Consider the following 63898-nt stretch of genomic DNA (forward strand, 5'->3'; position numbering starts at 1 on the left):
ACAACTGTCCACAGAAGCAATCATTCAATCAGATTCCAAACTCTCCACCATGGCCAAGACCAAAAGAGCTCTCCAAGGATGTCAGGGACAAGATTGTAGACCTACACAAGGCTGGAATGGAGCTACAAGACCATCGCCAAGCAGCTTGGTGAGAAGGTGACAAAAGTTGGTGCGATTATTCGCAAATGGAAGAAGCACAAAATAGCTGTCAATCTCCCTCGGCCTGGGGCTCCATGCAAGATCTCACCTCGTGGAGTTGCAATGATCATGAGAACGGTGAGGAATCAGCCCAGAACTACACGGAAGGATCATGTCAATGATCTCAAGGCAGCTGGGACCATAGTCACCAAGAAAACAATTGGTAACACACTACGCCAGGAAGGACTGAAATCCTGCAGCGCCCGCAAGGTCCCCCTGCTCAAGAAAGGTTGTTGGCCAAGATCTCGCGATACATGGCCCCATCCATCCTCCCCTCAATACGGTGCAGTCGTCCTGTCCCCTTTGCAGAAAAGCATCCCCAAAGAATGATGTTTCCACCTCCATGCTTCACGGTTGGGATGGTGTTCTTGGGGTTGTACTTATCCTTCGTCTTCCTCCAAACACAGCGAGTGGAGTTTAGACCAAAAAGCTCTATTTTTGTCTCATCAGACCACATGACCTTCTCCCATTCCTCCTCTGGATCATCCAGATGGTCATTGGCAAACTTCAGACGGGCCTGGACATGCGCTGGCCTTGAGCAGGGGGGACCTTGCGTGCGCTGCAGGATTTTAATCCATGACGGCGTAGTGTGTTACTAATGGTTTTCTTTGAGACTGTGGTCCCAGCCTCTTCAGGTCATTGACCAGGTCCTGCCGTGTAGTTCTGGGCTGATCCCTCGCCTTCCTCATGATCATTGATGCCCCTACGAGGTGAGATCTTGCATGGAGCCGCAGACCGAGGGTGATTGACGTCATCTTGAACTTCTTCCATTTTCTAATAATTGCAGTTGTTGCCTTCTCACCAAGCTCCTTGCCTATTGTCCTGTAGCCCATCCCAGCCTTGTGCAGGTCTATAATTTTATCCCTGATGTCCTTACACATCTCTCTGGTCTTGGCCTTGTGGAGAGGTTGAGTCTGTTTGATTGAGTGTGTGGACAGGTGTCTTTTATACAGGTAACCGAGTTCAAACAGGTGCAGTTAATACAGGTAATGGGTGGAGAACAGGAGGGCTTCTTAAAGAAAAACTAACAGGTCTGTGAGAGCCGGAATTCTTACTGGTTGGTAGGTGATCAAATACTTATGTCATGCAATAAAATGCAAATTAATTACTTAAAAATCATACAATGTGATTTTCTGGATTTGTTAGATTCCGTCTCTCACAGTTGAAGTGTACCTATGATAAAAATTACAGACCTCTACATGCTTTGTAAGTAGGAAAACCTGCAAAATCGGCAGGGTATCAAATACTTGTTCTCCCCACTGTACCTAGAGTCGTGGCACGGGTCCGGGAACATTCGACGATGCTAGCCAGCTTGGGAGAAGCGATGGATCGGGTTCTCCAGGTCGTCCAACGCCTGGAGAGGAGAGGACCCGATCTTTTGGGACCAGCTGGGTGACCGGATCCAGCCACCCACACCCCAGCACCCAGAGGGATCCATATATCCCGACCACGGGAGTTCGACGGGACAGCTGCTCTCTGCCAGGGATTCCTCCTGGAGCTATCAGCCCGGCCCCATCGGAGCGGGAGAAGGTGTCCGCCCTTGACTCCTGCCTCTCGGGGAAAGCCCTGGAGTGGGCCAATGCGGTCTGGAGTGAAGGATGAGCCGCGTTGGACAACTACGGGGAGTTCGCTCGCCTCTTTCGGGCCGTCTTCGATCACCCGCCTGAAGGTAGAGAGGCGGGCGAGCAGCTGGTCCACCTGAGGCAGGGGATGAGGACTGCGCAGGACTTCGCCCTGGAGTTTTGGACTCTAGTGGCTGGGTCCGGGTGGAACGAGCGGGCCCTCATCGACCACTTCCGGTGCCATCTACGAGAGGACGTCCGAAGGGAGCTAGCCTGCCGTGACACCATGTTGTCCTTCAATCAACTGGTAGACATGGCCATCCGGTTGGACAACCTGCTGGTTGCTAGAGGACGTCCTGGAAGGGGCCTGCCCGTTCCACCCTCCCCTAACCTGGATCACAAGCTGATGGAGCTGGGTGGAGTAGCAATCCGGGAAAGCGGAGGACGACAGCGCCAGTGTCATTCTAGTGGAACGAGAGGACATTCTCCTGCACACTGTCGTTGGCGTTCTTTTGGGTCTGGAGGCGGAAGGCAGGGCACTCTCGCGTCACCCCAGGTATCGAACACCCACACTCGTTCAGAGCCCTCTTCTGCGCACTGTACCCTACCCATTCACTTTCCTGACTACACAGTAGTTCCCCAGTGTAAGGCGCAGGTCGATTCAGGCGCAGCTGGGAACTTTATGGACAGGTCATTTGCACATTGTCTAGGCATTACATTGGTTCCCCTATCCATTCCATTCTCATCAGAGCACTTCACAGTCGACCACTAGGGTCCGGGTTCGTTAGGGAAGCTAGAGTACCAGTCACTATGGTTACGCAAGAGACCCATAGCGAGCAAGTCACCTTTTTAATTATTGAGTCTCCTGATTTCCCTGTTGTGTTAGGTCTTCCCTGGTTAGCACTACACAACCCCACCTTTTTATTGCCGCAAAGGGTTGTCGCGAGAGTGTCAGGGTAGGTGTCTAGGTGTTTCAGTTGGTGCAACCACGGTGGAAAGTCCAGACACTATCTCCACCATGTGCATTCCCCCCCGAATACCTTGATTTGGCGCACACGTTTTCCAAAACGCAGGTGACCAAATTACCACCTCATCGGGCGGGGGATTGCACGATAAACCTCCGGGTAAACGCGGTGAGTCCCAGTACTCATGTGTATCCCCTGTTGCAGGCTGAAACGGAGGCGATGGAGACATACGTCTCCGAGTCCCTGCGTCAGGGGTTCATACGTCCCTCCACTTCGCCCGCCTCCTCAAGTTTCTTTTTTGTGAAGAAGAAAGACGGAGGTCTGCGCCCTTCCATTGATTACCGAGCACTGAACAAGGGGACTATACGTTAATTAGATCTCCGGAGTGGGTGTAACATGGTGCGTGTCTGAGAGTGGGACGAGTGGAAGACAGCATTCAGCACAACTACGGGGCATTATGAATACCTGGTGATGCCGTACGGTTTGATGAATGCTCCATCAGTCTTCCAGTTCTATGTGAACGAGGTGTTTCGGGACATGCTTGGTCGCGGTCTAGTGGTCTACATTCATGACATTCTGGTGTTTTCTGCTACGTTTGCCGAGAATGTGTCCCTGATTCGCAAAGTGCTGGCCCGACTGTTGGAACATGACCTTTATGCCAAGGCAGAAAAGTGTCTGTTTTTCCAACAGTCCGTCTCCTTCCTCAGATACTGTATTATCACCTCAGGTGTGGAGATGGAGGGAGATCGCATTTCAGCTGTGCATAATTGGCCAACTCCAACCACAGTTAAGGAGGTGCAGTGCTTTATTGGCTTTGCCAACTACTATCGGAGGTTTATCCAGGGCTTTGGCAAAGTTGCAGCTCCCATCACATCTCTGTTGAAGGGTGGGAAGTCCCGGCTCCACTGGTCTGCTGAGGTAGGGATAGGCACTGTCCTATCTCAATGCTCGGGCATCCACCCATGCTCCGCCCCTGTGCCTACTTCTCCAAGAAGCTCAGCCCGATGGAGCAGAACTACGACGTTGGTGATTGGGAGCTGTTGGCTGTTTTCCGAGCCCTGACTGTGTGGAGGCACTGGCTCGAGGGGGCGAAACACCCTTTCCTCGTCTGGACGGACCACCGTAACCTGGAGTACATCCGGGCAGCGAGGAGGCTGAACCCTCGACAGGCAAGGTGGGCCCTATTCTTCACCCGGTTTGATTTTACTCTATCATACATTCCGGGTACGAAGAACGTGAAGGCAGACGCACTGTCATGGCTGTACGACACAGGGGAGAGGCCCATAGACAACACCCCCATACTCCCGGCCTCCTGCATTGTGGAGCTGGTAGTGTGGGCGATGGACGCGGACATAGAGCGGGCGTTACGCACAGAGCCATCTCCACCTCAGTGTCCAGCTGGGCTGCAGTACATGCCATCTCTTGTCCGTGACTGTCTGATCTATTGGGCACACATGTCCCCCTCCTCTGGTCACCCAGGTATCGGTCGTACAGTGCGCTGCCTGACCGGAAAGTACTGGTGGCCTACCTTGGCTAAGGACGTGAGGGTGTATGTCTCCTCCTGCTCGGTGTGCGCCCAGAGTAAGGCACCTAGGCACTTCCCAGCGGGTAAGTTACAGCCCTTACCAGTTCCACAACGGCCATGGTCACACTTGTGTATTGACTTCCTTACTGATCTTCCCCTCTCTCAAGGTATCACCATCATCCTGGTCGTTGTGGACCGCTTTTCCAAAGCCTGCCGCCTCCTTCCTCTGCCCGGTCCCCTCCACAGCCCTGCAGACTGTGGAGGCCCTGTTTACACACGTCTTCCGGCACAATGGGGTGCCAGAGGACATAGTGTCTGACCGGGGTCCCCAGTTCACATCCAGGGTCTGGAAGGCATTCATGGAACGTCTGGTGGTCTCGGTCAGCCTGACCTCTGGTTTTCACCCAGAGTCTAATGGGCAGGTGGAATGGGTGAATCAGGTTGTAGGTAGGTTCCTGCGGTCCTACTGCTAGGACCGGCCGGGGGAGTGGTCAGTGTTCTTGCCATGGGCCCAATATGCCCAGAACTCTCTCCGCCACTCCTCCACTAACCTAACGCCATTTCAATGTGCTTTAGGTTATCAGCCGGTTCTGGCACCGTGACATCAGAGCCAGACCAAGGATCCTGCAGTGGATGACTGTTTTCAGCACGCGGAGGAGACGTGGAATGATGTTCACGTCCACCTTCAACGCGCCGTGCGTTGCCAGAAGGCCAACGCTGACCGCCACCGCAGTGAGGCCCCGGTCTTTTACCAGGTGATCGGGTCTGGCTCTCGACCCGGAATCTGCCCCTCCACCTGCCCTGCTGGAAGCTGAGCCCGTGGTTTGTGGGGCCGTTCAAAGTCCTGAGGAGAATGAACAAGGTTACTTATTCAGTGAGGAAAAAAAGTATTTGATCCCCTGCTGATTTTGTACGTTTTCCCACTGACAAAGACATGATCAGTCTATAATTTTAATGGTAGGTTCATTTGAACAGTGAGAGTGTCACAGATTCTGCCGAGACTGCCCTTCCTTCTGGCTCGGGCAGGCTTCGGCGTTCGTCGTCACCGGAGTGCTAGCTGCTGCCGCTCTATGTTATATGTTTCTATGTTCATTTGATTGTTGTCTGTTGTTGCACACCTGTTCCCTATTATGTTAGTTTGTCTTCCTATTTAACCTGTTCACGTCCACTGTTTGGTGTGCGTGTTTATTTGATTGTACGAGTGTCATTTTGTGAGCGGGTTTTGCTCCTCCTTTGTTGTTTTGGAGGGTTTTGCTTGTATTTCTTTACTACTCAGTAAAGTGGTTCTTCATCTCATTCTGTGTCCTGCGCTTGACTCTGGCCTACCGCATTCCACCGACATTCGTGACAGAAACACGCACCACTATGGAGTCAGCAGGAGCAACCGGAGTAACCGAGACGATGGAGGAACGAGTCCAACGTCAGGAATTAATGATTCAGACTCTCGGGGTCACCATGGAACGAGTATTCCAGACAATGGAACGATGGGAGAAAGGTGGTATCCCATCACCATCTCCAACCACTCACCCACTGTTACAAACCCCGTGGCTTTAAACGTCTAGGGTGGATGGAGAAGAGACCCGTAACATAATTCATGCAAATTAGAATGATGACATGGAACAGTGAGAACAAAAACTACACGACAACCATAAACTACCGTCAAACATAAAAGGTTTATTTTTAAACACACGGTAAAGGTTTGGGAAAAAGGGCTGAGCAGGACCCAAGAAATGAAACAATAGTGTAAAACACCCCTAAACTGATCTTGCCTGCCTCAAGAACCGCTAAGCTACTGCTAATCATACAAAAGTACAGTGGGTGGTCCGCTCAGGTCTAACTAGTGTTTTTAGACAGTTTTCTTCCTACGGGTAATGTACGCCCAAGGGCAACTTGCTTAAATTCCCCTTTTCCCAGAAACACACAAAGTTACCAAACAGAGTAACCAGCAAATGAGTGAGTACACAAAAACACAGGACACCACAGTATCCATACTCACATACGGAAATAGTCTCTAACAAAGTTACCAAACAGAGTAACCAGCAACTTAGTGAGTAAACAAAACACAGGACACCACAATTATCCATACTCACATACGGAAATAGTCTCTAACAAAATTACCAAACAGAGTAACCAGCAACTTAGTGAGTAAACAAAACACAGGACACCACAGTATCCATACTCACATACGGAAATAGTCTCTCTAAGTTACCAAACAGAGTAACCAGCAACTTAGTGAGTACACAAAACACAGGACACCACAGTATCCATACTCACATACGGAAATAGTCTTCTCAAACAAACACAACTGACCGGCTTTTAAACAATGGGATGTGTGATTGAAAAACCAGCAACAGGTGGTGCAATGCAGTGTAGCTGGGTAACCAGCAGTACATCCAGTACGCCCAAAAGATGTGCGTCACTGTTTCTATTGTCATAAGGTGGGACATTTGGTTAATGATTGCTTTCTGCTTAAACGCAAACAGGGGATGCCTCAGCACGCCAGGCCGCCAACGGGTGTTGGGCTGATTAAATGCGGTTGTAAGGCCGGAATCAAGACGGAGGCCTCATAGTGAATGTGGTTTGAAAGTCCCTGTCCCAGATCACAGTTATGAACCGTTCATTTTTGAGGGGTTTGTTTCTATATCAGATGACGAAGCGTCTCAGCGTCCAGTTAGAATCCTCAGAGATACTGGTGCGGCGCAGTCGTTCATACTATCTGATGTGTTGCCCTTGTCCAATAATACATATTGTGGTTCCAGTGTGTTAGTACAAGGAATTGAAATGGGATTCGTCCCCGTGCCATTGCATTTTGTGAACGTACACTCTGAGTTAGTCAGTGGAGTGTTCAGAGTTGGCGTACGTCATATGTTGCCAGTAAAAGGTGTGACATTTATAATGGGCAACGATATTGCCGGAGGAAAGGTGATACCCGTATTGGAGGTATTGGATAAAAGTGACCAGTCTCTCTCCGAGGAGCTGGCACAGGGTTATCCAGATGTGTTCCCCGCTTGTGCTGTCACGTGCTCAAGCACGACAAGTGGGTGAAGTGATAGATTTGTCGAACACGATTCTATTCAGAGAGTGTGACCCAGAGGATAGTTCGGGTGCTACCTCTGGTAAGCTGGTGCAGTCTGACCAACAGTCCAGAGAAAGGAAGAAGGATGTGGAACTTGTTGCTGAGGCAATACAGTTACCAGTTACTCGTGAGCAGCTGATCGCTAACCAAAAGGTTGACATTAGCCTGGCTAAATGTTTTTCTAGTGTTGTCTCAGAGGAGGAGCTAAAGAAGAAAAACATGGCATACTTCATTGATGGTAATCTCTTCATGTGTAAATGGACATCCCATGTTGACGCTGGCGGAGATTGGAATGCTGTTTACCAAATAGTGATTCCTACAGCCTTTCGACAAAATGTTTTATCCCTCGCTCATGATCACCAGTGGTCCGGACATCTGGGAGTCACCAAGACTTACGTAACACCCACCTACAACACTGGTCACCGCTTCGCCATCTGGGTCCAGCGGGATTTGGCTCTCGCTCCCGAGGGCATATGACGGAACAACTGCCGGGTGCCAGGGATTTCTCCTCCAGGTCGAGCTTTACCTGGCCACCATTCACCCGGCGCCCTCGGGATACGAGAGCGTGTCCGCCCTCATCTCCTGTCTATCGGGGAAGGCGCTGGAATGGGCCAACGCCGAGTGGGGAGGAATAGACGCAAGTACTGTCCGCTACGAGGATTTCACCCGCCGCTTCCGGGCGGTATTCGATCATCCACCAGAGGGGAGAGCGGCGGGTGAACGTCTGTTCCACCTACGACAGGAGATGAGGAGCGCGCAGGAGTTTGCGCTGGAATTCAGAACTTTAGCAGCCGGCGCAGGATGGAATGAGAGGGCCCTGATCGACCATTATCGCTGCAGCTTAAGGGAGGACGTCCGTCGGGAGCTGGCCTGCAGGGACACCGATCTCACCCTGGACCAACTGGTGGACATGTCCATCAGGTTGGATAACCTGTTGGCAGCCCACGGACGTTCTGATCGGGGGCCGTCCATTCCATCCCCCAGCACCTCCGAGTTTACCCCCATGGAGCTCGGAGGTGCTGCGGTTAGGGAGACGGGGAGAGGGACCGTCCCCTGCACCAACTGTGGCCGCAGAGGACACACTGCTGGGGAGGGTCCTCAGGAGGTCGAGGCAGCAGGCAGGGCACTGGTCGACCGTCTCAGGTGAGTAGGCACCCGACTCACCCAGAGCCTCCTGTTGCTAATTTGTGTATAGATATTGTTTTTCCAGAAGTTTCCCCCCATTCCCAGCATAAGGCGCTAGTAGATTCAGGCGCGGCTGGGAATTTTATTGATCACCAGTATGCTCGTAGTTTAGGGATTCCTACTGTGTCTGTTGATAAACCTTTCCCTGTGCACGCATTAGATAGTCGCCCGTTAGGGTCAGGCATAATCAGGGAGGTCACCACCCCACTTCTGATGAGGACGCAGGGGGGTCATGAGGAGAGGATTAGCCTCTATCTGATTGATTCTCCTACGTATCCTGTGGTGTTGGGACTTCCCTGGTTAACCATTCATGACCCCACAATTTCATTGCAACAGAGGGCTCTTAAGGGATGGTCCGGTCAGTGTTCAGGGAGGTGTGTAGGAGTTTCCTTGGGGGCAACTACGGTGGAAAGTCCAAACCAGGTTTCCACCATGCACATTCCTGCCTAGTATGCCGATTTGGCTATCGCCTTCAGTAAAAAGAGGGCGACTAAATTACCACCTCATCGTCCGGGGGATTGCGCGATAAATCTCCAGGTAGGAGCTGCACTTCCCCGGAGTCACGTGTATCCTTTGTCTCAGGAGGAGAGGGCGGCTATGGAGAAATATGTCACCGAGTCTCTGAGACAGGGTTACATTCGGCCATCCACTTCACCTGTCTCCTCGAGTTTCTTTTTTGTGAAGAAGAAGGATGGTGGTTTACGCCCGTGCATTGATTACCGTGGCTTAAATCAGATTACCATCAAGTACAGCTATCCATTACCCCTGATAGCTAGTATGATGGAATCATTGCACGGGGCACACTTCTTCACAAAATTGGATCTCAGGAGCGCGTACAACCTAGTGCGTATCCGGGAGGGAGATGAGTGGAAGACGGCATTTAGTACCACCTCTGGACATTATGAGTATCTTGTCATGCCATACGGGTTAATGAATGCTCCATCAGTCTTCCAATCATTTGTGGATGAGATTTTCAGGGACCTGCACGGACAAGGGGTAGTGGTGTATATTGATGACATACATATACTCCACTACAAGGGCCGAGCATGTGTGTCTGGTGCGTAAAGTGCTTGGAAGACTGTTGGAGCATGACCTGTATGCTAAGGCAGAGAAATGCCTGTTCTTTCAGGAATCCATCTCCTTCCTAGGGTACCACATGTCCGCGTCTGGGGTGAGGATGGAGAGTGACCGCATTTCGGCCGTGCGTAATTGGGCGACTCCAACCACGGTGAAGGAGGGGCAGTGTTTCTTGGGGTTTGCCAACTACTACCGGAGGTTTATCCGGGCCTTTGGTCAGGTAGCGGCTCCCATTACCTCGTTGCTGAAGGGGGGACCGGTGCGTCTGCGGTGGTCAGCTGAGGCGGACAGGGCTTTTAGTCGCCTGAAGGACCTGTTTACCTCGGCTCCAGTGCTGGCTCATCCGGATCCCTCCTTGGCCTTCACGGTTGAGGTGGACGCATCCGAGGCTGGGATAGGCGCTGTACATTCTCAGCGCTCGGGCACGCCACCCAAGCTCCGCCCCTGTGCTTTCTTTTCGAAGAAGCTCAGCGCAACTATGATGTGGGGGACCGGGAGTTGTTGGCGGTGGTCAAAGCCCTGAAAGCGTGGAGACATTGGCTTGAGGGGGCTAAACACCCTTTTCTCATTTTGACTGACCACCGCAATCTGGAGTACATCCGAGCGGCAAAGAGGTTAAACCCTCGCCAGGCAAGGTGGTCCATGTTTCTAACCCGTTTTGTTTTCACCCTTTCTTACAGGCCGGGCTCCCAGAATGCTAAGGCAGATGCTCTGTCCCGACTGTATGACACTGAGGAGAGTTCCGTGGAGCCCACTCCCATACTTCCGGCGTCGTGTCTGGTGGCACCGGTGGTGTGGGAGGTTGACGCGGACATCGAGCGGGCGTTACGTAGTGAACCCTCTCCTCCCCAGTGTCCAGAGGGTCGTAAGTACGTACCGCTGGAGGTCCACAATCGTTTGATCTATTGGGCTCACACGTCACCCTCCTCTGGTCACCCTGGCATCGGTCGGACAGTGACCTGTCTTAGTGGGAAGTACTGGTGGCCCACCTTAGCCAAGGACGTGAGGGTTTATGTTTCCTCCTGCTCGGTGTGCGCCCAGTGTAAGGCTCCTAGACACCTGCCCAGAGGGAAATTACCATTCCTACCCGTTCCACAACGACCCTGGTCCCACCTATCGGTGGATTTTATGACTGATCTTCCTCCCTCAAGAGGGAACACAACCATCCTGGTCGTTGTGGATCGGTTTTCTAAGTCCTGTCGCCTCCTTCCTCTGCCCGGACTCCCTACGGCCCTACAAACTGCCGAGGCCCTTTTTACACACGTCTTCCGGCACTACGGGGTGCCTGAGGATATAGTGTCTGATCGGGGTTCCCAGTTCACCTCAAGGGTTTGGAGGGCGTTCATGGAACGGTTGGGGATCTCGGTTAGCCTTACCTCAGGTTTTCACCCCGAGAGTAACGGGCAGGTGGAGAGAATTAACCAGGAGGTGGGTAGGTTTCTGAGGTCGTATTGCCAGGACCGGTGAGGGAGTGGTCGGTTTTCCTACCCTGAGCAGAGATGGCTATAAACTCCAACCGCCACTCCTCAACTGACCTCACTCCTTTCCAGTGTTTGTTAGGTTATCAGCCGGCCCTGGCACCGTGGCATCAGAGCCAGATCGAGGTACCTGCGGTGGACGAGTGGGTTCGGCGCTCGCAGGAGACCTGGGACGCTACACATGAACGCTACCGCAGTGAAGCCCCAGGGTATGCACTGGGGGACCGGGTCTGGCTCTCGACCCGAAACCTGCCCCGTCGCCTGCCCTGCCGGAAGTTGGGTAGGCGGTTTGTGGGCCCATTTAAAGTCCTGAGGAGATTGAACAAGGTATGTTATAGGTTACAGCTTCCTATTAATTATCGTATTAACCCCTCGTTCCATGTGTCTCTCCTCAGGCCGGTGGTGGCTGGTCCGCTCCAGGAGTCTGAGGTGCGGGAGGTCCCTCCGCCCCCTCTGGACATCGAGGGGGCCCCGGCGTACTCCGTCCGTTCCATCCTGGATTCGAGGCGTCGGGTGGGGGGCCTTCAGTACCTCGTGGATTGGGAAGGGTACGGTCCGGAAGAGCGGTGCTGGGTCCCGGTGAGGGATATCCTCGATCCCTCCCTGTTGCGGGATTTCCACCGTCGCCATCCGACTCGCCCTGTTCTGTGTCCTCCTGGTCGTCCCTGAGGCCGGTGTCAGCGCGCTGCTGGAGCTGCGCGTCAAGGGGGTGTACTGTCACGACTTCCTCTCCTTGTTCGGGCAGGCTTCGGCGTTCGTCGTCACCGGCCTGCTAGCAACTGCCGCTCCTCATCTCATCATTCCATTTGTTTTGTCTTGTTTATTACACACACCTGGTTCATATCCCCTCATCAGTACCTGTATAAGTGTACCCTCTGCCCCCTTGTCTTTGTGTGTGATTGTTTATTGTGAGGAGAGTGAAGCTCGGTGGAGCTCCTTGTATTTTGTATTGCCGGGTTATTTTCCCCGTGTTGCCTTGTTGGTTCCAGTGCGCCTATTTTGCGCACTGGACTGTTTTTGACGCTTTTTACTGCATACTCTGTATCCCGGAATAAATCCTGTTATTCTGTGATTTACCCTCCTGCGCCTGACTCCTTCAAATCACCAATCACAGCTGGTCAAGTGTCTTTCCAGGATGCTGCTATCAAACGTGCCACCCTATCTATAGTAAATGTTAAAATGTTGGAGTGTGGTTTGGAAAACATGAGCTCACATGTTCTCTTCCTCTGGTTGATGACTGTCAATATGTCATATGTTACACACTTGTTTTTGCTGTTTGAATTTTGCTGTTTTTCTTATTCACACTTTACAAATCACAATAAAGACTAACATAATGACAGTCACTTAATCCTTGTGTTATTTTAGTCTGTCATATATTTCTTGGAGGCTAGACCCTCAAGATATTAACCTAACCTTGTGTTGTGTAGTGGCCTTTCAATGAATGGCTGTCCAGCTGTAGATAATAAGGCTAGACCCTCGAGACATTTACCTAATCAACATAACACAAGGTTGTACAGAGGCCTTTCAATGGAGACCTTCCTGCTATGGTACATGGGTGAGAATGGCTGTCCAGCTGTAGACAATAAGGACAGACCCCCCAAGACATTATCCTCATCTACATAGCTCATGTACAAAGCAGTACAAGTTTACTGAGTGACTGATTCAGAACAGTAATATTTTCTGCCACAAGTACAAATAACCAGACAAAGACATTTGCAGACCTGTTAGATATTTACGAGGAAAATTGTGCAATATAAAACACAGTGTAATACACAAGTGAAAAGTATGATGAAAGGGGAAATAAGAGAAAAAACACAAAATAAACACCAGTAAATTACCCACCACCTTAAAGGGATACTTCATGATTTTGGCAATGAGGACCTTTATCTGCTTCCCCAGAGTCAGATGAACTAGTCGTTACCTTTCTTAAACTCATCTACCCGCTGTATAATGTCAGTGTCCAAAGGATCTTCAGCCGTCTTCCTCTTCCGGCCACTGGAGCTGGGTCAGGGTGATTGGGCGGAGGTTGATGGATTGCAGGGCAGATAACAAGGGTGTGCCTGGACGGTGCGTTGGGTGTTGGTGAGAATGGCCTGGGCGTTGGAGAGAGGAGTTGGGGAGGTGATGAATCAGGCTGGGGAGATGATTAACCAAGGGGCGCTGAACCACCTGTAGATGGGCCCTCTGGGTTCAGCTCTGTCTCTTGGCTGTCCAAAACACCACCCACCTCCAACACCTACAAACAGATGGCAAAAACATTAGAATAAATTGCAAGCAAATCTTAAAACATCGCCATGGGCTCCTTTGAGTTAAAATGCTTACAGACAGACATTCCTCTTCTGTCGGCAGCACCCGCATAGGCAGCACCAGTCAGAGTCTGACCGTAACTCTCCATCGCTGCTTGCTGGTCTCGAAATTCTTGTTCTCGCTATCTCAATTCCTCTTCAGTGTATTACGGCTCAAATGAATAGGGCAGTATGTCCCTATGTTAGTATGTAAAAGAACATAAAAAACTGTTTCGTCGTCCAGCTCTTTTTGGAAAGAGGAATCATCAGAAGCAGCCATTGTAATTATTTAGCCATCTCAGATAGACAATGCACGGTAACATAGCTCCTGTGAACCTGTAGAAACTAGTACCGCCCCCATTTTGAAAAGCCTGCCTTCAAGCGTGGGAACACAGTTGGACAAGGAAGTAGAGCTCCCGTCATGCTGTAGTCTTTACAAAGCCAGGGGAAATGTTGTGGAAGATAGGAACATTGTTGAGACAAGTCCATTGGCTCTATTGAACAAGGACAACCATATCTACTCGCTGCTAGCGTGATCGTGCAATCGGCGAAACACAAAGGCCACAATAATTGCAACAAAACATGACTCCATAAATTGTTTTATCAGGCAGCAGGCTCAATCAACCAATGACGTCATTGGTTGAACACTCCTGGCTGTGAAAATACAAAAAATACCACTGTGGTGCATAATAATGTAAAACACTCTAAATAGTTTCCCTTTAAGACCTATTCAGCCATCCATCACAACACATACACAATAATGCAGGGCTGTATGGCCATACTGTAACATATCTGCATAATAAGACCCTCATAAGAGACAGTCGGTCAGACGGTCGACTGCAAAACATACAGAATGCTGCAACACGGGTACTGACCAAGACCAGACGGAGAGCACACGTTACACCGGTTTTAAATCAATCCACGATTGTGCACCCCAATACATGTATTGTCTCCCGAGTGACGCAGTGGTCTAAGGCAGTGCTAGCTGTGCCACTAGAGATCCTGGTTTGAATCCAGGCTCTGTCGTAGCCGGGCGTGACCGGGAGACCCATGCGGCGGTGCACAATTGGCCCAGGATAGGGGAGGGAATGGCCGGCAGGAATGTAGCTCAGTTGGTTGAGCATGGCGTTTGCAACACCAGGGTTGTGGGTTTGATTCCCACGGGGTGCCAGTATGAAAAATAAATAATAATAATGTATGCACTCACTAACGGTAAGTCGCTCTGGATAAGAGCGTCTGCTAAATGACGTAAATGTCAGACATGCTTTTCAGTTATGGTCCCTCTGGCACTGGTCTTTTAACTATTCCAAAGCCTATGTCCAAGAGGCATGGAGAGGCAGCATTTAGTTATTATGCCCCCAGCTTCTGGAATAGCCTGCCAGAGAACCTGAGGGGGCTGAAACTGTGAACATATTTAAAAGAGATCTTAAAACACATATTTTTAGCTTTGCTTTTCCTTGAGGTGCTTTTTAGTTGTTCAGTTTGTGTCATTATTTTGTTTTATTTATCTTATGTTTGTTGTGTAGTAAATATTTCAGCTTTTCATTTTTTATTTATTTGTTTAGTTTTTTCCTGTAAAGTACATTGCGTTGCATTCCATGTCTGAAATGGGCTGTATAAATAAAGCTTGATTTGATTTGATTTGACAGTATCCTTCCTGGCTTCTTTCTGGACCCTCTTCATTCATTTAAACAGTCATCTAATTATCACTTTTTCATATTTTGTTCATCCTTCACTGAAAACAGGCACCACTGACTCTGCTAATTACATGCTGTCTCTTCCTTCAACAGAATGAATTGAGATGGAGCGAGGGAAGGAGGGATGGAGAGATGGTTAAAGAGGGAGAAGAGGAGAATGAGGGGCACATGTTTATCTGTACATGGTGTTCCCAGAGGGACATGTGGAGCCTGCAGCTCTGTGATCTGAGATCTAATAACCACAGGAAACGCCACAACGCTTTCCCTGGGAGAGCGCTGTTGCCTTGGCTACCATAACACACACACACACACAACGCAGGTTAATGGGTGGAGAGGTCAGCAATCACAGAATGACTGCTGAATCCACTCAGAACACTCTCAATGTTTACCAAACTAAGAGAAATAGATTTGATCTGCCAAAAGGAGAGACTGGGAGTGAATGGTATGTTTAGATTTCAGTCAATATGTCCTTCATCGGGCGTGCATTAGTCAACTAGGGCCAGCTCGATATGTGGTCAATTCTACTGACTCCATCATACCAACAACATTGCTATAATAAATGCAAGGAAATACATCAGAGTTATTTGAAATGGTTGGTAAAAAATTATTTAACACTTTGCATCTTAGAAATTGTACCCACAAAATGTATTGTAAATAATTTACACATTGGACTGCAGTGGGTATCAGGTGACAGCCTTAAATTGGGATGTGAAAACCATCGCTGTTGCTCTTCCTTTCTGAGGTTATCTCGTATGGATCCGTTTGTCACTCATAAATTCAAGGGCAAACGATAAAGGAAGCGAAATATTGATCCAAAGATGACGTTCAATGTGAATAAAAGATAGTAAAAGGGCTCAAGGAATTTGGATTCATGACAGGAAAAAGTGTGAAAATCACTGAAATGGTCCATTATAATTTATTTGAGCTCTCACACAGTACATGATGTCAGGAAGCCTTACAATTTTGGACAGGTAACTAGTAACTGTAACGGATTACATTTAGAAAGTAAAATGTCCAACCCTGACCCCCTCTACCCAGCACCTTAGAGACTGCTGCCCTATGTACATAGTCATTGAACACTGGTCACTTTAATAATGTTTACATACTGTTTTACCCACTTCATACAGTGGCTTAAGAAAGTATTCACCCCCCTGGCATTTTTCCTATTTTGTTGCCTTACAACCTGGAATGAAAATGGATTTTGGGGGGGTTTGTATCATTTGATTTACACAACATGCCTACCACTTTGAAAATGCTAAATATTTTTTATTGTGAAACAAACAAGAAATAATTTTTTTAAAACAGAAAACTTGAGCGTGCATAACTATTCACTGGAAGACTGAAACAGGTTTCCCTCAAGAATTTCCCTGTATTTAGCGCCATCCATCATTACTTCAATTCTGACCAGTTTCCCAGTCCCTGCCGATGAAAAACATCCCCACAGCATGATGCTGCCACCACCATGCTTCACTGTGGGGATGGTGTTCTCGGGGTGATGAGAGGTGTTGGGTTTGCGCCAGACATAGCGTTTTCCTTGATGGCCAAAAAGCTCAATTTTAGTCTCATCTGACCAGAGTACCTTCTTCCATATGTTTGGGGAGTCCCCCACATGCCTTTTGGCGAACACCAAACGTGTTTGCTTATTTTTTCTTTAAGCAATGGCTTTTTTCTGGCCACTCTTCCTTAAAGCCCAGCTCTGTGGAGTGTATGGCTTAAAGTGCTCCTATGGACAGATACTCCAATCTCCGCTGTGGAGCTTTGCAGCTCCTTCAGGGTTATCTTTGGTCTCTTTGTTGCCTCTCTGATGAATGCCCTCCTTGCCTGGTCCATGTGTTTTGGTGGGCGGCCCCCTCTTGGCAGGTTTGTCGTGGTGCCATATTCTTTCAATTTTTGAATAATGGATTTAATGGTGCTCCGTGGGATGTTCAAAGTTTCTGATATTTTTTTATAACCCAACCCTGATCTGTACTTCTCCACAACTTTGTCCCTGACCTGTTTGGAGAGCTCCTTGGTCTTCATGGTGCCGCTTGCTTGGTGGTGCCCCTTGCTTAGTGGTGTTGCAGACTCTGGGGCCTTTCAGAACAGGTGTTTATATACTGTGATCATGTGACACTTAGATTGCACACAGGTGGACTTTACAGAAGATAGCCCTATTTGGTAAAAGACCAAGTCCTCATTAATACTTTAAGACATGAATGTCAGTCAATATGGAACATTTCAAGAATTTTGAAAGTTTCTTCAAGTGCAGTCGCAAAAACCATCAAGCGCTATGATGAAACTGGCTCTCATGAGGACCGGCACAGGAATGGAAGACCCAGATTTACCTCTGCTGCAGAGGATAAGTTCATTATAGTTACCAGCCTTAGAAATTGCAGCCCAAATAAATGCTTCACAGAGTTCAGGTAACAGACACATCTCAACATCAACTGTTTATGTGTATTTCCCACCGTAAAGGATGGAGGAGGAGGTGTTATGGTGTGGGGTGCTTTGCTGGTGACACTGTCTGTGATTTATTTAGAATTGAAGGCACACTTAACCAGCATGGCTACCACAGCATTCTGCAGCGATACACCATAATAATAATAATATGCCATTTAGCAGATGCTTTTATCCAAAGCGACTTACAGTCATGTGTGCATACATTTTTACGTATGGGTGGTCCCAGGGATCGAACCCACTACACTGGCGTTACAAGCGCCATGCTCTACCAATTGAGCTACAGAGGACCATCCCATCTGGTTTGGGCTTAGTGGGACTATCATTTGTTTTTCAACAGGACAATGACCCAACACACCTCCAGGCTGTGTAAGGGTTATTTTACCAAGAAGGAGAGTGATGGAGTGCTGCATCAGATGACCTGGCCTCCACAATCCCCCGACCTCAACCAAATTGAAATGGTTTGGGATGAGTTGGACGGCATAGTTAAGGAAAAACAGCCAACAAGTGCTCAGCATACGTGGGAACTCCTTCAAGATTGTTGGAAAAGCATTCCAGGTGAAGCTGGTTGAGAGAATGCCAAGAGTGTGCAAAGCTGTCATCAAGGCAAAGGGTGGCTATTTGAAGATATAAAATATATTTAGATTTGTTTAACACTTTTTTTGGTTAATACACGATTCCATGTGTTATTTCATAGTTTGATGTCTTCACTATTATTCTACAATGTAGAAAATAGTCAAAATAAAGAAAAACTCTTGAATGAGTAGATGTGTCCAAACTTTTGACTGGTACTATATATACTATATCCTAGCCAAGGCTCATCCTATATAACTGTGGTTGTACACACATGTTTTAGTCATTTTAGCAGACGCTCTTATCCAGAGTGACTGCATACATTTTCATACTGGCCCCCCGTGGGAAACGAACCCACAACCCTGGCGTTGCAAGCGCCATGCTCTACCAACTGAGCTAAAGTGGACTACACATGTTCTATTAATGCAGCCTACTGTCCATACTGTCTAAACATACCATCATATACATATATATTTATATTCCGGACTCTGACATTGCTCGTTCGGATATTTCTTAATTTATATTTTGGGGATTTGTGTGTATTGTTTTGCATTGTTAGGTATTACTGCATTGTTGGAGTTAGAAACATAAGCATTTCACTGCACCTATGATAACATCTGCAAAATGTGTGTGAAGGGCCACTCAAATTTGATTCAATTTGATTTGTTATTTGACTGTGTGTGTGTGACATAAAAATACTGCTACATCCTAGACTTTCACCTCAACATGACTCTCAAATGCCACCAAACCTTTCACAAGGTCATTATGTAAATGCAGAGTGTGTAGGGTGTTTTTGGATTCCATTAGTTGACTTGAGAGGTCATGGACATGGACCCACATCACCTTACATTGGAAACTTTCAGACAAAGAAAACTCTGGAACGTCCAAACAATGACACGGGGAGGAGCTTCGAACATTACCATTGGACACTCAGGAAACCCTTTTATCCCTTGGCCTGCCAACCTCATCCACGCTTCGTTTTTCCCATGGCGAGCTTCTGTCCGACGCAGCTTTTGTTCCCCTCACAGCAGAACTCGAGCAGATGGTGAGGTGGCCTAGTTGGGCACCAGTGACAAGCACTGCCGCGCGACCAATCGCGCGTTTGAAATCAGTTGACTAGACTTGCTGCACTGGTCAGCGCCAGGTGCTCCCCGCATGTTGAGGTAGAGGAGGCAAGAGAATTGCGAGCTCAAGGCAGGCTCTGCGCGGGTTACCAGTGGCGAGGATAGAGCTCTTCAGTCAGCCGCGGCAGAAGCACAGAGGACAGAAAAAAACAGCTCCTGAAGAGAATAAAACTTGTCCTCTCTGAATAGAGACGTCGCTTTGTAAGTTAAATATTATATTATTTATTTTCCATAGATATAGTAAGCTTAATATTATCTTTCAAGACAGAGCGCTCAAATCGCCTGTTTTTCCTGGAGCACCGGAGTGTGTGTAGGGAGTCCGCTGGATGCTAAAACGCTAAGGTGAGACCAATAACTCATTTTAATTTATAATATGCTACAATTTAAATATTCAGTATGGATAACCATTGTGAAATAAGTCAATGATTAAGAATTGCGTGCTTAGCTTTTGAATAAAAACAGATATGAACTTAATTGGCAGAGATAGCCAATTTGGTTTAGTAACGGAATAGGCTAGTTAGACATGGTCCGAATATTATTTTCGTTCCTCTCTGAAATGTTCTGCTCTTTGCCAAAGGATGCAAACCACAAACAACAATGCCTCCCTATATGCACTGCAATTTTCACGCATTGAAGTGAATGTGACTGTCATTGAGAAAGAGAAAATACAGTAGGTTGCATTTTTCTTTCTTAACGTGGTGGTGACAGCACAATTGGTATATATTTTAAATAAAATATTTAGTCTAAGCTGTTTGTTTATTTAACTCATTGGAACTGTGGCCGTACATATTTCTATTTTTGAAGCAGGCTGAATTTCATTTCGCTGCTCAAAGGGTAGGGTAGCTACAGCATCAGTGCAACCATTGGATTTGCAAGGGCACTGTGATCCGCATTCAGTAGCCCACATGTGGCCAATAATACGGAGGCTGTAGTCTGATATATGTGTGCATATAATTCATTTCTATCGATTGAGAATGCGAATTCATATGGATTTTTTTCTGAGAGGGATGACACACTGACAAACGTGCACCCACACAGTAAGCTACAATAACCCAATAAAACCGCTTTATAAACAACAGCCGAAAAACATGCATTCCTGTCATTCTAGAATTAGTGTGTTTTGTTTCTGAATGATTCAAAGTGAGCTGCACTGTCCTGAAACGATTTATCTCACCATTCTGAAGTTAAAGGACCACTGAATTCCATTGTGTATGCCAGACGTGTTACCCCCCCACACATTCTCTCATCCTGGTGCTTGAGGATGAGAGTCTACAATGTAACAATCCCAAACTGCAACATCACACATAAAAAAATAATATATAAACATCACACATGACATGTCCACAGGGAGAGCAGCTAAAACTGGCAGCTAAGGTCTCTAGTGCCCCATCATACTAATTTTCCTAGGAAAGGGAAGGATGCTGGCAGATGTCTCGACTGCTCTGTGGAGGAATTCGACAAGAAGTGTTGGGAGGAAAATAAAAAGACAATGGGTTGTTCAAGATACGTTTGGGTGAGAGCTAGTAGGGGCGGTGACTCTACATTGTTTTGGGTCACCTTTGTAAAAGTTGGTTCCTCATCGGCTTTGTTGTTGCAGCTGTTGCGCGACAGTGGCACCTGTTACTACGCTTTCGGAAGCTGAAGCCACAGATCCAAGATGCTTTGAGTGTCTCATTCAATCAAACCTACACAAGTAAATTCTTGGTAATGTGGAGGATTGGTTTGAAAACTGGATCATACTTGGTTTGAACTTGAGAGTCATAATGTTTGTGTAGTGTTCTCATGATGAATAGTCCTACAGAGGCAATCAACATAAAAGTTAAGCAGGGTTTTGTGTTTCAGTTGTTAAGGCTTTTGTTTTCAAGGAATTGCAGTTTCTGTAACTTGATTAAATTGAGCCTGATATGGAAATGTGCAAAGTTAATTGGCCGAGGCTCAGTTGATTTAAATAATCCTGTTATTCACTACTGTGCTCTTTGGGCTTGCCAACTAAACCAGGGCCTTGTCTTGGGAAAACTCTGCGAACGCGGACATATATGGATGTACTCTAGCCAGAGTGGTGAGACAGAGGGGGGAAGAGGTTAGGTATAACCTGCTTTAGGAAGGCCTGGCGCAGGCAGTGAGTCTGCACTGCACTGCCTTCCCACACCCCTACCCCCACACACAAAGCAGTGTCCTCCGCCAGCAGTTCAGGAGTCGTGAGAACCAGCCAACACAAAGACGTGTTTAACGCGGTGTGTGTGTGTGCACGCGCATGTGTGTGTGTGTATGTTCACAACACAAGTCGTCGAGACCCATTGAGAGAGCCTGGGACTGACTCTGCACTGTGTGCTCTAGTTTTGGAGGTCAGTGGGGTGTTTGAGGGGGGACGGCTGTGGGCGACATGGGTGCTCCAGCTCAACCCTCTCCCATTGTGACTGCGAGCTAAGGGGTGAGGGAAACACATCACCCCATTGTGAGGTTTTTGTAAAGATGTTTCTGACTGAGGCAGCTGTTTGTCTAACTCTACCTATCTAATGTCTGGGTAGGGAATGAATGAATGGGCATTATTCTGAGATATTTTTATGCTTTGTCCCACATGGGGCATCCCTTGAGTTATTGGACTTGAGTCTATATTGCTGCAGTGTTAAAGGACTTTGCCAAAGTGTGTGTGTGTGTGTGCATGTGTGTGTGAGAGAGAGAAGGAGAGCGAGATAAATAGTTCATGTCAGCACCTCTGTTCCGTAAGGAATTAGCTTCAGCTACTGAAACATACAAGATTGCATCACATTAGCCTACTCTAACAAAATAATTCAGAAAACCATGCCACATTAAATAATGTTAGCATATTATATGGTTTTTATATGTATCTTGTTTTAAGTGATATCATCTTTACATTGCTGTATGGAAGAGCAGAGCAGAAAATGATTCCTATTGGCTCAGAAGCCGTTGTGCTCCTCAGTCCTCTCCCGCTTCTTCTTCTCTCTGGCTGAACAGAAACATTTCCTCCTCCTATGCTCAGCTCCACACCTCTGCTCTGCCACCAGCACCAAAGCCCTGTGTGATGTGGAGCGAGACACCTGCATACTAATGGAGCCCGAAAAGGGTGCCTCTCAAGCAGGCCAAAGCAGCCAAAACAGGGTGCATCTCAGGCAGGCCAAAGCAGCCAAAACAGAGTGCCTTTCAGGCAGACCAAAGCAGCCCAAACCGGGTGCCTCTCAGGCAGGCAAATGCAGCCAAACAGGGTGCCTCTCAGGCAGACCAATGCAGCAGGAACAGGGTGCATCTCAGGCAGGCCAAAGCAGCCCAAACCGGGTGCCTCTCAGGCAGGCCAATGCAGCCAAACAGGGTGCCTCTCAGGCAGACCAATGCAGCAGGAACAGGGTGCCTCTCAGGCAGACCAATGCAACAGGGACAGGGGGCCTCTCAAGCAGGCCAAAGCAGACAAAACAGGGTGCCTCTCAGGCAGGCCAATGCAGCCAAACAGGGCGCCTCTCAGGCAGACCAATGCAGCAGGAACAGGGTGCCTCTCAGGCAGACCAAAGGAGCCAAAACAGGGTGCCTCTCAGGCAGGCCAATGCAGCAAGGACATGGCGTGCCCATCAGGTACGCACAGGCCTGGCAGGCCGGCTGTCAGCAGCACATGGCGGGGCTGGGGGCTCCAGTATGGAGCTGTAATTTGGAAGCATTGTAATAGCGATGGAATGTTAGGTTTGGCTGGGGTTGCTGTATTGTGATATGCTGTGATGCAGCGGTAATAGTTGTTGTTTGGGAAGGATACATGCTGTTGTGCATTGGTAGATCTAGTCAGTAGATTCTACTAGGCAACAGCAGTCTCTTGTTGCTTGTTTTGGTAGCGGTCGACTGAACACAGCTGCACTATAGTGGGAGCCATTGTCTGCTGGTATAGCAATTATCAGCCTTTTCTTTTGACGGTGTCGGTTGTTTAATCTGGTCATTGCATATGGATGTTTATGGTTGTGATCTCGTGCTAGCGGCAGTTCTTGTCGCTCTTCGCTCTATGGCCGCCTAATGGCACACACAGCTGTCTCCTCATTTGGGTATGAAACAGACATGCCGGTGGCATAGCCGGTCACCATGGTGACGGCAAGATTGTGAGGGAGCCTGTAGTGCGGCTGCTGTTTAAGAAACACTGCTCACATTTTACGCCCAACGAAAAAGGACAAATGAATGAGGAGAATCACATTATTCTTCCCTGTAAAAGGTGCTATCATGTTCTCATTAGACCCAGTTTCCTCTTTGCAGAAGCAGCCAGTGGCACTTGGTTAGAGCATCTGAAAAGTGAGGGTTAAGTCACTGAGCAAAATGGATACTGAAGACAGACTCTCATTCAGACTCCAATGGAAAAAAGCTATTTGGCAGTTTGTTTTTTATTCATATGGTTGCCTTTGTGTACTTTGGTGTCCCTATTTGAAGATTGAGAAGGTTTTAGCTATTGAAGTCTTTGTGGAACAGTGAGTGCTTATGCTGGCAGAGTGGACTCAGCCCAAGGAAACCTAATGCTGTTACGAAAAGCTCAGCAGGACAGGAAACAGAGCATTCATGAAGGGTCTAAGACTTCCAGACCTCCGTTCAGACCTCCAGACAGGGTGTCTCTCAGTCTCCTCTACAAAATCAGTGCGCTCTATGTGGCCACAGGCAGAGACCCCTACTGCCTAACCCTGGGTAAGGGACCAGGGCTTCCAAGATCTGTCTTGAAGTGTCTTCCCCTGGTTGTGTGCTGCTGCTGGGGCTGTGATGAGCTTCATTAGTCCCTGTGCTGTCTGGGAACATAGAGTAATACATGTATTTATGAGGCCATGGCATTAAACAGACAGGGCTGATGATATCTCTAAATGACATCTTGCTCTACTTACAGTTGAAGTTGGAAGTTTACATACACCTTAGCCAAATACATTTAAACTCAGTTTTTCACAATTCCTGACATTTAGTCCTAGTAAAAATTCCCTGTCTTAGGTCAGTTAGGATCACCACTTTATTTTAAGAATGTGAAATGTCAGAATAATAGTAGAGAGAATTATTTATTTCAGCTTTTATTTCTTTCATCACATTCCCAGTGGGTCAGAAGTTTACATACACTCAATTAGTATTTGGTAGCGTTGCCTTTAAATTGTTTAACTTGGGTCAAACGTTTTGGGTAGCCTTCCACAAGCTTCCCACAATAAGTTGGGTGAATTTTGGCCCATTCCTCCTGACAGAGCTGGTGTAACTGAGTCAGGTTTGTAGGCCTCCTTGCTTGCACACGCTTTTTCAGTTCTGCCCACAAATATTCTATAGGATTGAGGTCAGGGATTTGTGATGGCCACTCCAATACCTTGACTTTGTTGTCCTTAAGCCATTTTGCCACAACTTTGGAAGTATGCTTGGGGTTATTGTCCATTTGGAAGACCCATTTTCGACCAAGCTTTAACTTCCTGACTGATGTCTTGAGATGTTGCTTCAATATATCCACAAAAGTTTCCTTCCTCATGATGCCATCTATTTTGTGAAGTGCACCAGTCCCTCCTGCAGCAAAGCACCCCCACAGCATGATGCTGCCACCCCCGTGCTTCACGGTTGGGATGGTGTTCTTCGGCTTGCAAGACTTCCCCTTTTTCCTCCAAACATAAAGATGGTCATTATGGCCAAACAGTTCTATTTTTGTTTTATCAGACCAGAGGACATTTCTCCAAAAAGTACGATCTTTGTCCCCATGTGCAGTTGCAAACCGTAGTCTGGCTTTTTTATAGCGGTTTTGGAGCAGTGGCTTCTTCCTTGCTGAGCAGCCTTTCAGGTAATGTCGATATAGGACTCGTTTTACTGTGGATATAGATACTTTTGTACCTGTTTTCTCCAACATCTTCACAAGGTCCTTTGCTGTTGTTTTGGGATTGATTTTCACTTTTCGCACCAAAGTACGTTCATCTCTAGGAGACAGAACGCGTCTCCTTCCTGAGCGGTATGACGGCTGCGTGGTCCCATGGTGTTTATACTTACGTACTATTGTTTGTACAGATGAACGTGGTACCTTCAGGCGTTTGGAAATTGCTCCCAAGGATGAACCAGACGTGTGCATGAGTGCATGTGTGTTTAAAGGAAACTCAAGCACATAAAGGATGTGACAGAATGAAGAGGCAGGTAGCCTAGCGGTTAAGAGTGTTGGGCCAGGAACAGAACGTTTGCTGGTTTGAATCCCTGAGCCGACTAGGTGAAGAAATCTGTTGATGTGCCCTTGAGCAAGGCACTTAACCCTAATTGCTCCTGTAAGTCGCTTTGGATAATGACAAAAATGTAAATCCCCTTTGTCAGGGAGGGAATTAAACTCATACTCAATTTCCCTGTGTCAGATCCCCCACAACCTCTCATGGTATCACACAAAGGGCCACGGCCCACCAAACACACTCACTATAGAACTAAGCTTAATGCAGGGCTTGGGTCTCCTTCTGTGACACAGGCATTAGTCTGTGTGGTGAGATATGAGAGGTGAGTGTAAAAGCAGACATATCTCTGCACTCTCTCCTTTAGCCCTCTTCTCTACCTGCTTTTCTCTTTTGTGTTGTTCTGGGTTAAGTGCAAACAATGTGTGAACACTGAATCTCTGTGTATCTGGGTTAAGCAGTTTGGCCTCTTCAGACAAGTGTTGCACCTGACTAGGGGTCACTGGCCAGGAAGCCCAAAACAATGCTTGTTATGTCTGCTCCTGAGGCATTGTTATGTACGTCCTGTAGATTATGAGTATTAACAGGATATACTGTATATAGTATAGGATGTTATTGTAGACTATAGCCTTAATCCCCCCATAACTGTTCTACTCTTTAAGCAGTTTCACAGGAACAGTTTCACTTTCACAGGAACAGTTCACTTTCACAGGAACAAGAACATCAGTCTATTGGTTACTTGAGTTTCAATCAAACCATGGGGAATTACAAATTTTTATATTTTCCCATTCAATTTATAGTGGGTAAGGCTGCGACAGACAAGACTTTTGGAATGACTGAAGGATTGCCATCAGAATATGGATAGTTTGTAGGATTTGCGGCTATAATGTTTTTTCCATCCAGGATTAAACAGCTTTTAGCCACCGTATCTATCAGCAGCAGTGCTAAGAGGAAGGGGTCCTGTGTAAGTCAACAGTGCCTGGTGCTGCTGTGTCAGTGAGAGGATGAAATAACAACATCTGTTTCCCTTCATTCAGACCACTCTGTGGGCAGAGGGAAATGTCATTTTGCTTAGCGTGACAACTTTCATTACAGTCACAGTGTTCTGTTTTCAGGCCATGATGGACAGCCTGGTAGTCTCTCTGGGCTTTGATGATGAGGGAGGGCACCTCTGGCCTTGTTTGCTCACAGTTTCCATTGGAGGTGTCCCCTGTCATTATTGTTTTGCCCCCCATCACACACACACACACACACACACACACTGAGGTAGCGGTCGGTCAGACCGGATACAACCCCCCACAGAGCCGTCAGCCCTCCAGGAGCCTGGTGCCAGGTGTCTGATTTTTATAGCCTCAGTGTGAAAACAGCGATTACCTCGCCTGTCTCCTCCGATTTAAGAGAAGAGAAGGAGAGCGGAAGAGAAAGAGTGATGTGGGAGAGAGAGAGATGTGGGGAGAGAGAGAGAGAAAAAGAGAGAGAGGAATAATAGATGGCCTGATAGATGGCTGGATATAACGATACAGTGTATAGCCAGACAGACCAACAGATTGATAGATAGACAGGTTGATGGACAGATGGATAGAGGGGGAGAGATGACAGTCAGATCTCTTATTGTCCATTCCCAGGCCCTGAGCCCTGAGAAGAGGAATAGGAGGAAATATAAAGCCCTGATGGTACAGTTCAGTCACAGTGTACGAATCACTGAGATGGCTCTCTGATTGGCCGGGACATTGCAGAGAGGATGCCATTAGACTTGGATACTGATATATATCATCATGGCTATTAGAACAGTATCTTAGAGGTAGGGGATTTTCTTACAGTAACAGCCATACCAACCAGATACTCACCGGATACTCAAATGTACTTCACATTATATTGTATCCAGGATCCAGTACCTAGTTTCTCCCACACTGACTAAGTTAACTAATTGAGAAGTTGTATTGGCAGATAGGCTTTTGATCATGCATAGGTTCATGATTAAAATATGCAGACATGAAACACAGGGACTGACATGTTGTTTATTTTCTGCATAAATAAGTATTTTTAGAGACACTATAAATACCACACCTGCAGTATGTTGAATCAAAGTCAAGTTTGTGTCAAACACACATCCCTGTGCTCTGTGTTTCTGCCAGGTTTGCACTGAATTTTGATGAGAAATCACACATGAGAGAAATCAAGCTAAACCTGTTCTATGTTAATATTGGCTCTAAAGTAGAAATTCAGAGACATGGTTGTCAGGTTTTGATGTGAAACCAAACACAGCCCACACACGCACACGTCTCTGTCTTCAGGTTGCACTGAGTGTGTTTATGGGGATAAATGTGGTATTTTATTAGTATCTGACTGGAGGCTGAGGAACAGTTTGAGAGCGGCAGGACCTGGCGTACACACCTCACCGGGAGAGTTATGGAAGGCTGATTCCATTCCTCCAGGTTGAAGAGATAAATTGCCGTCCTCAGCTGTAATATATATATACACACACACCCACTGGAATCCTGCCTGAACAGCTACAAAGGGTTTCACCTCGACTAAAATGCTGGGATTTAATCATTATTTTCCCTAGTATTGAAAACAAATTGGCCTGGATGGAGATTACGTTTTTTTTTTTTTGAGAACATTTTTGATTTGCTGAAACGGGTTGGAGTCACTGGGGCCTGTGCTCATCACTGTCATATCTGTTTATGATAATGCAATGTTATTTTCCCCTGTCACTGATTTGAATATCCCCAGGAAGGGCAGGCATGAGAGAGGAGAGACGTAGTCATAGATTATGTGCAGATCATACATGGTAGTTCATCACCATCATACATACAGTGGGGAAAAAAGTATTTAGTCAGCCACCAATTGTACAAGTTCTCCCACTTAAAAAGATGAGAGAGGCCTGTAATTTTCATCATAGGTACACGTCAACTATGACAGACAAAATGAGAAAACAAAATCCAGAAAATCACATTGTAGGATTTTTAATGAATTTATTTGCAAATTATGGTGGAAAATAAGTATTTGGGCAATAACAAAAGTTTCTCAATACTTTGTTATATACCCTTTGTTGGCAATGACACAGGTCAAACGTTTTCTGTAAGTCTTCACAAGGTTTTCACACACTGTTGCTGGTATTTTGGCCCATTCCTCCATGCAGATCTCCTCTAGAGCAGTGATGTTTTGGGGCTGTCGATGGGCAACATGGACTTTCAACTCCCTCCAAAGATTTTCTATGGGGTTGAGATCTGGAGACTGGCTAGGCCACTCCAGGACCTTGAAATGCTTCTTGCGAAGCCACTCCTTCGTTGCCCGGGCGGTGTGTTTGGGATCATTGTCATGCTGAAAGACCCAGCCACGTTTCATCTTCAATGCCCTTGCTGATGGAAGGAGGTTTTCACTCAAAATCTCATGATACATGGCCCCATTCATTCTTTCCTTTACACGGATCAGTCGTCCTGGTCCCTTTGCAGAAAAACAGCCCCAAAGCATGATGTTTCCACCCCCATGCTTCACAGTAGGTATGGTGTTCTTTGGATGCAACTCAGCATTCTTTGTCCTCCAAACACGACGAGTTGAGTTTTTACCAAAAAGTTCTATTTTGGTTTCATCTGACCATATGACATTCTCCCAATCCTCTTCTGGATCATCCAAATGCACTCTAGCAAACTTCAGACGGGCCTGGACATGTACTGGCTTAAGCAGGGGGACACGTCTGGCACTGCAGGATTTGAGTCCCTGGCGGCGTAGTGTGTTACTGATGGTAGGCTTTGTTACTTTGGTCCCAGCTCTCTGCAGGTCATTCACTAGGTCCCCCCGTGTGGTTCTGAGATTTTTGCTCACAGTTCTTGTGATCATTTTGACCCCACGGGGTGAGATCTTGCGTGGAGCCCCAGATCGAGGGAGATTATCAGTGGTCTTGTATGTCTTCCATTTCCTAATAATTGCTCCCACAGTTGATTTCTTCAAACTAAGCTGCTTACCTATTGCAGATTCAGTCTTCCCAGCCTGGTGCAGGTCTACAATTTTGTTTCTGGTGTCCTTTGACAGCTATTTGGTCTTGGCCATAGTGGAGTTTGGAGTGTGACTGTTTGAGGTTGTGGACAGGTGTCTTTTATACTGATAACAAGTTCAAACAGGTGCCATTAATACAGGTAATGAGTGGAGGACAGAGGAGCCTCTTAAAGAAGAAGTTACAGGTCTGTGAGAGCCAGAAATCTTGCTTGTTTGTAGGTGACCAAATACTTATTGTCCACCATAATTTGCAAATAAATTCATTAAAAATCCTACAATGTGATTTTCTGGATTTTTTTTCTTCTCAATTTGTCTGTCATAGTTGACGTGTACCTATGATGAAAATTACAGGCCTCTCTCATCTTTTTAAGTGGGAGAACTTGCACAATTGGTGGCTGACTAAATACTTTTTTTCCCCACTGTACATTAACCTGTCACCTGTTTAGAGAACACTACTCTCCCGGCACAAAGGATATCACTGCTACAGTGAAAATACCCGTATCACTGGCAGCACCAAACTGATATAGGAAAAACATATTTCCCTGTGACAGGCCTTATAGAGCCAGTATTGGCTGTTTAAACGGAGAGGAAGAATAAACTGCGGTGTTGGATTTCCATAATTGGGCCTCATAAATGTGTTGGGGAAAGGGGAGGATGCGGCGGTGCCAGGGGCCCATCTGAAATCATTGTGAGGAGCTATCCCAGCGGCAGTGCAGGCTCCTGAATGCTACCTGTCCTCTGGAGCTAGACCCACTAGCTCAGCTCTGTCCTTCCATCCACCCCTCACCCTGGGCCCGGCCCTGCCCTGCCCATTCCACCACATCCACCCCTCACCCTGGGCCCGGCCCTGCCCATTCCACCACATCCACCCCTCACCCTGGGCCCGGCCGGAGCTGACACTGTCACAGCCCAGAGGCTCCAGGCCTTTAATTTATTTATTCAGGCTCATTAAAAGGCAAATTTCTACCCTCATGTGTTGCCACTGCTTTCCAGAGACGTGTCTCATAATTGAGAGCTACCATTAACGATAATGCGCAGAGTCGAGCTGAGCGCTTTTCTTTCTCTGCCCGCTCTGGTAGATTAGGTGTTTTGTGTAATGTTCTCACAGTCAGAGCAGCGAGCTCTGGCTGGCTGCTACCACACCAAAAGTATCTCTCTGTCACTGTGCCGGTAGCATATGCAGATAATCCCCTGGGGGAGAGAAACATGGGTAATCTCTGAAGAGATAGACACAGAATACATCAGAGTGGCCGAGTTCATATCCACAATACACTTCAGATAGGGACAAATATACATATCAAATATGCATCATACATTTACCCTACCAATCTCTACTAATATACATATACATTGTCATATATGGGCATTCCACGGTAACACAGTGACACTGAGAAACAGATTTCTTAACAAACCATACAACTACAGTTGAAGTCAGAAGTTTACATACACCTTAGCCAAATACATTTAAACTCAGTTTTTCACAATTCCTGACATTTAATCCTGGTAAAAATGTTCTGTTTTAGGTCAGTTAGGATCACCACTTTATTATAAGAATGTGAAATGTCAGAATAATAGTAGAGAGAATGATTTATTTCAGCTTTTATTTCTTTCATCACATTCCCAGTGGGTCAGAAGTTTACATACACTCAATTAGTATTTGGTAGCATTGCCTTTAAGTTGTTTAACTTGGGTCAAACGTTTAGTGTAGCCTTCCACAAGCTTCCCACAATAAGTTGGGTGAATTTTGGCCCATTCCTCCTGACAGAGCTGGTGTAACTGAGTCAGGTTTGTAGGCCTCCTTGCTCGCACACGCTTTTTCAGTTCTGCCCACAAATTTTCTATAGGATTGAGGTCAGGGCTTTGTGATGGCCACTCCAATACCTTGATTTTGTTGTCCTTAAGCCATTTTGCTACAACTTTGGAAGTATGCTTGGGGTCATTGTCCATTTGGAAGACCCATTTGCGACCAAGCTTTAACTTCCTGACTGATGTCTTGAGATGTTGCTTCAATACATCCACATCATTTTCCTCCCTCATGATGCCATCTATTTTGTGAAGTGCACCAGTCCCTCCTGCAGCAAAGCACCCCCACAGCATGATGCTGCCACCCCCGTGCTTCACGGTTGGGATGGTGTTCTTCGCCTTGCAAGAAACCCTCTATTTCCTCCAAACATAACAAAGGTCATTATGGCCAAACAGTTCTATTTTTGTTTCATCAGACCAGAGGACATTTCTCCAAAAAGTACGATCTTTGTCCCCATGTGCAGTTACAAACTGTAGTCTGGCTTTTTTTTGGCGGTTTTGGAGCAGTGGCTTCTTCCTTGCTGAGCAGCCTTTCAGGTTATGTCGATATAGCCCACTCCCTTGGCTGAGAAGCAACCCCACACATGAATGGTCTCAGGATGCTTTACTGTTGGCATGACACAGGACTGATGGTAGCGTTCAACTTGTCTTCTCCGGACAAGGTGTTTTCCGGATGCCTCAAACAATCGGAAAGGGGATTCATCAGAGAAAATGGCTTTACCCCAGTCATCAGCAGTCCAATCCCTGTACCTTTTGCAGAATATCAGTCTGTCCCTGATGTTTTTCCTGGAGAGAAGTGGCTTCTTTGCTGCCCTTCTTGACACCAGGCCATTCTCCAAAAGTCTTCGCCTCACTGTGCCTCAGATGCACTCACACCTGCCTACTGCCATTCCTGAGCAAGCTCTGCACTGGTGGTGCCCCGATCCCGCAGCTGAATCAACTTTAGGAGACGGTCCTGGCACTTGCTGGACTTTCTTGGGCGCCCTGACGCCTTCTTCACAACAATTGAACCTCTCTCCTTGAAGTTCTTGATGATCCGATAAATGGTTGATTTAGGTGCAATCTTACTTGCAGCAATATCCTTGCCTGTGAAGCCCTTTTTGTGCAAAGCAATGATGACGGCACGTGTTTCCTTGCAGGTAACCATGGTTAACAGAGGAAGAACAATGATTTCAAGGACCACCCTCCTTTTAAAGCTTCCAGTCTGTTATTCTAAGTGAATCAGCATGACAGAGTTATCTCCAGCCTTGTCCTTGTCAACACTCTCACCCGTGTTAACGAGAGAACCACTGACATGATGGCAGCTGGTCCTTTTGTGGCAGTGCTGAAATGCAGTGGAAATGTTTTTGGGGATTAAGTTAATTTTCGTGGCAAAGAGGGACTTTGCAATTAATTGCAATTAATCTGATCACTCTTCATGACATTCTGGAGTATATGCAAATTGCCATCATCAAAACTGAGGCAGCAGACTTTGTGAAAATTAGTATTTGTGTCATTCTCAAAACATTTGACCACGACTGTAGATACTTTTGTACCTGTTTCCTCCAGCATCTTCACAAGGTCCTTTGCTGTTGTTCTGGGATTGATTTGTACTTTTCGCACCAAGTATGTTAATCTCTAGGAGACAGAACGCGTCTCCTTCCTGAGCGGTATGACGGCTACGTGGTCCCATGGTGTTTATACTTGCGTACTATTGTTTGTACAGATGAACGGGGTACCTTCAGGCGTTTGGAAATTGCTCCCAAGGATGAACCAGACTTGTGGAGGTCTACAATTTATTTTCTGAGGTCTTGGCTGATTTCTTTTGATTTTCCCATGATGTCAAGCAAAGAGGCACTTAGTTTGAAGGTAGGCCTTGAAATACATCCACAGGTACACCTCCAATTGACTCAAATGATATAAATTATCCTATCAGAAGCTTCTAAAGCCATGACATCATTTTCTGGAATTTTCCAAGCTGTTTAAAGGCAGTCAACTTAGTGTATGTAAACGTCTGACCCACTGGAATTGTGAAACAGTGAATTATAAGTGAAATAATATGTCTGTAAACAATTGTTGGAAAAATTACTTGTGTCATGCACAAAGTAGATGTCCTAACCGACTTGCCAAAACTATAGTTAAACAAGAAATTAGTGGAGTGGTTGAAAAACGAGTTTTAATGACTCCAACCTAAAGTGTATGTAAACTTCCGACTTCAACTCTATATGCACAAGGACTACTTTTAACAATTTCTACTGAAACTTTTACAAAAACACATTTACTTGAAGAACAGTGCAGATGCAAAGTTTGGTAACAGAATGACGGTTTGTGCTGTTGGTGCCATCATTCTGTTACCAAACTTTGCAGATTTTTCACTTTAAAATGTATGTCAAACAAAAACCAATGATTGTAAAGTTAAACCATACAACTATATACACAAGGTCTACTTTTAACTATTTCCACTGAAAATGTACTTGAAGAACAGTGCAGATGCAAAGTTTGGTAACAGAATGACGGTTTGTGCTGTTGGTGCCATTATTCTGTTACACACATTTTAAAGTGAAAAATCTGATTCTCAGTGTCACTCTGTTACCATGGAATTGTCCATACCTTAAAATTCTGGACCATAATCTTATATATTTTCTGAACAACAGGACAGCCCTTCTGCATACACAAATATAGTGAGCCATATGCAAACAATGTGTACTCAGATGTTATAGGCTTGTTGTTGGATGCAATACATTGGGAGTATGTATACATTATGGTTTATAACCTACTCATGTGTTTACCCTTCACTCACCCAGCTGTTAGAACAGCAGGACTATCTGTCACATTTAATGTATGTAAACATTTAGTATGATCCATATTTTATTTAAAAAGGAGGAGAATTAGGACACCGATATGATGAATTACTTTACTGAAACCTCTGACTCACTTTCATTTTTTTCTTGCTTTTGTTAATCAGAGGCAACCTGCTACTAATAGGCCAGAGCAGTCAGACTGCTGGCATTGGGGTTGAGTGGTTTTGCCTGTACTACCAAGACATTCTGACTGATTCAATCTAATTTGAATGCTCAGCGTTTGCTTTTTTCACCTGTTTTTGAATAGTCTCTGGCTGAGTAACAGCTCATTAAAAGACAGAAATTAACCTCTGCACAATAGCACAGCAACAAAAGGAATTTCACAGATTTATTCTGCCCTGTTAGGCATGTCAAATTAGTCCCCAAGAAGTCTGCAGGCTGGTGCTGTGTAGGCTGGGTGCTGTCTCCACTCTGACCCTCTGCTGATAAACTATAAAGGATGTCAGATCTCTCGGTCCAACCACAGAACCAGACCTGGGATCAAATGCTATTTGAAAACTATTTTAGCCTGACTGGAGTGCCAGGGGGGCGGGGTATGAGCTTTTGGGACTTTTTTATTGGTTCCATTGTAACAGGCAAGGTCAGTCAAACAGCTAAAGTATTCTAAATGATTTCAAATAGTATTTGAAGCCAGGTCAGCAGCTAACTAAATGTATTACTCTCTGTTTCACACAAATGTTGCCTTGTCAGTATGTAGCAGATATGGACTTGTAATTCATGCCGATATTTAGGTTAAAAGTCTTGTCAACATCAGCTATGTTTAACGAAATGCAACTCCCTGTCTGACAGGTTTTATGGCTTTTATCTCTCACCGGGAACTCTCAATCCCTCCCTCCCTCCCTCCCTCCCTCCCTCCCTCCCTCCCTCCCTCCCTCCCTCTCTCTCTCTCTCTCTCCTCCCTCCCTCCTCCCTCCCTCCCTCCCTCCCTCCCTCCCTCCCTCCCTCCCTCCCTCCCTCCCTCCCTCTCTCACACCTCTTTCTCTCACCCCTTTCTCTCTCTCCCTCTCTCTCTGTATCTCTTTCCCACTCCCTCTATATCTCTTTCTTCTTTATCTAAATCACCATCTGTTTGTGGGATGATAATGGAACGATGTAATGCGGAGCTCTAATACCTGACCTGGTTTCTGTGTATTTCAGTGGAGGAAGAGGACAACCCTGACCATCCTCTGGCCCCCTTCTGAAACACACACACACACTCACACTAACCGTGGACCGCAGCTCTACCAGCCACTACCAGCCTGTACAGGGAGGACACTGATGCCCATGACCATTGGTTGTTGATGTCACACCCCACACCTACCCTCCAGGCCCTCCTCAAGAACCCTGCCTCTCCTCTAAGAGCAGTGTGACCAGACAGAGAGAGCGGACAGCATGGCTCTAAGCCCCCTCCCCTGGCCCCCGCTGGCATGGCTGTGTGTAGGGCTGCTGTTGCCCCTGCTGCCCCTGGTGCGGGGCGGGGAGTGCCCACGGCTGTGCGTGTGTGAGGTGCGACCCTGGTTCACCCCTCAGTCCACCTACAGGGAGGCAGCCACAGTGGACTGCAATGACCTGCGGCTGACACGCATCCCCTCCAACCTGTCCTTTGACACCCAGGTGTTGCTGCTCCAGAGCAACTCCATCGCCCACACCAGTGGGGAGCTAGAAGCCCTGTTCAACCTGACGGAGCTGGACCTGTCCCAGAACAACTTCAGCAGTGTGGAGGCCGTGGGCCTTGCCAACATTAACCTGCTCACCACCCTGCACCTGGAGGAGAACCTGATCAGCCAGCTGCCCGACCACTGCCTACAGGACCTCAGCAACCTGCAGGAGCTCTACATCAACCACAACCAGATCAGCTCCATCGCCCCAGGAGCCTTCTCTGGCCTGCGCAGCCTGCTGCGCCTCCACCTCAACTCCAACAGGCTCCGGGTCATCGACAGCCGCTGGTTCGAGGCCACACCCAACCTGGAGATCCTGATGATCGGCGATAACCCCGTCATTGGTATCTTGGACATGAACTTCAAGCCCCTGGGGAGCCTGAGGAGCCTGGTTCTGGCTGGCATGGACCTCACCGACATTCCCGGGAATGCTCTGATGGGTCTGGATAATCTGGAGAGCCTGTCCTTCTACGACAACAAGCTGGTCCGAGTGCCCCAGCTGGCCCTGCAGAAAGTGGCCAACCTGAAGTTCCTGGACCTGAACAAGAACCCGGTGCACAAGATCCAGGAGGGGGACTTCAGGAACATGCTGCATCTGAAGGAGCTTGGCATCAACAACATGGCTGAGCTGGTGTCCATCGACCGCTACGCCCTGGACAACCTGCCTGAGCTGACCAAGCTGGAGGGCACCAACAACCCCAAGCTGTCCTATATCCACCGGACGGCCTTCAGGGACGTGTCCTCCTTGGAGAGCCTGATGCTCAACAACAACGCCCTCAACGCCATCTACCAGTGCACCGTGGAGGCGCTGCCCAACCTGCGCGAGATCAGCCTGCACAGTAACCCGCTGCGCTGCGACTGCGTCATCCAGTGGATGAGCTCTAACAGGACCAGTGTGCGCTTCATGGAGCCCCTGGCCATGCTGTGTAGCTCACCACCCGAGCTCCGGGGCCAGCGGGTCAGAGAGGTGAGGCTGCTGGACTCACCAGAGCAGTGCCTGCCCCTCATCTCCCACAACACCTTCCCCAGCCACCTGAGCCTAGAGCTGGGCATGAGTGTCAGCCTGGACTGCCGGGCCATGGCTGAGCCCGAGCCAGAAATCTACTGGGTGTCTCCTATGGGGAGCAAGATCACAGTGGACACGGTGTCGGAGCTGTACCACCTGAGCAGTGAGGGCACCCTGCGGCTGTCCCACGTCCAGGTGGAGGACTCGGGCCGCTACACCTGCGTGGCCCAGAACACAGAGGGGGCTGACACACGCGTCACCACCATCCGCGTCAATGGCACCCTGCTGGACAGCGTCGAGGTGATGAAGATCTACGTCAAGCAGACCGAGTCCCACTCCATCCTGGTCTCCTGGAAGATCAACTCCAACGTCATGACCTCCAACCTTAAGTGGGCCTCGGCCACCATGAAGATCGACAATCCCCACATCACCTACACTGCACGCGTGCCTGTCGACGTACAAGAATACAACCTGACCCACCTGCAGCCGGGCACTGAGTATGAGGTGTGCCTCACCGTCTCCAACATCCACCTACAGACCCACAAGTCGTGTGTTAACGTGACCACGCGCAGCATCACCTTCACCCTGGACGTGTCGGACCAGAGGCCCAGCGCCGCCCTGCTAGTCGTCATGGCCACCATGCTGGCCTTTCTCAGCCTGGCCACCATGGGGGTGTACGTGGCCCGCCGCTGGAAGAGGAAGAACTATCACCACTCCCTGAAGAAGTACATGCAGAAGACCTCATCCATCCCCCTCAATGAGCTCTACCCGCCCCTCATTAACCTGTGGGAGGCGGACAGTGAGAAGGACAAGGAGGGCGGGGCAGAGAGCAAGCCCTCCCCCGTGGACACCACACGCAGCTACTACATGTGGTGAGGGGGCCCGGCCCAGTCCGCCCCTCCCCCAGCACACACAGACACACTTTTGCAATTTTGGGGGCAAAAATCTGATAGTTGCAAATGTTTTTATTTTTAGCTTTGCTAATACGTAACAGAGTGATAAGGACAGGATTTGTATTAGTATAGCTTATCGCCTTTGTTTGACTATTTTTCTCTTTTATCGTTTGGACTATTCCAAGATGGCAGCTGTGTCTAGCTTCTAGGTTGTCTTAGTTGCTGTGCTTTATTACTGTGGTGCATTTTTAATAGCACAGCCTTTTGGCTTGTTGCCATGGACTCACTTTTTCAGGGTCGGTGATGCAGCAACAGGGACTACTAGTCTAGGTAAAGGTTACCCTGGCAGTGTTGGTAGAGATCACACTGTTTTTTCTCTCTATTGTAAAACAGTTAATCTGTTGTGCACTGAAATGTAAAGGAGTTTGTATGGACTTCAATTAAAAGCTGACTAAGGGGATTAGACTTGTTAAACTGTCTACTGAATAACGTTAGCGATTGTACGGTAATGTTGTATCAACTATCATTTGAAACTATTTTTCAATTTTAATTGGGGAAAAAAAAGGAATTAGTTTGCTTATAAACGTTCTGTAAAGCACTAGAAATGTGAATGTTTGATAACATACAGTTACTAGGTACAGTAGTAGCTTTTTTATTTCCTCTGAATTATTTCTTTCTTATCTGCTAGAATCTGTCGCTGACCACTTACTTTTGTTGTGATTTCAACACACAAAATGTTGTATATGAGGAAGAAGTTGAAATAAATACAATTTTGATCTTTTTATATAAATAATGTGTCTCAGTCAGTTGTTGTACATTTATTTCAGCAGTTTGATTAATTATAGTCCTTCAATCGCTATAAATCATAATGGGGCACCATGACCTTTGATCTCTGTTTGACCTCTGATCTCTTGGCTCTGGTTATTTTTCCATGTGGACGTGGTTCCACTTCACATCCAATGTGCTACAGCAGAACATAAGCAGTATCTCAACATGGAGCTTCACGGCTCAGACTCACACTGTGCAGCAGAGCCCACTCCCCTGAGTCTAATCAGCCGTACAGAGAGCACAGATCCTGTCGGCTTAACCCCCCTCTCAGTCTGCTCTGTTCTACATGTGTCTCTGTGTTTGTGTGTGTGTGTGCGTGAGTGCATGTGTGCACGCTATATCAGAGTGGGAGAGAATAACTTTATTCCACCATATTACCACATTACCACATCATCAATCAGTGCTTCAGGAATCAGTGAAGGAACTGGGGTAATATCGTACAACATTCCACCTTCACGCCACATGACACAGGAAAATATGGTTAACATGAGACAACAGATGGTGTATATACTGTTCCCTCCTGATCCGACCAAATCATTCCTCTCACAAAGCTCACATTACAAACATGCTGAGAGAAACTGCTATGAATCTGCAAGGGGAGAGGGGTGCAGAGGAACAGGATCTCTCAAAGAGGATAGTAATATACCTGTGGAGAGGGCATGAGAGGAGGGGACTGGTCTGAAGATGGATATGACCAGATGGAGGGTAGTAGGAGGTTGTGGATGTTCTGGGTGGCTGATGTGTGCCTGCGTCTTATACATTAGCGGAGTGCCATCAATCCCCTTCTGTCTGTTTAGAATGGTGTCTTATTGCTCTGTGAGCTGCATACAGGCAGTTGATTAGGAGACCGTGTTAACCAAGGGGTTATGACTTGATTGTGTGAGAATAATAGTCAATACTATGCTGTAAAGGATCTAAATGAAAAAGACCAGTGCAGCTCATCTTGGTAATATTTTTAATCCATGTATCAAATGTATTTGTGAGTCTGTGCTGCCTTCTAGTGGGTGCTATAATAAAGCTCTTGTGACCACTAACATTTACCATGAGAAGTAATGTGCTGCTATTTATGAAAAATACTGTACCTAAATATATATTTTTTTTATGGAATGGAGATGTAAAGCCTCAGAAATGAATGTTCAGGGAAACAATGGATACTGATTGTACAAAACATTAAGAACACCTTCCTAATATTGAGTTGCGCCCCCTTTTGCCCTCAGAACAGCCTCAATTCGTCGGAGCATGGTTGTCATGTGAATTTCTATCTCTAATTCAACCTAAGCTTGAATCATTAGGTTGTAAGGCTCTGGTTTTAATCATCAATGATTCAAGGTCCATAACCACGAAGAAGGATTTTTTGTATGTTTATTCATGGAGAGCTCTGGCGCTAAAAACACATACATACTGTTTTTATACCTCTTGACAAACAAAGGCACTATGCTCCTCCCACCTTTAGGTGGCTTTCTTAAACAGTTTCCGCCTCCTCCTTTACCCTTGAATGTTTAGTACCGCCCCCTCTGTTAGTGGGTTGACACTACATGATAATTCTAACATTTATACTGTATTTGGGGTGAAATCCTTTAGTCATTATTCTTAAAATCCAAATTAATCTAACAATGGTCTCTAAAGCGTTCAACAGGGATGCTGGCCCATGTTAACTCTAATGCTTCCCACAGTTGTGTCAAGTTGGCTGGATGCCCTTTGTTTGGGTGGTGGACCATTCTTGATACACACGGGAAACTGTTGAGCGTGGAAAACATGGTTCCATGGAGGAGGGAAGGAGTAGGAGTCTGTTGATGACTCTGTTCTGCTGTTACATTAAGTTTTCAGCCATGTTCCGTCACATTGTCCATGAATATTTCAAGTTTATTTTTGTCACACACTGTGTTCACACACAAGAGGGCAGTGCACACTCTCTTGTTTACTATACTTTGTCCTAGGAGTCAGGGACACACCTAAATAACACATTTAAAAAATTACAGCTGTGAATGTTACAGTCATCTGTTTTTGTGGGTTCAAGGGATTGCTGTTTGTTTGAGGACTCCCATTCCTTAGTGTACTGTATATGATCAATTATAATATTCTGATCAGAGGTGAGCTCATACAATTTAGGGTAACATTTTCTGAAAGCAAAACTGAAATAAGCAACAACAAAAAAAACATATAGTAGTGGTGGTTGTTCAAAAATAGTTGTCATATTAAACCACACTATCTTCAAATACTAAACACGTTAGGGAAATGTTTGCAGGCATTATCATGATCATTTGTTGGGAAGATGGAAATTGAAGCAGGCCGTTAAATGAAATCTCTTGTAGCATGTCACAATAAAACCAGGCAATGATTGTGTTGACATTCTTGGAATTTATTTCCAAAGCAGACCAACTTTATTTAAAAATATATATATATTCCCTTGAGATGCATCATCTCTTTATCCAGGGATAGGTTGGAAAGGAAATTACAACAACAATAAGAAAAAAAGATTAAACATTTTTGAAAAATAACACTAGAGCTAACATTAACATAATCACAGGAGACACTCGGGTGCTATGGAAAAAGGCTACAGAACTATGACACAACACCATTTCATGAGGATGCATAATTTGTTGAAACAGTTGTTTAACTACATTATTTGTATAAATCTTAAATGACAAAAGATGACTGAACAAAATGTGTGACAGCATCAAGTTTAAACACCACACATGTTGATTGGATTTATTTCCCTAATCATACTCAAGTTACTTTTTTGAATTAGCTACTGGGGGGAAAAGACAAAGGAAACTTCAACAGTTGGTTTTGTAATCACATCGTATGCCCTCAACTATTTCCTCAGCTGTGGCGAGGGGTACGAGACATTTTCCACATGGACATGTACGCACACACTCATGCCCTTTGTAGCGACATTTCACTCCAATAAACATTTCATCAGCATCACAAGTAGTGAGGTTTTCGATCACAATCTTCCTGTCAAATTGTAGGGTCTGACCTTGTGGCAGGTGGAACGCCAGGGTCACATGGTCCCACATGTACCATTCATCACAACCGCTATCTGTTCCTACTATTTGGTTAACTTCATCTATGGCTAACCCAACCGCATGGGTTTTAGACATGGCTTGTGCATGCCAGACAACATTGCCCTTCCTGTAACCACAGACAGCATCATCACTACCATCACCAAGAACTGGGTACTTCTCAAACTCATTATCATGTGGACAGTGAACAAGCACTATGTACATGATCTCTTGTTTGTAGACTACAGTCTCATACACTCTCAGGACAGGCTCTTCTCCACCACATATCTGCTGACTGTACATCTTTAGGAGATCAGACAGAATGAAAGTAAACCTGAAGTTCCCAAAGCGTGATGCCTTCCTGAAGGCAGGTGAGGTGGTGAACTTGCTGAGGAAGGGTTGCTGCATCTGTCTCTGCTCAGGTGTTCTGTCAGGGAAGATTTTCTCCAGGTAACGGTGTTCTGCTGCATTGATATCGTCATCATCCACAGGAAGATTGCACCACAGGAAACTCTTCTCACCGCCATTAAATCCACCTGATTCCAAGATTCCGTCAAGGCCTCTTTTTGTAGTGACATGGGCCACTTTGGACAGATGGTACTCTGGTGCTTCTGGGTATGGTGGAATGTCTTGTCTTGATAGGTATCTAGCTATTTCTGCCTTTCCTAAAAGGGTATTGTCTTGTTTAATTGTGGTGATATTCTTATGCTCTCCACTGGAAAATGTCTCCTTTACAAATCTGGCATTTTTACGGCACTTCATTTCCCTAAGATAAAAAAATTATAATTCAAATGTTTGTTGAACACAGACATCAATTCTGCTCTCCGCACCTATTTAGTAGGCTAGAAATTATGTATATATTTTTACACACACATTTTAATTGTTACCGTGATACAATCTACCTTTTTGTTCCAAGTTTGGACACAGCTGCTTGATGGAAGTGATGGAAGATCTGCGGTCTGGTAGATGTATATACTTTTTGTCAATTCACAATGAGTGAATAACCTGTACAGTAGTTCAATCAATCATTCAAGAAAAGTATCTGAACAACAGTTTGTATCCAAACATCACTGTAAAAAAGTGGCTCTCCTAATTAACTGGAAGTTGGCAGGAAAGTTTTACTAACATCCATCTCTGAATTGGACAAAAGTCACAATTTCAAGTCCTCCTTACTTACAGATTGATTTCATCATCTGAACTACACTTTCTAGGTTGGATGAACTATAATACGAATATTGGTGCAACTATAAAGGTAATTTTGACTATTTCAATAATATGTTATTCTTGAACTTTCATGACATAGGCTAATTATAATTTACATATGTACAAATAGCCACCAAATATATGTGGTTACTTCATGAAATTATGTAAGTATGTGTAATTAAATCACATTTTTGTCTAATGAAATGTTGTTGTTTCTTTAACATAACCTACAATAACTTAATTTGTTTGGAGACTTGCCTGATTGTAAAGTTTCAGATTGGTGGCCTTCTGTTGATGTCTCCCCACTGTATGGCAGCTCCTAGATGAAATGTCCCAATTGTATGTGTGTATCTATATGTATTGAGTCTGATTCTCAAGGCTGTGTTTCTCAAGAAATGAAACTAGATTTCCTATGTGGGATGTGGCTAAACTCTTCGCTTACACAGACAGCCCAATTCTGATATTTTTTTCTCACTTATTGGTCTTTTGACCAATCAGATCAGCTCTGAAAAAGATCTGATGTGAAAAGATCTGACGTGATTGGTCAAAATACCAGCTAGTGGGAAAGATATCAGAAATGGGCTGTCTGTGTAAGCAAAGTGTTTAGCCACATCCTACTTAGGAAATCTAGTTTCATTTCTTGAAAAATTAATGACGATCAGGTTAATAAGTTGCCTGAACAGCCGCTAGTGTTCGCTGTTTACCTGTCTTTTGAAGGTCCTTGTTTATCATGGTGAGCTGTCTCTTTGTAGATAGCACTTTACAATATGTAATGATCAGGTTCTTGCTGAGACATTTCATAGTAAAATGGTAAATGGACCTTGTTTCCATTGGATCTATTGAAATAAGCAGCAGATGTTTACCAATTGTGATTCATTCTTTGAAGTAAGTACCAGAAAGTATCCACAGGTAACAACAGTGGAAACAGTACTGTAAGTTAAGGTGCTACCTTTATGTTTTTATTATGGTGGCAACATGCTCATGTGGACCTGCACAAGAGGTTCAGTGAAACCAGATAATGAGGATGTGTTAAGATGCTGCCTGGCGATGGATCAAAAACAGAGGGGCACTCTTTTAGCTGACTGAATGACTTTTTCAAACTTAGCCTGTCTTAGTAAAAGCAAGGATACAAAACACTGTATGTGTTAACCAATAAACATTTATGTGGGGTATAAATAATGAGAGTGGGGAAAAAGAGCTCCACCACATGAACAGGCAATGTTTACTTTGACATATAGGCATAAATATTTTAATTTAATTGAAAAATATAATATATTGATGGGTTATAACCTCATCATGTCTATACATAACTACATCAAATATGAAACAAGACAAAAGATCATTGAAAAACACAGTCTAGTGGTAATACATGTGGTCCTCTGTAGCTCAGCTGGTAGAGCACGGCGCTTGTAACGCCAAGGTAGTGGGTTCGATCCCCGGGACCACCCATACACAAAAAAAAAATGTATGCACGCATGACTGTAAGTCGCTTTGGATAAAAGCGTCTGCTAAATGGCATATTATATTATTATATACATACCTAATAGCATCAATTATAAACACCTCACATGACAGGATTTAATCCTCATCAAATGATGATATTCTGAATGAGTTCATGAAATGAGAACGGAAACCTCACAAAAATGTCTTATAGTTTGTTTGGTTATTCTGGTTTCATAATTAAGTTACATATATGCATAAATATTCCTGTAGCTTTCAAAAGCCTATGAGGTACTGTTGTTGCTGTCCGATTGCTTGTCTCTTCTTTTCTGCTCCACGATGTATTCCGCTTCTGAGAGGTGCAGATGGCAACAATTACATGTACAGTTGTAGCTGTTGGAGACACACCTCACCCCAAGAAATGGATCAACAGCCTCACAAGCAGTGAGGTTTTCCATCAGTTTTTCTCTATCAACTCGTAGGGTCTGACCTTCTGGCAGGTGGAACGCCAGGGTCACATGGTCCCACACATACCACTTGTCATATTCATACAAACAATCAAAAGGCTCCACTTCGACCACCTGTGGCCTATGTATTACTGGCTGAAACTCATGGGTTTCAGACACTGCTTGTGCACGCCAGACCATTGTCCCCTCTTGGTATATAAAAACATCTCCACCATTATTAAGAACTGGGTACTTCTCCAATTCCCGTACACCTGGACTGTGAACAAGCACTGTGTACATGATCTCTTGTTTGTAGACAGTAGTTCCATACACTCTCAGGACAGGCTCTTCTCCACCACATATCTGCTGACTGTACATCTTAAGGAGATCAGACAGACTGAAAGTAAACCTGAAGTTCCCATAACGTGATGCCTTCCTGAAGGCAGGTGAGGTGCAGAACTTGCTTAGGAAAGGTTTCTGCATCTGTCTCTGTTCAGGTGTTCTGTCTGGGAAGATCTTCTCCAGGTAACGGTCTTCTGCAACTCTGATATCATCATGGTCGATGGCTAGACCCCACCACAGGAGGCTCTTCTCCCCACCCTTAAATCCACCTGAATCCAAGATTCCATCAAGACCAGACTTTGTGGTGACATGGGTCACACTGGATATGTGAAACTCAATATCAGTGGGCTGTGGGATGTCTTTCTGAACATTCTTGTAACAAGGGAGGTCTTCCATGTCTCTCAGTGTGTCTAGAGTCTTTTGTGCTCCCCAAAAATAGGTCTCCTCTATCCCTGGCATTAATACGCTTCATTCTCCTACCCGGAGAGGATAAATTGTACTGAATATTAGGGGTAAATAGGCCTAATGAATATCATCAGGGGATGAAATTTGACTTCAATTAAAATATCTGTATGGTGTAATTAATCTCAAGATATGCTAAATGCACATAGTAGCCGTTTGTAAATAAGATATCTAAATTAATTGGGAAACGCAAGCACGTTCTTGGTCGGTGTTGTTACCTAATAATGATCTTTCACAATTTGTTTCTATAGTCCACCATGTTGCAACAGGACACCCTACGCCTGCTTTAAGTTACCCAAAGTGACACGACTCTGCCATCACTCCAGTAATGTAGTTTACACAAACACATGTATTGATGATTCCGAGTAGACGTTCTGTTGATTACGCTGTTGTACTTGTAGCCTTCCACAGAATGAGAATACTCACTTTATATAGGCCTAACCTGAAGATCAAATGGGCGCACGGACACCCTTAGGATTGACAACGGCTCCTCTTATTTTAAGTCCGAGAAACTGGTACTGTATTAGCCAGTGTTATATGTCATTTGCGTTCCTCGAACCCGACGATGGGTTCACATTCGTCTCTCTAGATAGACGGGTTGCCAACCACAATGTTACCAATCTGGGATTTCCGACACTAGAGTTCACATAAGTGTAAAAAAAATAACAACAGTCCATCCACTATTTCCGTACCAGGCACTGACTGTCGTCATATGGGAGGGGAAATGAAAAGGCTAGATCATATTTGGTGAAACTCAACGTTAATGCTTATCTTCGTCAGTTCTGCACAGTTCTGCGTATTCACATCAAATGTGTACATGTAATTAAATATCAGTTATAACCCCATTTCATTGTGAAATAAAATTAAACAATTAAAGTGGGGGTTATTTTTCATTGATCAGGCAGCCGATAGTGGCCGCTAGATCTGCACTATCGTCTAGGATTGATGTGCATTCCCGGTAACACACTCGTGTCGCCCGTGGACCGGCTCATACATAAAGCATCCTCTATTCATGCTGCAAAGGCATCATTTTACTAGATTTGTAGAATAGATTTGTAGTTGTAAACACAATTTGCAAATGTGTAATTGTGAACATGAAAAAATATTCTGTAGTTGTAAATATTCTCAAACATGTAACTGATGAGTTGTGATCAGTTGTGAGCATGAAAAAACCAAACAGATTTGTAGTAGGAGCTTTGGTAGGTCTGACCTGTTTCTTCTAACCAATCAGATGAGGTTTTCAAAGACCAGCATACAGTTATTGGTTGGTTGGTGACAGCTCAGATGGTCCGTGTTGTCTGGCAGCAGCCACCTGCCAATCACAACGTTACCAGGTTACCACTGACTGATTGCGGCAATGTCCACCAAAGAAGCCCAGCCACAGACATAGGGGAAAATATATCTGGCCCAGCTAACAACTGGGATTTGGTGGACATTGTGCAATCAGTCTCAGTAGTAACCTGGTAACGCATGTCGTGATTGACAGGTGGTTGCGCCAGACAACACGGCCCGTGAGCTGTCACCAACCAACCAGTCTGTGTACAGATGCAATTATTGCTTGCAAATATTAAGTTACAAATTTGAGAACGTGTTTTTCTCATGTTCACAACAAAGTTATATGAGAAACGGTGACATACACTCTGAATGACCTAAAATTATAAATCCCATATTTGTCTAACAGTCAGGCCAACCCAAATTGTACTGTGCAAGTACACTGCTCAAAAAAATTAAGGGAACACTTAAACAACATATCCTAGATCTGAATGAATGAAATAATCTTATTAAATACTTTTTTCTTTACATTGTTGAATGTGCTGACAACAAAATCACACAAAAATTATCAATGGAAATCAAATTTATCAACCCATGGAGGTCTGGATTTGGAGTCACCCTCAAAATTAAAGTGGAAAACCACACTACAGGCTGATCCAACTTTGATGTAATGTCCTTAAAACAAGTCAAAATGAGAATCAGTAGTGTGTGTGGCCTCCACGTGCCTGTATGACCTCCCTACAACGCCTGGGCATGCTCCTGATGAGGTGGCGGATGGTCTCCTGAGGGATCTCCTCCCAGACCTGGACTAAAGCATCCGCCAACTCCTGGACAGTCTTTGGTGCAACGTGGCGTTGGTGGATGGAGCGAGACATGATGTCCCAGATGTGCTCAATTGGATTCAGGTCTGGGGAACGGGCGGGCCAGTCCATAGCATCAATGCCTTCCTCTTGCAGGAACTGCTGACACACTCCAGCCACATGAGGTCTAGCATTGTCTTGCATTAGGAGGAACCCAGGGCAAACCGCACCAGCATATGGTCTCACAAGGGGTCTGAGGATCTCATCTCGGTACCTAATGGCAGTCAGGCTACCTCTGGCGAGCACATGGAGGGCTGTGCGGCCCCCCAAAGAAATGCCACCCCACACCATGACTGACCCACCGCCTAACCGTTCATGCTGGAGGATGTTTCAGGCAGCAGAACGTTCTCCACGGTGTCTCCAGACTCTGTCACGTCTGTCACATGTGCTCAGTGTGAACCTGCTTTCATCTGTGAAGAGCACAGGGCGCCAGTGGCAAATTTGCCAATCTTGGTGTTCTCTGGCAAATGCCAAATGTCCTGCACGGTGTTGGGCTGTAAGCACAACCCCCACCTGTGGACGTCGGGCCCTCATACCACCCTCATGGAGTCTGTTTCTGACCGTTTGAGCAGACACATGCACATTTGTGGCCTGCTGGAGGTCATTTTGCAGGGCTCTGGCAGTGCTCCTCCTGCTCCTCCTTGCACAAAGGCGGAGGTAGCGGTCCTGCTGCTGGGTTGTTGCCCTCCTTTGGCCTCCTCCACGTCTCCTGATGTACTGGCATGTCTCCTGGTTGCTCTGGACACTACGCTGACAGACACAGCAAACCTTCTTGCCACAGCTCGCATTGATGTGCCATCCTGGATGAGCTGCACTATCTGAGCCACATGTGTGGGTTGTAGACTCCGTCTCATGCTACCACTAGAGTGAAAGCACCGCCAGCATTCAAAAGTGACCAAAACATCAGCCAGGAAGCATAGGAACTGAGAAGTGGTCTGTGGTCACCACCTGCAGAACCACTTCTTTATTGGGGGTGTCTTGCTAATTGCCTATAATTTCCACCTGTTGTCTATTCCATTTGCACAACAGCATGTGAAATGTATTGTCAATCAGTGTTGCTACCTAAGTGGACAGTTTGATTTCACAGAAGTGTGATTGACTTGGAGTTACATTGTGTTGTTTAAGTGTTCCCTTTATTTTTTTGAGCAGTGTATGTTAATAGTAGGCCTAATATTGAAAAAAAACATCCTTCAGGTTTTCGCTCTCAAAGTCACACTTTTTAATAGAAAAACAACCAATTGCATGCTCTAAGTCCATAACAATGCTTAAACCACATCAGAAGACCACTTTTGAGGTCTGGAAAAAATCTAAGAAATTACATTTTTTAAATGTAGTTACCCTTTAATTCAAGTGTGCAGGCACCTAGCACTGTAGTTTGGTTAGTGGTGTTTCTGTAGCACATGAGGTGGAGTTTGCAAAACAAATGGACACTGGATTGATGCAAATAATCATTCTGCCTAGTAGGCATAGGCTACTTTGTAGCTAGTTTACATTTAATAGAGAAGGTTTTTGGGAAAGCCTTTCCATCTACCAGAAGATGGTTAGGCCTATCATTAGCATCACTATATTTTACCTGTTCCTTAATTGTTTGAAACCTGGACATTTTACTTAATATTATGAGGCATGTCTTACCTAGCTTCAATGTAGCCTATAGCTAAAATGCCACCATAGTAACGTGTAGGTAATTATTATATAAAGACTTCCTCATATGCTTTCTACTGTTCAATTGGTTTTCTTTCAACTTTGGTTAATTGTCTAGCAGCCAAAATATTATCCTAGTCATATTAGCAAGCCATTATAGTTGTTGCATCTTTAGATCTTTCCTCTTTCTACATTTCGAACAGATATCTCTGTCCATAAAACCGCTTGCATGTGCAGTGCGAATTTTAGAATGGTGTTTTCCCGCAAATTGCATTTTGGAACATTCGCACATAGGCAATAATAGTTTATCAACATTTTAAGCTAAACATTCTGATCTGTTCCATCAGCCTTATTAATTGATATGTCGTAAAAGGCTTAGGTTTTTCCATTTATGTTTTGAGGTTGGACTTTAGCACGTAAAGCTTGTTAGCACCTACTGTAGGGCACACCAATTTGTGTCACCTCATTAGTCAGTATGTGTTACACCTTTGCTGGTTGCTATCTCGTTAGTGGGAAGGTGTTTCACCTGTGCTGGTCCAGGTGCTATTTAAGAGTGGCTGGCCCAGTGCTCCAGTTGTCTTGAGCGATGTGGAGGGTTAACACCTTTAGTTGACTCTCCCTATTTGATTTCTAGACAAACAATCCTTTATCTGATCTTCCCTGTTTTCGTTTTGCGCAACTTTTTGGTTTGCTTCCTGTCTTTAAGTTTGATGTGGGTTTTTATTTTGTTTGCCTCTTGGGCAAATTTAGTGGGTGGTCATTGGTGGGTGTCTTTTGGGTTCCATTTGTTTTTGAAGTAGCCTATTGAAACCAAACCATATGATTTGAATGAAAAGTATTTTAATAAACAACATGAAAATGTGGCTACATTTCAAATAGGCTACATGTCGTATTAAACAGTATATAAACGCTAAATAGGTCAGGTAGCCTAATATTATTAGCCTATTTCAAGGCTAGCCTAAAAATAAATAAATTGTGAAGTGCGACAAACTAGGCTGGCAGGAACATTAAGCACTCAGCATTTAAACATTTTGATCTATTCAATTATTATAGTCTATAAATTGCGCATATAGGCTGTGACATAGAATTAAATTAAATGAAAAATGCCATATTAGGCTGTCTACAGTGCCTTTGAATTCACTTTTAGAAAAACGAGTTTGGCTAGAGTCTGTGGCTTCAGGCTCATGCAATGGTTCCTGGAGACCAGGCCAGCAGCGGAGAATACCCTCTCAGTGCTTGCAGAGAGCCACTTGGGATGCTAAGTACCCTTCGGGCCACTCTTGCTTGGCAGGGATGCAACGTTTTTTAAAAATATTTGTTTTATATAGGTAGGCCTAAAGGTTTTTAACCCTATCAAAACGGAAAGCTCCTTGAAAGAGGGAATGTGTCAGGCCTATTGGGCCAAAATCAATGATAGCCTATTGCATAGATAATAGAACGAAAATGAACTAAACTTAAGACATTGCTACAATGGCACACTTAGCTAGCTAACCACCTCATTCCTTTCTGTTAGCATGTGCATGTAGTACAGCATTATGCCTTTGGGATATGTGTCTTTTCAGTTTCCACAATGATTCTTTAGTTGTGGACACTACATCACCCAACCTGGTCTCAGAGCATTTTGTATTATTCCGTATGTACAGTTGATAGAAGATTTAAATGTTGTGACTAAAGTATTCCACCCTGAAACGATATAACGGTGTGAAATGTATTAGAATAATAAGACTATAATCTAGTAATGTGTGTGCGTAGGTGTCACGGTTTCGGCCGAGGCGGCTCCTCCTCCTTGTTCGGGCAGGTTTCGCCGGTCGTCGTCTCCAGAGTACTAGCTGCCACCGCTCTATGTTTCTTGTTTGATTGGTTTTGTCTGTTAGTCACACCTGTTTTGTGTTATGTCTCATTTAGCACCCTATTTAGTTTCCTTGTTGTTAGTTTAGTGTTGTGTGTAATTGTTCGTGTCGTGTTGTTGCGCTACCCGTGTCGGTACGCTATTTTCATAGCTTCCTCCTTGTGTTAGGAGAGTATTTTCGCACCTGTGTGTGCGCTCGCTATTTTACGCCTGTGTGCGTCTTTTTGCCTCCGGGCTGTTTGGATTATTTTTTGTGTGCTCTAGTAAAGTCTTGTTGGACTTATCCTCTGCTTCCTGCGCCTGATTCTACACCACACCAATCCACAGCAACGTGACAGAATTACACACCATACATGGAATCAGCAGGAGCACCCGTCGACATCATGGAGGAGCGTCTCCTTGGTCAAGAGCACCGGATCAACCAGATCGGGCACGCCTTGGAGGGCGTCATGGACACCCTTCGTCGATGGGAAACCAGCGGGGTTCCCACAGCCCCACCTATCGCACCATCATCACCGGACAGCCAGCCCGTCCATCGACCGGAACCCAGTGGGATTCGGCTCTCGCTCCCGAGGGCGTACGACGGCACCGCTGCCGGGTGTCAGGGGTTCCTCTTACAAGTGGAGCTCTACCTTGCCACCATACACCCGGCGCCCTCGGGATACGAAGCGTTTCCGCCCTCATCTCCTGTCTCACCGGCAAGGCGTTGGAGTGGGCCAACGCCGAATGGAGGGGAATAGACGCCGCCACAGTCACCTATGCGGAGTTCTCCCGCCGCTTCCGTGCAGTCTTCGACCATCCACCAGAGGGGAAGGCGGCGGGGGAGCGTCTATTCCACCTCCGACAGGGGATGAGGAGCGCTCAAGAGTTTGCGCTGGAGTTCCGGACTCTAGCGGCTGATGCTGGGTGGAATGAGAGGGCCCTCATAGACCACTTTAGATGTAGCCTTCGGGAGGACGTCCGCAGGGAGTTAGCATGCAGGGACACTACACTAACATTTGACCAGCTGGTGGACATGGCCATTCGACTGGACACCCTGCTTGCGACCCGCGGACGTCCCAGGTGGGGGCCTCCCATTCCACCCTCCAGCGCCTCCGAGCAGAGTCCGATGGAGCTTGGAGGTGCTGGCGCTAGAGGGAGAGGAGGTAGGAGCCCGAGGGGGGCAGTCTCCTGCACCAAGTGTGGCCGCGGAGGGCACACCGCGGCTAGGTGCTGGGGAGGGTCCCCTGGTGAGGGAGTGGTGCGGGGGCTGTGCTTTGGCAGAGTGGGTGGGGTTATATCCTTCCTGTTTGGCCCTGTCCGGGGGTTTCTTCGGATGGGGCCACAGTGTCTCCGGACCGCTCCTGTCTCAGCCTCCAGTATTTATGCTGCAGTAGTTTATGTGTCGGGGGCTGGGGTTAGTTGGTTATACCTGGAGTACTTCTCCTGTCTTATCCAGTGTCCTGTGTGAATTTAAGTATGCTCTCTCTAATTCTCTCGTTCTCTCTTTCTCTCTGAGAACCTGAGCCCTAGGACCATACGTCAGGACTACCGGGCATGATGACACCTTGCTGTCCCCAGTCCGCCTGGCCTTGCTGCTATTCCAGTTTCAACTGTTCTGCCTGCGGTTACGAAACCCCTACCTGTCCCAGACCTGCTGTTTTCAACTCTTAATGATCGGCTATGAAAAGCCAACTGAGAGACCTGAGCCCTAGGACCATACGTCGGGACTACCGGCCGTGGTGACTCCTTGCTGTCCCCAGTCCGCCTGGCCTTGCTGCTATTCCAGTTTCAACTGTTCTGCCTGCGGTTATGGAACCCCTACCTGTCCCAGACCTGCTGTTTTCAACTCTTAATGATCGGCTATGAAAAGCCAACTGAGATTTATTCCTGATTATTATTTGACCATGCTTGTCACTTATGAACATTTTTGAACATCTTGGCATGGTTCTGTTATAATCTTCACCCGGCACAGCCAGAAGAGGACTGGCCACCCCTCATAGCCTGGTTCCTCTCTAGGTTTCTTCCTAGGTTTTCGCCTTTCTAGGGAGTTTTTCCTAGCCACCGTGCTTCTACACCTGCATTACTAGCTGTTTGGGGTTTTAGGCTGGGTTTCTGTACAGCACTTTGAGATATTAGCTGATGTAAGAAGGGCTATATAAAATAAAATTGATTGAAATTGATTGATGGCAGGTCATACAGTGGGGAGTCCTCCCAGGTGAGTAGGCGCCCTACTTACCCAGAGCTTTCTGTCGTACACATTACATTACCTGTTTGTTTCCCACAGGTTGCACCTCGTTCCCAGCATAAGGCGCTAGTCGATTCAGGCGCAGCTGGGAATTTTGTAGATCGGAGATTCTGTGTTAAGTTAGGGATTCCCCTCCTTCCAGTCGAAAAGCCCTTTCCTGTACATGCCTTAGATAGTCGTCCGTTAGGATCTGGGTTGATTGGGGAGGTCACAGCGCCACTTAGGATGATGACGCAGGGGGTCATGAGGAGACGATTCAACTCTATCTGATCGACTCTCCTGCGTATCCGGTGGTACTGGGGCTTCCCTGGTTGATTACCCATGATCCTACTATTTCGTGGCGAGAGAAGGCTCTTAAAGGGTGGTCTGCTCAGTGTGAGGGGTTATGTCTGGGTGTTTCCGTAGGGGGCGACCTCGGTGGAGAGTCCGAACCAGATGCCAGCACTGCACATTCCTCCTGAGTATGAGGATTTGGCGCTCGTGTTTAGTAAGACCAGAGCGGCACGGTTGCCACCTCATAGACAGGGGGATTGTGCGATAGACCTCCAGACAGGAGCCGCGCTCGCGGGGAGCCATGTGTATCCTTTGTCACAGGAGGAGAAAAGGGCAATGGAAACTTACATTGCCGAGTCTCTGAGACAGGGATACATACGGTCCTCCACTTCTCCCGCGTCCTCGAGCTTCTTTTTTGTGAAGAAAAAGGATGGAGGTTTGCGTCCGTGTATTGATTACCGCGGTCTCAATCAGGTAACTGTGAAATATAGTTATCCACTCCCGCTGATTGGGACCATGACGGAGTCATTACACGGGGCACGGTTCTTCACAAAATTGGACCTCAGGAGCGCATATAACTTGGTGCGCATTAGGGAGGGCGATGAGTGGAAGACAGCATTTAGTACTACCTCCGGCCATTACGAGTATCTCGTCATGCCATATGGGTTAATGAATGCTCCATCAGTCTTCCAATCGTTTGTAGATGAAATTTTCCGGGACATGCAGGCGCAGGGAGTAGTGGTGTACATAGATGATATTCTTGTGTACAGTTCTACTCGGGCCGAGCATGTAGCCCTGGTGCGCAGGGTATTGAGGAGACTGTTGGAGCATGACCTGTATGTCAAAGCTGAGAAATGTCTGTTCTTTCAGGAGTCAGTTTCCTTTTTGGGTTACCAGTTGTCTGCGTCAGGGGTGAGAATGGAGGTGGACCGAGTGGCAGCCGTGCGTAATTGGCAAACCCCAACTACGGTTAAAGAGGTGCAGCGGTTCTTGGGTTTTGCGAATTACTACCGGAGGTTTATCCGGGGTTTTGGACAGGTGGCAGCTCCCATAACGTCTCTTCTGAAGGGGGGTCCGGTGCGCTTGCAGTGGTCGGCTGAGGCGGACAGGGCCTTTGGGAGACTGAAGGACCTGTTTACCTCGGCTCCGGTGTTGGCGCACCCGGATCCCACTTTACCCTTCCAAGTTGAGGTGGACGCGTCTGAGGCCGGTATCGGGGCAGTCCTTTCTCAACGATCCGGTACACCACCTAAGCTCCGCCCCTGTGCTTTTTATTCTAAGAAGCTCAGTCCGGCGGAGCGGAATTATGACGTAGGGGACAGGGAGCTGTTAGCCGTAGTACAGGCCCTAAAGGTGTGGAGGCATTGGCTTGAGGGGGCTCAGCACCCTTTCCTCATTCTGACCGACCATCGTAACCTGGAATACATTCGGGCAGCTAGGAGACTGAATCCTCGCCAGGCTCGATGGACTATGTTTCTCGCCCGGTTTGTGTTCAAGATCACTTACATCCCTGGGTCCCAGAACGGGAAGGCAGATGCTCTGTCCCGTCGGTATGACACGGAGGAGAGGTGCGTGGAGTCCATCCCCATACTACCGGAGTTTTGTCTGGTGGCACCGGTGGTGTGGGAGGTCGATGCGGAGATCGAGCGGGCGGGCACGCACCGACCCTAGTCCTCCACAGTGTCCGGTGGGTCGGGCGTACGTCCCGCTCGAGGTCCGGGATCGGCTGATTTATTGGGCTCACACGTCCCCCTCCTCTGGACATCCAGGTATTGGCCGGACAGTGCACTGCCTTAGTACGAAGTACTGGTGGCCAACGTTAGCCAGGGATGTGAGGGTTTATGTCTCCTCCTGCTCAGTGTGTGCCCAGTGTAAGGCGCCCAGACACTTGCCCAGGGGTAAATTACAGCCCCTGCCCGTTCCACAACGACCCTGGTCTCACCTCTCGGTGGATTTTGTTACCGATCTTCCCTCCTCACAGGGGAATACCACCATCCTGGTCGTTGTGGATCGGTTCTCGAAGGCCTGTCGTCTCCTTCCCATGCCGGGTCTTCCTACTGCCCTACAGACCGCTGAGGCTCTATTTACTCAAGTCTTCCGGCATTACGGGGTGCCCGAGGATATAGTGTCCGATCGAGGCCCCCAGTTTACCTCCAGAGTCTGGAGAGCATTTATGGAACGTTTGGGGGTCTCGGTGAGCCTTTACCTCGGGTTACCACCCGGAGAGTAATGGGCAGGTTGAACGAGTCAACCAGGATGTGGGTAGGTTTCTGAGGTCATATTGTCAGGGCCGGCCGGAGGAGTGGGCGAGATATGTGCCCTGGGCCGAGATGGCACAGAACTCTCTCCGCCACTCCTCCACGAGACTAACCCCTTTCCAGTGTGTGTTAGGGTACCAGCCGGTTCTGGCACCGTGGCATGAGAGCCAGATCGAGGCCCCCGCTGTGGATGAGTGGGTGCGGCGCTCGGAGGAGACGTGGAACGCTGCACACGTCCATCTGCAGCGTGCCATAGGTCGACAGAAGACGAGCACCGACCTACACCGCAGTGAGGGGCCAGTGTACGCACCTGGAGATCGAGTCTGGCTCTCAACCAGAAACCTGCCCCTCCGCCTGCCCTGCCGGAAGCTGGGTCGGCGGTTTCTGGGGCCTTTTAAAGTCCTGAGGAGATTGAACGAGGTGTGTTACAGGTTAGAACTACCTATTGATTACAAGAATATTAACCCCTCGTTCCATGTGTCTCTCCTCAGGCCGGTGGTAGCTGGTCCACTCCAGGACTTTGAGATTGAGGAGACTCCTCCGCCCCGTTGGACATCGAGGGGCTCCGGCGTACACTTTTTGGACCATCCTGGATTCGAGACGCCGGATGGGGGGTCTCCAATATCTCGTGGAGTGGGAGGGGTACGGTCCGGAGGAGCGGTGCTGGGTGCCGAGGAGGGACATTCTGGATCCGTCCCTGATGACCGAATTCCATCGTGGTCATCCTACGCGCCCTGCTCCGCATCCTCCTGGTCGTCCCCGAGGCCGGAGTCGGCGCGCGGCTGGAGCCGCGCGTCAAGAGGGGGGTACTGTCACGGTTTCGGCCGAGGCGGCTCCTCCTCCTTGTTCGGGCAGGTTTCGCCGGTCGTCGTCTCCGGAGTACTAGCTGCCACCGCTCTATGTTTCTTGTTTGATTGGTTTTGTCTGTTAGTCACACCTGTTTTGTGTTATGTCTCATTTAGCACCCTATTTAGTTTCCTTGTTGTTAGTTTAGTGTTGTGTGTAATTGTTCGTGTCGTGTTGTTGCGCTACCCGTGTCGGTACGCTATTTTCATAGCTTCCTCCTTGTGTTAGGAGAGTATTTTCGCACCTGTGTGTGCGCTCGCTATTTTACGCCTGTGTGCGTCTTTTTGCCTCCGGGCTGTTTGGATTATTTTTTGTGTGCTCTAGTAAAGTCTTGTTGGACTTATCCTCTGCTTCCTGCGCCTGATTCTACACCACACCAATCCACAGCAACGTGACAGTAGGACAAGTTAAGATTATGACATTGTGTTACTATTTAGCAATATAAGTAGGAGTTAGGTCAGACAACAAAGGAGAAGGAGAACTGTCGACAGACAACTTGTGACAACTGTGAAACCAATAATAGGAAATAGGCCTCCCAACTCAGGGAGGGGAGAAACCGTTAGGCTTGGAGAAGGTTATGAAACATGTTGCAGAATATGATAAAGACTGATATGTGTACAGTGGAAAAATACAGCCCGCCTAAAGCGGGGTGGGATTTTCGTCTGACGTGTGTGTGTATAAAGGATGGGCTCTGAACTTGAGAGGCCAGAGCTCTCATGAATAAAATACTGATCTAATGCAGAAATGGGACTTTGTTTAATTCATTATTAACTAGAGACCTACAACCTCTGGGAATTATTCAAAGCTTGAGAAGTAGTTTACTTCAACCATTGAGATAACAAAATTCTCGTGACAACAGTCGTGGTCAAAAGTTTTGAGAATGACACAAGTATTGGCCTTCACAAAGTTCGCTGCTTCAGTATTATGAGATATTTTTGTCAGATGTTACTATGGTATACTGAAGTATAATTACAAGCATTCCATAAGTGTCAAAGGCTTTTATTGACAATTACATTACGTTTATGCAAAGAGTCAATATTTGCAGTGTTGACCCTTCTTTTTCAAGACCTCTGCAATCCGCCCTGGCATGCTGTCAATTAACTTCTGGGCCACATCCTGACTGATGGCAGCCTATTCTTGCATAATCAATGCTTGGAGTTTGTCAGAATTTGTGGGTTTTTGTTTGTCCACCCGCCTCTTGAGGATTAACCACAAGTTATCAATGGGATTAAGGTCTGGGGAGTTTCCTGGCCATGGACCCAAAATGTCGATGTTTTGTTCCCCTAGCCACTTAGTTATCACTTTTGCCATATGGCAAGGTGCTCCATCATGCTGGAAAAGGCATTGGTCGTCACCAAACTGTTCTTGGATGGTTGGGAGAAGTTGCTCTCGGAGGATGTATTGGTACCATTCTTTATTCATAGCTGTGTTCTTAGGCAAAATTGTGAGTGAGCCCACGCCCTTGGCTGAGAAGCAACCCCACACATGAATGGTCTCAGGATGCTTTACTGTTGGCATGACACAGGACTGATGGTAGCGCTCACCTTGTCTTCTCCGGACAAGGTGTTTTCCGGATGCCCCAAACAATCGGAAAGGGAATTCATCAGAGAAAATGACTTTACCCCAGTCCTCAGCAGTCCAATCCCTTTTGCAGAATATCAGTCTGTCCCTGATGTTTTTCCTGGAGAGAAGTGGCTTATTTGCTGCCCTTCTTGACACCAGGCCATCCTCCAAAAGTCTTCGCCTCACTGTGCGTGCAGATGCACTCACACCTGCCTGCTGCCATTCCTGAGCAAGCTCTGCACTGGTGGTGCCCCGATCACGCAGCTGAATCAACTTTAGGAGATGGTCCTGGCACTTGCTGGACTTTCTTGTGCGCCCTGACGCCTTCTTCACAACAATTGAACCTCTCTCCTTGAAGTTCATGATGATCTGATAAATGGTTGATTTAGGTGCGATCTTACTAGTAGCAATATCCTTGCCTGTGAAGCCCTTTTTTGTTGTTGTTTCGCAAAGCATTGATGACGGCACGCGTTTCCTTGCAGGTAACCATGGTTAACAGAGGAAGAACAATGATTTCTGTTCAAATATTTTTTATTGAACACACACAAGAATGGTGTATAGGTATGAAAGACATGTGTACAGTTCTTATCTAAACATAAGAGAACAGACATGAACAACAAGACCCAGAGTTCTGGACACAAAACACATATTACAAAACACGACATACAGAACAGGGACAGGTAGAAAGAAAAAGGGTAGATGTAACCGCCCCACTTATACCCCCCTTTATCCCCCCTATTCCACCCTATTCCCCTCCCGACTGCTCGAGTGTCGGGGCCAGCACACGCTGCCCAAAGGTATATATAAATATGACAATTGAGAGTGCGTTAAAAAGTACAAATTCACAGCACCGACTGGTCCAGGTAAGAGAGGAAAGGCTGCCAGATTTGATCAAATGTTGATAATTTATTGTTCAGAATATATCTAATTCTTTCTAAGTGTACAGTTTTTGCCACTTCGCTGAGCCATAATTTGGTAGAGGGCGCTTCCCTCCTTTTCCAAAACAACAATATAATTTTTTTTGCCGAGATGAGACTGTAAGAGATGAGTTGTTTTTGGGAGTTGGTTAATCCGTTTAGGGAGTCGGACACTCCCAGGATTATCAGAAGCGGGTCTGGGTCTATTGAAGTCTCCAGAACTTCAGAGAGGACCCCAAATATTCCACACCAATAACCATACAGACTAGAGCATAGGGCAAAGCAGTGGAGTAGTGTACCCTGCTCAGCCTGACATTTATCACACATAGGGGATGTATCAGGAAATATCCTATGCAGTTTAGTTTTGGAATAGTGTAATCTGTGTAATACCTTAAATTGTATGAGACGATGTCTGGAGTTAATGGAGCAGGTGTGGATATACTCCAAGCTATCCTCCCAGTCTGCCACCGAAATATCAGTCCCTAGTTCTTCCTCCCATTTTGCCTTAATGGCATCTGTAGAGGGTGCGCTAACAGATTGAAAAGCGTCATATAGACGAGATATCAGTTTGTCTGAGGTGGGGCATATTTTTATGCATCCGTCAAACATGGAAGGTTTAGCATTCTCAAATGTTGGAAGGTGTTTTCTAACATAGTCTCTAATTTGTAGGTATCTGAAAAAGTTACTTCTGGGAAGGTTATAAGTTTCCCTCAGCGCTTCAAAGGAAGCAAAGGTCCCTCCTATATATAAATCCCCTATGGTACTTATCCCCAACTCTCCCCATCGCTCAAAGGTGTTATCAAGGTTAGAGGGGGCAAAGGAGGGATTCCTGGCAACAGGGAGCATGAATGATATTGGTCTAAGCTCAAAGTGGACTTTAATTTGCTTCCAGATTCGGACTGTGCTATGTATAATAGGATTGTTACGGTAAAGTGACATCTCCAGATTAACAGGTGACAAAATCACGGCACCAATAGAGAAGGGGTGACACTCCTCCCGCTCCATGCTAAGCCAGCTGGGTGGCGGGGTTGCGTCATCCAGCAAAAACGTAACAGCGCGGAGGTTAGCGGCCCAATAGTAAAATATACAATTTGGGAGAGACAATCCTCCTTCCATCTTGGATTTACATAGGTGTTTTTTACCTATCCTGTGTGTTTTATAATCCCAGATGAAAGGATTGATAATAGAGTCCAGTTGTTTATGAAATGGGCTCCTGAGTGGCGCAGTGGTCTAAGGCACTGCATCGCAGTGCTAACTGTGCCACTAGAGATCCTGGTTCGAATCCAGGCTCTGTCGCAGCCGGCCGCGACCGGGAGACTCATGGGCGACGCACAATTGGCCCAGCGTTGTCCAGGGTAGGGGAGGGAATGGCCAGCAGGGATGTAGCTCAGTTGATAGAGCATGGCGTTTGCAATGCCAGGGTTGTGGGTTCGATTCCCACGGGGGGCCAGTATAAAAAAATATGTATTCACTAACTGTAAGTCGCTCTGGATAAGAGCGTCTGCTAAATGACTAAAATGTAAATGTAAATGATTTAGGTATGAATACTGGGATGTTCTGGTATAGGTAGAGCAGTTGTGGGAGGAAGACCATTTTAATGGCATTAATTCTTCCGAGCAGAGAAATTGGGAGAGTTCTCCAAAACTGTATGTTTGCCTTGAGATTTTGCATCAGAGAAGGGAAATTCTCTTTAAATAGTAAGGAGTATTGTTTGGTAACTACAATTCCAAGGTAGATAAATTTTTCTGAAGATAACTTAACTGGAAGATGTTCTAGCCAGGAGGTGTTTTGCAACCGTATGGGCATTAATTCACTCTTGTTCCAATTTATTCTGTATCCCGAGAAGGTACCAAACAAATTAATCACCTCAAGAATAGCTGGAATAATAGCTTGGGGTTCTGTTACATAGAGGAGAATATCATCTGCGTATTAGGGAAATCTTATTTAGAGTATCTTTAGTATTATAGCCGTGTATTGCTGAATGAGATCTGATCGCTTGAGCGAGAGGTTCAATAATTAGGGCGAAGAGCATAGGCGACAGCGCACAACCCTGCCTTGTCCCTCTGTGAAGGTTAAATCGGGGCGACATTGATTGGTTAGTGAGTATTCTCGCACAGGGGTTCCTATATAAAAGCTGGATCCAATTTATGAACCCATCTCCAATATTAAATTTCTGTAGGACCTTGAATAGATAGGGCCACTCAACTTGGTCAAAGGCCTTTTCAGGCGTCAAGAGATATAACGGCAAGGTCCACGTTAGGTAACCTCTGAGAATACATAATGTTGAAGAGGCGCCTGAGATTGAAGAATGAGTTTCTATTAGGGATAAAGCCGGTCTGGTCCGAATGGACCAATTTGCCAATTAAAGTGCTAAGCCTGTTAGCCAGAGTTTTTGCTAAAATCTTTTGGTCTGTATTAAGGAGGGATATTGGTCTGTATGACCCTACCTCTTCCGGATCTTTACCCTTCTTATGTATAACTGTAATAAACGCCTCATCCAAAGTAGATGGGAGAGCTCCATCCTCATTGGCCCGAACCAACATTTTGTGCAGGTAGGGAGATCGCATGTTGCTGAATGTTTTATAGAATTCACCAGGGTATCCATCTGGGCCCGGGGTCTTGCCACTCTTTAGAGATTTAATTGTTTCTCTAATTTCTTCAAGAGATATTTCCTTATTCAGGAAGTTAGAGTCTTCCTGGTTCAGGGCAGGAAGATTACAGTCCTCCAAAAAGTTTTGCATAATTAAGGGGTTAGGATCCGCTTTAGATGTATATAGAGTCTCATAAAACTGACGGAATCTGTCATTGATGTCTTTGGGGGAGGAGAGTAATTCCCCAGATGCAGATTTAACTTTGTGAATCATTCGGTCACTCACGTTTTTTCGAAGTTGTCTGGCGAGTAATTTGTGTGGTTTGTCACCAAACTCAAAATATTTTTGCTTGGCATAGAGAAAAGATTTAGCAATTTTAGCCGAGAGGATCTGATTGTATTTAAATTTTAAAGACATAATTTGTTTATGTTTCTCCATAGATGGATGTCTAGCATTCTCCCTATCCAGTAAGTGAATTTGTCCCTCCAGTTCTACCAATTTTTTTCTGTTTTGCCTACTCCTGGCAGTCTGAAAGGAGATAATACAGCCTCTCAAATAAGCCTTCAGCGTTTCCCACAATAATGCTGGGGAAGTCTCTGTGTTGTCGTTGGTATCAAAGAAAAATGTAATTTGGTCTTTAAGATGTTCACAGAATGTTGGTTCTGTGAGGAGCTGAGGATTCAACCTCCAGACCCTCTCGTTTGGTACGATGTCACCCAATCTCAGGGAGAAGGTGAGTGGACTGTGGTCAGAGATTATAATATCATGATATCTCACATTACAGGTATAGGGGAGTAGTTTAGCATCAACCAAAAAGTAGTCAATTCGAGTATATACATTGTGAACATGAGAGTAAAAGGAGTATTCCCTACCCGTAGGGATTAGAGATCCTCCATATATCAAATAAGTTAGAATTTTTTATGTAGGTATTCAAGAATTCGCTTGAATGGGAGGTAGGGGTTCGCCGGGTAGAGGATCTATCCAAATATTGGTCTAGTACACAGTTAAGGTCCCCTCCAATGACCAGATTAGTATGGGAGATATCTGGAATCAGGGCAAGGACTCTTTTGAAAAAAGAGGGGTTATCAATGTTTGGCCCATAGATATTTAGTAGAGTTACAGAAGTAGAATGGATCTCTCCTATTACGATCACATAACGACCCTCTTTATCCACAATAGTGGTTTTATGTAGAAAGGGAATTCCTTTCCGTACCAGAATCGCTGTGCCTCTCGTTTTGGCAGAGAAGTTAGAGTGATACACTTGTCCCACCCACTTACATTTAAGTCTGTTATGAGATTTGTTTTTCAGATGGGTTTCTTGCAAAAATATAATATCAGACGAAAGTGCTTTCAAGTGGGCTAGGACCCTGCCTCTCTTAATTGGTTCGTTTAAACCCTTGACATTCCAGGAAGTGAATGTAAGTCCCGCCCTCCTCTCATTTGTAGTTCCTATGGTGGCCTGCATAACATGTAACTCACTAAAAAAGGTAAGAAAGCGCACCAAACCATCACGATCAGCATATGTAGCACCTACACCCGAGCAGTATCCAACCCACCCTCCCCCGCAAGCACCTTTACTCTCCACCCTGTTCCCCTACTTTCCCCAACCTTTACCCCCCCATCAACCCACATTTAACAGGCATACACACATAGGACAGAAAAAAATATGAAAATAAAAATAACAAACACATTGTCTGGCCGATGCCAAAAAAGCACGGCGCGACCTCGAACAAGAGGTAAAACACAAATAAAATCCCAACTATGCGCTCACCTCTCACTATCCTAGAACTTTTACTAACATATGAACTGAGGAGGCTCCCGCACTTAAAGTGTTCAATTAGCATCTAATAAACCTAAACAGAATAAGTTGCAACTTAAACATATTGCGCACTTAAGGTTCATCTTGGGTCAATCCCTGAGATAAGCAAGATGTATCATCACAAGAGTCTATTGCTAAGCAATACCGGTCTAAACATAAACCATCAGTAACCGACATAAACAGCAGTACAGTTACATATTGTGGGTTAGGAGAAGGGAACAAGGATTTTGATAAATTGAACGTACCCCCCAATCAGAAAAATAACAAAGTAAATAAAAATGTAAAAAAATTAAAATACATATGTGCACACATACACATCCACACACACATACATACATGTGTATACCTACATACATACACACACACACACGTATATATATATATATACGCACACACACACACATATACACACGTATACACGCACACATACATACACACACCCCAAAAAAATATACATATAAAATAAATATTCTTAAATATATACAGATACATACACACGCATACACACATACATCCATACACACACATCTACATACACAAACATGCATACCCCAGAATAATAA

The 63898-nt window shown here is 46.2% G+C and overlaps 2 protein-coding genes across 3 annotated transcripts; one reads left to right on the forward strand and one right to left on the reverse strand.

Moving 5' to 3' along the window:
• Positions 1 to 18982: 18982 nt before the first annotated feature.
• Positions 18983 to 39361, forward strand: LOC121578756 (leucine-rich repeat neuronal protein 1-like). Of its 2 annotated transcripts, none has more exons than XM_045224058.1 (2): positions 18983 to 19382; positions 35095 to 39361. In XM_045224058.1, exon 2 carries the CDS (start codon positions 35329 to 35331, stop codon positions 37474 to 37476), a length of 2148 nt encoding a protein of 715 aa, XP_045079993.1. In that variant the 5' UTR covers positions 18983 to 19382; positions 35095 to 35328; the 3' UTR covers positions 37477 to 39361. The 2 variants fall into 2 exon arrangements, with proteins under 2 accessions (XP_045079993.1, XP_045079994.1); XM_045224059.1 differs by lacking the exon at positions 18983 to 19382 and adding an exon at positions 19390 to 19523.
• Positions 39362 to 40659: 1298 nt separating this feature from the next.
• LOC121578511 lies at positions 40660 to 42780 on the reverse strand. The gene is made up of 2 exons (XM_041892877.2): positions 42229 to 42780; positions 40660 to 42092 (listed from the first exon to the last, which is right to left on the reverse strand). The coding sequence occupies exon 2, from the start codon at positions 42086 to 42088 to the stop codon at positions 41099 to 41101; it is 990 nt and encodes a 329-aa protein (XP_041748811.1). The 5' UTR covers positions 42089 to 42092; positions 42229 to 42780; the 3' UTR covers positions 40660 to 41098.
• Between the last annotated feature and the right edge of the window lie 21118 nt (positions 42781 to 63898).

Source organism: Coregonus clupeaformis, chromosome 12 (genome assembly GCF_020615455.1).
Source record: "Coregonus clupeaformis isolate EN_2021a chromosome 12, ASM2061545v1, whole genome shotgun sequence".
In the NCBI taxonomy this organism is placed as follows: domain Eukaryota; kingdom Metazoa; phylum Chordata; class Actinopteri; order Salmoniformes; family Salmonidae; genus Coregonus; species Coregonus clupeaformis.

Bases quoted from the DNA above. Each gene is read 5' to 3' on its own strand.
- LOC121578756 (XM_045224058.1), top strand. From the start codon at position 35,329: ATGGCTCTAAGCCCCCTCCCCTGGCCCCCGCTGGCATGGCTGTGTGTA.
- LOC121578511 (XM_041892877.2), bottom strand. From the start codon at position 42,088: ATGAAGTGCCGTAAAAATGCCAGATTTGTAAAGGAGACATTTTCCAGT.